This window comes from Gossypium raimondii, chromosome 2, assembly GCF_025698545.1.
Source record: "Gossypium raimondii isolate GPD5lz chromosome 2, ASM2569854v1, whole genome shotgun sequence".
Classification (NCBI taxonomy): domain Eukaryota; kingdom Viridiplantae; phylum Streptophyta; class Magnoliopsida; order Malvales; family Malvaceae; genus Gossypium; species Gossypium raimondii.
Window position 1 is genome coordinate 2,046,443 of NC_068566.1, and position 61,080 is coordinate 2,107,522.

Sequence of the window (61,080 nt, forward strand, 5' to 3'; positions counted from 1 at the left end):
ATAGGATTTAACTTATCAATAGCATTAAGAACGAAAGAGACCTAACTTTAACCAATAAACACACACAAATAGGGCTCAGTTAGATTAAGTCGTATGTCTACATAACATGAATTCTATAAGTAACTTGTACCCAATTGTGCTATTCATCAAAAACATTAGAATCTATTAAACAATTATGCATGAAGAGTACATAAATTTTAAGAGTGTTACCATTTGGACTTGCATAGATAACAAGTTTACACATTAGGTATATTTATAAATCATTATCAATATTTTTATTATTATGGATGTTAAAGGTATAATGTATGTAATCTAAGTGTGCAATTAATCTTCTACTTTCGTGTTTCTTTCTTAGTAAATACTACAAAACATTATTAAAATAATGTTGAAACTATAATAATAATAATTTTATTAATAATATTAATTAAAATAACATATTAAAATTTATTTTAGATATGATTCTATCAAAGTAAGAGTATTTCTTGGCACTAACAACATACACATTGTTTATTCTAGAATTCAAAATAGCATTAATATTTAATGCATTTATAATATAACTAATTTATTTATATCAATTCTTTTAGAAATCAAAACAATAAAAATTAAATAGTAGTCTTAATTTATTTATATATTCACGTATAAAATGCAGTAAATATTAATCCTATTTTTACATCTATGACTGCCATTTACATTCGTGATGTTAGGAGTCGGTAACATATGTTTGGGAAATGGAACCAATCCTTGCCAGTTGAAGTTGAATCTGATTTCCCCTCCGGTTTTGAGAAAACATAATTTTTGAGGATATACAATCTTAGATATGATATGCAATCCTAGATATGATATATGCAATCTTAGATATGATATGCAATCTTAGATATGATATATAATCTTAGATATGATTTTGTAATCTTAGAGATTTAATTTGTAGATACCCTTTAATCTCAGCCATTGATCTGTACCGTTGGATTTGGGGAGGCTCAACTATAAATAGAGGCATTTCCCTTCATTGTAAAAAAAAAAAGGATAAAAAGAGAAAAAAAGAACGATTGGCAGTTTTTTAAAGGTGGCTTACTATTTTTTTCTTTCGATTATTTTTTTTACTCATTCACGATTTTAAAAAAGGGAGAAGGTGATACCACTGCGAATTTTATTTAGCCCCTCCGCTTTTTAATGTTTTTGTAATTAAGTTTTCTTTATTTTTTTAATTTACCCTTTTATTTATTTTAAATTCCAATTTAATCCTTTTGAACGACACCGTTTTAGAGGAGAAGGAAAAATTTCCCTTCCAGCCCCTCTATGTAACTCGCGCGTTCAAATTAGTCCTTTTACTTTTATTTATTTGCGGATTTACCCCAGATATTGTAATTGCAATTCAATTTAGTTTTCTTTTTATGTTTTTATTAATTAATAGTGTAATTATTGTTTTTATTCTAATTATTTTTATCTATATATATTCCTTTTATATGTACACATATATGTTTTTTTAAAACAAATATTTTCCTTTTTTAATGAATATTTTCATATATATATATATGTATATATTTACGTTTTAAGTGATTAAATACCCACCTTTTTTTCCTTTTTTAAAATATACTTATTTTTATTATTTTATATATGTATGTATGTATAATTATTTTTCTTTATTTTCATAAGTATATTATGTGTTGTATTTATATATAAATTCTATAACCTAAAATTTTATTTGTAAATTATAGTGTATTTTAATCTTCATAATTTCCATGTGTACATCTTTTGATCCTTATTTATTTGTTTGCTATCCCATCCATTGTATAATTGTGTTTACATTTAATATTTTGCATGTCATGGATTACCTTTTTTTATTCATTTGCTTATATTATTTTTATGTCGATGATGTATTTATTATTGTTATTATTATTATAGCATTTGTATGTATAAAATCACATTACATCATTTTTTTACTCAAATTTAAAGATAGAAAATTTTTTAAAATTGAGATAATGTTCGTATTTAGGATTTTCAGGGGAATTGAGCCCTAACGTATTGGGTTCCGATTTTTCTTCGTTAAATCTGATAATCGAGCATTTCTCTTCAATCAAAAAAATAAAAACTCATTATTGGGAATTCAACACGTTGTGTCCTAACATATTGGATGTGACGCATTGATTTCTCGAAATGAAGATTTTTTAAAAATAATAAAGGAAATATTCCGAGTTTGGGATTTTAAAGGAATTGTGCCCTAACGTATTGGGTGTGATTTCTTAAATATTGGATAAGTGGATGTTCTTTTAAAGTAAAGGAAATATTCCGAGTTTGGGATTCTAGATGAATCGTGCCCTAACGTATTGGGTGTGATTTCTTAAATCTTGGATAAGTGGATGTTCTTTTACAGTTTCATTATACAAGTATTTTGGCCCAATTCATTTTGGGGAAAATTAGAATGCTGTGCCCTAACGCATTGGGTGTGGTATCTTCTTTCTCTGAAATAATAAGGGTCTTAATACGTAACCTTTTAAGTTTTGCTAAGGATTACGTTTTTTCCAAATTCTCGACCTTAAGACACTAATTAATTAACTAGGTACCAATTTTGTGCGTTACGAGGGTGCTAATCCTTCCTCGTACGTAACTGACACCCGGATCCGTTTTTTTAAAACTCGTAGACCAAAGCCGTTTTTTTAGGTGATCCAATCACACCTCAATAAAAGATTGATAGCGACTCCCAATTTTAAATTTTTTTAAAAAAAATTCGATAACTTAAAAATTTTGTTTTTTCAATAAAATGGTTTCGACAGTCAGCACTTGATGGGTGTCGAATCCACCAATATAAACCTACGCCTTAAGTTGCAAATTATGCAGTATAGGGAGTAGGGTCGATCCCTCAGAGACTGGTTTACTGTAAATTGTTGCTCGTTTGACCAGATTTATGTCGGGGCAGCTGTCGTGCCCAAGACGTTTGGGGGGATAAAAATTTGAAAACCTGAAATTAACAGAAAAATAATGTCCAAAGTAAAAGTTGAAAACAGAATAATAATAACCGTGAAATAAATATTAAGAAAAATTAATTAGAATGAGCTCAGCTTTAGGCGCGAATTTTCCTCGTCTTTGAACCGATCCTCGAAATTGGATGAACTCCCATTTTCCAATAAGCTAGTTATAGCTACCAAGGACGCCTCGGACACCAACTCTTCCTTGTGTAAATTAGTTATGGAACGTCCAATAACTAATTATTACCGATCGAACAACCACGAAACGTTCGTGATTTAGAACTCCGGCAGCTTTGCGTTCTAAAAGAGCCTAGCTCGAACCAGTGCCCTCAACCGCGTGGGACATTTAAATCCGGTTACTACTTCCCTTGACGGAACCAAACATCAATCTCCACTTGGCACGCCAATGTGTTCACAGAAAACCGATTAGAAACGTTCCTTTCGGAATTCCAATTGTACGTCTAATCACACTAAATCAAATGACGTCTTTTTTGACTTAGTGATTATCTGACTTTATGAGCTGACAAAATCAAACTCTTAATCCGGAGAAGTAATAAGTACTGGAATTTTAGAAGTTAAATGGCTCGGGTTTCTTACCTCACGGGTTTTGACGAGGCTAATTTCGGCCTAAAGCTGAAAATGGGTTTAGTTGGCTAAGGTTTGGGACATGTTGGTATTTGATAAATAAGGTAGAAAGGGTGAAAAGATGGGTGATGTGATTGAGTATGGGGGTTGGAATATATTAAAGTGGGTGGTTGAAAAGGGAATTTGAAAAAAGAAATTGCAAATGATTTAAAGTTGGTTGCTGCTAGAATAAATTGAAGGCAAAGAAGCTAAAGAAACAATGTTACGTGAGAAAGGAGAGAATTGAAAGATAAAAGCTAAATATTTTTTGATTGATGAATTGATGAACAATACATGCTTTATTTATACTAGAGGATTTACTAATTTAGGAGCCAACTAGTCTAGAAATTCAAGGAAAAAAAAATATTCCATGACAAAAATATCCCAAAATAATCTCCCCCACTAAGTCAACAAAATTTTCAGCTAATTAATATTGGAAAAATTCTACTTTCGCCCTCCTTCTTTGCTTCTTTCTTTAATTTGGCCCAATTGTTTCCTTTTTCTTCTATTTAGTCCCAAATTGCATTCCTGCACAAAATTCAATAAATATAGCAAAATTAGTGGTGCATTCTCATAAATTAACCAATTTAATTACATAAAATATGTAACTTTAGTATTTAATCAAATCCCCCCTACTTAGCTTATGTTAGTCCTCGAGCATTTTGTATGTTTCTGCAAAAGGAAAATTTTCCTCCAAAATAGGACTTGACCCTCATAGATTGCACAATTCAACAATTTAATCCTAGCACATTAACATCTCAAATAACCTAGCCTTATAAGTAAGTAAATATATTTCAGAATTTACGAGAGCTTGATAGGCTTACCTTTCATTTATTATATTATTTATTTATTTTTGTACTTAGGACATTATCGAATTTTTTGACGCGAGACATGATGACATCCCAAGCACCATGTTCCGGTTACTCAATTCGGACGTCTCTAAGCGGGTTATTTCGCCCTACTCATGATAACTTGTTAGCGGAGTGAGTGCAAATAAATTGGACAGCCACACGAACCTTTTTTACGCGAGATGTGATGACAACCCAAGCACCACGTTCCGGTTACTCAGCCCGATGCACAACCCCAATTGTTCACTCTTAACATTCGTATCAGAGGAGTATTATTATTTTTTCTCTTTTTTTTCTTTTTTTTTTGAAAGACATGATATATGATGAAAGGTAGGCAATCAAGCAAACTCATAATTTCCAAAAATTTCTTACCCACTAAGTCTAGGTTATTGAAAAGTTTCATGTGTAAAGAATTAAATAGCTAAATCGGTCAAACCATAAGTGTACCATCCCAATTAAAAGAAAAATTTACCTTTTACTAAAAACATGCAAAAATAGCGATGACAGATAAGCAAATTAGAGCCAATTTATGTTTCCCTCCCCCCTACTTATTTTACATTGTCCCAATGTAATATTAAAGAATAAAAGTAAAGATAAGTAGGAGAAAGAGAGAAAAATAAACTCCCCATGTATTTCAACGTCGTGGAGGGCGTTCTCGTAGGTAGAGTGGGCCTTAACTGAAATAAAAAGAATTTTCTAGGTTGACATGTGGAATTTAATTTCGTCTTGGAATGTTTTCCTGCAAAAATAAAAATGAAAATAAAATAAAATAGTATAAATAATAATAATAATAATAATAGGAAAACTAAAAATGTTTTTTTTTATGATTAAATTTATTAGCTAAGCTTTAAACTTAAGAAATAAATTAAAAACTAAAATTTCGATATTTGGTAAAATAGTCGTGATAAATGCACCAAGTAAGTTCCCAGGAAAGAGAGGTGAGTCACAATGGACATACTTAAGTACCAAGTCTTTCCTTAGACAGAACTAATCCTCGACATGCATTTTCATTTTCCATTTTACCAAAAATTTTATTTGCATTAAGGAAAAGAAAATTTGGGTTGCCTCCCAACAGCGCTATGTTTAATGTCGTTAGCTCGACGACCTGTTATTCAATTTCTGGGCTCCTCGAGAACAATCTCCTCAATCGTGTGCATTTGAAAATTCTCGTATAAGGGTTTCAATCGTTGTCCATTCACCTTAAAGCACTTCCGGGTTTCTTCGCTTTGAATTTCCACTGCACCATTTGAAAATAAATTAGTGATAGTAAATGGACCTATCCATTTGGATCGAAGCTTACCAGCGAAAATCTTTAAGGTGGAGTCGTATAGGAGAACTTTTTGTCCTATTGAAAACTGCTTCCTAGTGATCATCTTATCGTGGAACGCCTTCGTCTTTTCTTTATAAACTCGAGCATTTTCATATGCATCATTTCTAATTTCCTTAAGTTCCTGAATGTCCAACCTTCGAGCCCTTCCTGCAGTCTCCATCTCCATATTACATTGTTTAACTGCCCAAAATGCCTTGTGCTCTAATTCGACTGGGAGATGGCATGGTTTACCAAAAACGAGTCGATAAGGTGACATGCCTATTGGTCTCTTGTAAGTTGTCCTATAAGCCCACAGTGCGTCATTTAATCTCAAGCTCCAATCCTTTCTGTTAGGTTTAACAGTCTTCTCCAAGATGGACTTGATTTCACGGTTTGACACTTCAGCTTGCCCGTTTGTTTGTGGATGGTAAGCAGTAGAAATTCGTTGAGTTACTCCATACTTCTCCATAAGTGCACTTACGAGCTTATTGCAGAAATGAGTTCCTCTGTCGCTGATTAATGCTCGTGGGGTGCCATACCTGGAAAAGATAGAACTTTTAAGAAAGTCAACCACAGTCTTAGCATTATCATTGCGAGTAGCCTTTGCCTCTATCCATTTAGAAACGTAATCAACGGCTAAAAGTATATAGAAATTACCAAAAGAAGAAATAAAAGGTCCCATAAAATCGATGCCCCACACATCAAAAATTTCACAAATATGGATGGGAGTAAGGGGCATCTCATTTCGACGGCTAAGATTACCGACTTTTTGGCATTTTCCACAGGTTTTACAGAATAAGAAGGCGTCACGAAATATACTTGGCCAAAATAGTCCACACTCAAGAATTTTATGTGCGGTGCGTTTAGGTCCAAAGTGTCCTCCACATGCATAAGAATGACAAAAAGTTAAGATAGACTGTACCTCTGTTTCTGCTACACACCATCGAATTACCTGATCGGAGCAATGCTTCCATAGGTAAGGATCGTCCCAAATGTAATATCGAGCATCCTTTTTAATCTTATCTTTTCTGGACCTTGGTAATTCTGAAGGTATAGTACCTGTGACGAGATAGTTTACTATGTCTGCGTACCAAGGATGAACCGCATTTGCTGAAAACAGGTTTTCATCTGGGAAGTTGTCTTTCAATGGTGTGTCATCTGCTGGAACTGGTAACCGACTCAGATGGTCAGCTACTAAGTTTTCGCATCCCTTCTTATCCCGGATTTCAAAATCAAATTCTTGCAGAAGTAGAATCCACCTAATTAGTCTAGGTTTTGCCTCCTTCTTCCCTACCAAATATTTCAAAGCTGCATGATCAGAAAAAATAATCACTTTAGTTCCCAACAGGTAAGATCTAAATTTATCTAAAGCAAACACAACAGCTAATAATTCTTTCTCAGTGGTTGTGTAATTGCTTTGGGCAACATCTAGTGTCTTCGAAGCATAGTAGATAACATGAGGCTCTTTCCCTATTCTTTGGCCAAGAACAGCTCCCCCACTTCGATCACTCGCATCACACATGATTTCAAACGGGAAGTTCCAATTCGGTGGTTGCACTATGGGAGCGGAGACCAATTTCTGCTTCAGTATGTCAAATGCATCTTTACAAGTCTACTTAAATTTAAATTATTTATCTTTCTGTAACAGACTGCAGAGCGGTTGCACGATCTTCGAGAAGTCTTTTATGAATCGTCTGTAAAATCCTGCATGACCAAGAAACGAACGAATTTCCCTCACAGATGTGGGGTAAGGTAATGAGTTAATAATATCCGTTTTTGCTTTATCGACCTCAATATCTTTCGAGGAAACTATATGACCTAAAATCAACCCTTTGTCAACCATGAAGTGGCATTTTTCATAATTTAAAACAAGATTAAATTCTAGGCATCTTTGTAATATCTTAGCAAGATTATCGAGACATTCGTTAAAAGAGTTACCGTACACTGTGAAGTCATCCATGAAGACTTCAATGATTTTCTCGACATAATCGGAGAATATGCTCACCATGCATCTCTGGAAAGTGGCTGGAGCATTACAGAGTCCAAACGGAATTCGTCTATACGCAAACATTCCAAAAGGACACGTGAAAGTTGTTTTGTCTTAATCCTCAAGCGCCACCGGAATTTGGAAAAATCCTGAATATCTATCGAGACAACAATAATGAGTCTTACCAGCTAATCGCTCGAGCATTTGATCGATGAAAGGAAGTGGAAAATGGTCTTTTCGGGTAGCTGCGTTCAACTTCCTATAATCGATGCAAACCGTCCATCCATTCTGGACTAGGGTAGGAACTAGCTCTCCAGACGAATTTTTCACCACTGTCACGCCAGTTTTCTTGGGCACGACATGAACTGGGCTAACCCAATCACTGTCGGAGATCGGATATATCATTCCAGCATCCAACAATTTCTGGATTTCCTTATTCACTACCTCCATCATGGGTGGATTAAGGCGCCTCTATGCATCTCTTTTTGGTTTCGTGTTATCTTCAATGGAAATTCTGTGCATACAGGTGAATGGACTTAGCCCTTTTATGTCGGCTATTATCCAACCAATAGCCTCCTTATAATCCCTCAGAACTTGAACTAGACTTTCCTCCTCGTCTTTGGTTAGTTTGTTTGACACTATCACCGGTAAAGTGTCTTTCTCTCCCAAAAAGACGTACTTGAGATGGTCTGGTAATGCTTTAAGCTCCAAAGTTGGTGGCTGCAAAATCGAAGGCAATATTTTAGTTTGGGAAGGTAATAGTTCAAATTGGTTACCTCGATTCGTCGACGATGTTTGAGTCTCTAAGTGTTTGACAATCTCTCGCAACGGATCTTCTATAACTGCTAACTCTTCAAGACGACTTAAAACATCCATGTCAATGCTTCTGTAAAGGACAGTTTCCAACTCATCAAAGTCATGATATTCAGAATAATTTTGAGTTAAACAATCTATACTATCGATACTGGAAATATTTGACAATGAGTTAGGATGACTCATGGCTTCGTAGACATTGAATTTCACGATTTCGCCATCAAACTCCATTGTCAATGTTCCACTCTGAACATCAATTTTTGCGCTTGCGATTTAAGAATGGCCTTCCAAGCAAAATATCGAATTAGTTGAGTTATCGTCCTCCATATTAATAATGTAGAAATCTGCAGGGAAAACTAATTCGTTAACTTTAACAAGGACGTCTTCAAGCAACCCTTCAGGATAAATGACTGACCTGTCCGCCAATTGGATAATTACTCCTGTCTTTTTCAAAGGACCCGCGTTAATCATCTTATATATAGGATAAGGCATAAAATTAATGGAAGCCCCTAAATCACACATGGCTTTCTTAATGCCTACATTACCTATCTCACAAGAAATAGCAAACATACCTTGGTCCTTGTATTTGGGTGGAACTTTCTTTTGCAGTACTGCGGAGACATTTTCTCCTACATTTACTCTTTCGTTACCTAGTAACCTCCTATTGCTAGTACACAATTCTTTGAGAAATTTTACGTAACGAGGGATTTGTTTGATAGCGTCGAGTAAAGGGATATTTACCTCCACCTTCCTGAATGTTTCGAGGATTTCTTTTTCCTCTTTTTCTTTCTTATTGTTCGCGAGTCTCCTTGGAAAAGGAGGTGGAATCACAACTGGTTTTTGAATTTCTGATTCTGGTTTGGCTTTTCGATCAAGGATCTACTTTTCCCGTTCCATGTCTTGCCCAAGATTTTTGTCTGGAACTGGTTCCAGAATTTTTCCGCTACGAAGAGTTATTGCACTTGCATTCTGGCGAGGATTCGGCTCTGTCTGGGAAGGTAATTTACCTTGAGACTCCAAACAATTAACTGCCATTGAGAGTTTACTAACTTGATTAGTTAATTCTTGAATTGATGCATCTGTCCTTTGTTGGTATTTTGCAGCATCGGCGGCAAGTCTCTCCATAATAGCTTCTAGAGATATGCTCGGCTTGGGTGGCGGTTGCGGTGGTTGCAAAGGTCTCGATTGGTATGTCGGATTATATCGGGGATTAGCTCCGTAATTCAAGTTGGGATGATCCTTCCACCCGGGATTGTAGGTGTTGGAGAAAGGATCATAGCGTCTTTGTGGAGGTCCCGGAAAACCTCCGACAGCATCAATATGTGCCGTTAAATTTTCGTTAAGGATTGGGCACAAATCCGTCGGATGTTCAGATGTAGTACAAATCCCACACAGTTGGGTCTGATTCTTCTTTTCTGTAAGCATAGATTGGACAATATTAGTGAACTTATCCAATTTATCTTTTAAGGATGAAACGTTTACCCCATTAACCCGTCTTGTGGGTTCTGAATTCGGTCGATACTGTTGAGAATTTGCCGCCATGGTGGATATCAGTTCTCTTGCCCTTTGAGGAGTCATATTGACAAGCGCCCCTCCACTAGCAGCGTCAATCATTTTCATTTCCATAGGGAGCAAACCCTCGTAGAAATATTGAAGAAGTGGTTGCTCGGTCAAACCGTGTTGAGGACAACTTGCACACAGTTTTTTGTATCTCTCCCAATAGTCATAGAGCGATTCACTCTCTATTTGGCGGATTCCCACTATGTCTCTCCTTAGTTCACCGCCGTGATCTTTGGGAAGAACTCACAAGAAAAACACGAGATAAGTCATCCCATGTTGTAATTGAACCGGGGGTAAGTAAAATAACCATTCTCTTGCTGTATCAACTAAAGAAAATGGAAAGGCCCGAAGTTTAATTTCATCTTGATTTACTCCTCGTGGTTTCATGCTGGAGCAGACCATGTGGAATTCTCTCAAGTGGGTATGTGGATTCTCATTCTTCAAGCCTCGAAAAGTGGGCAAAAGGTGAATTAGGCCTGACTTCAACTCGAATGGGGTTTTTCCGGCTGGATAGTTGATGCACAACGGTGTTTGCTCATTAGGAGCAGCGACTACCTGACGAATGGTTCGGTTCGCCATCCTTTCTGGTTCACCGAGGTTGTCTTCCGCTTCTTTTGTTTTAGGAAATGGTTCGGTCTCAAGTTCAACCACTTCGACTTGTTTTCCACGTTCAATTGCTTCTACACGTTTAAGAACTTTTGTCTCTTTACGTCGCGCTCGTGCGGATTTTTTGATCTCTGGGCCGTATTCGAGATCTCCGGATGAAGATCTGGTCATGAAGATAATCTAAACAATCTGTAAGTGTTGCCAGTCCCCGGCAACGGCGCCAAAACTGATGGGTGTCGAATCCACCAATATAAACCTACGCCTTAAGTTGCAAATTATGCAGTATAGGGAGTAGGGTCGATCCCTCAGAGACTGGTTTACTGTAAATTGTTGCTCGTTTGACCAGATTTATGTCGGGGCAGCTGTCGTGCCCAAGATGTTTGGGGGGATAAAAATTTGAAAACCTGAAATTAACAGAAAAATAATGTCCAAAGTAAAAGTTGAAAACAGAATAATAATAACCGTGAAATAAATATTAAGAAAAATTAATTAGAATGAGCTCAGCTTTAGGCGCGAATTTTCCTCGTCTTTGAACCGATCCTCGAAATTGGATGAACTCCCCTTTTCCAATAAGCTAGTTATAGCTACCAAGGACGCCTCGGACACCAACTCTTCCTTCTGTAAATTAGTTATGGAACGTCCAATAACTAATTCTTACCAATCGAACAACCACGAAACGTTCGTGATTTAGAGCTCCGGCAGCTTTGCGTTCTAGAAGAGCCTAGCTCGAACCAGTGCCCTCAACCGCATTGGACATTTAAATCCGGTTACTACTTCCCTTGACGAAACCAAACAGCAATCTCCACTTGGCACGCCAATGTGTTCACAGAAAACCGATTAGAAACGTTCCTTTCAGAATTCCAACTGTACGTCTAATCACACTAAATCAAATGACGTCTTTTTTGACTTAGTGATGATCTGACTTTATGAGCTGACAAAATCAAACTCTTAATCCGGAGAAGTAATAAGTACTGGAATTTTAGGAGTTAAATGGCTCGGGTTCGTAACTCACGGGTTTTGACGAGGCTAATTTCTACTAAAGTGAAAATGGGTTTAGTTGGCTAAGGTTTGGGACATGTTGGTATTTGATAAATAAGGTAGACAGGGTGAAAAGATGGGTGATGTGATTGAGTATGGGGGTTGGAATATATTAAAGTGGGTGGTTGAAAAGGGAATTTGAAAAAAGAAATTGCAAATGATTTAAAGTTGGTTGCTGCTAGGAATAAATTGAAGGCAAAGAAGCTAAAGAAACAATGTTACGTGAGAAAAGGAGAGAATTGAAAGATAAAAGCTAAATATTTTTTGATTGATGAATTGATGAACAATACATGCTCTATTTATACTAGAGGATTTACTAATTTAGGAGCCAACTAGTCTAGAAATTCAAGGAAAAAAAAATATTCCATGACAAAAATATCCCAAAATAATCTCCCCCACTAAGTCAACAAAATTTTCAGCTAATTAATATTGGAAAAATTCTACTTTCGCCCTCCTTCTTTGCTTCTTTCTTTAATTTGACCCAATTGTTTCCTTTTTCTTCTATTTAGTCCCAAATTGCATTCCTGCACAAAATTCAATAAATATAGCAAAATTAGTGGTGCATTCTCATAAATTAACCAATTTAATTACATAAAATATGTAACTTTAGTATTTAATCAGCACTACCCAAAGTTCTTTACCCATCAACATTCCTTGAATCACCTCCTCCCAACGTTTTCTCATTTGTCGAATAACCACGATCAACATTACAATTGCAGATGTCGTGCCTGATAAAATAAATAAACCTAAACCACAAGAGTTAATTGAGATGAAAATGGTCTCTTCTATCTTAACCAATGGTTGAAGGTTCAAGCCTCGCCATGAGTATGGAGCATCTTTAAAATTTGTAGCCAGCGTTTACCCTTTAATGGACTTATAAAACGCAAAGAATTAGTCACTGGCCTCGCTCCAGTGGATACTAGAGGTGCTTATGGGTTAGGTTGAGCCTATACAAGGCATTTAGACCACTTTTCCAAGCTCGGGTCCGGTCCGAAAAATGGGCTTATTTTTTTGTCCAAGTCCAACCCAATTTTAAGGAAAATAAACTAGGGCACGATCCCGTCCGACCATATTTGATTTTTTTATTATTTTTTATTCAAAATAATTTTTTTAAATATAATACACTATATACACTAAAAAAGGGTAAAATAAAAGTTTTCTAACACATTAAAAAGTATTTATATTAAAAAACACTACCATAAATATAATACATGTTTTATTATATTAAAACACAAATAAATATAATAAAATTTATTTATTAAATATAAATTTTAAAATTTTATATTTTGAGTTGGGTTATTTAGTGGGTAAGTTTTTTTAGGTTTTGGGCAATTGATTTAAATGTTATTGGATTATTGATTTAATATAAATATATAATTATTATTTAACATATATAATTAATTATAATATTATTTTATAACATAATATTTGGACCAGACAGGGCTGAGCTCAAAGTAAAAAATCTTGCTCAAGACCTAGTTCATATAAAAAATGGACCTTAAAATTTACCTAAATCCATTTTTCGGGTATCATATTTTGTTCAAACATTATCATTTTCTGACCGGGACTTTTGTACTTATGTAGGTAGCCAGCCCATGAACAAGTTTAGTGGATAGATTGGGAAATTAAAAAGAAAAAACCTGAGAAGGGTCCAAGTCCTATTCCTCGTTTCATGGTGCCATCAATTGTTGAACTCTGACACTCTGGAAATGATAGTAAATAATCCTTCATTTGCTTGATTTTCCCACTCTCATATAATCGCAGGATAGCCTCTGACATATCGGAAACAATAGGAGAACCCCATGAAAAAATCTGTAGAAATAAACAAAAGACATTCCTCAAAGCTTGAACAAAAGATTAATAGAGTTTAAATTGAAGAGTATGGTTTTTATTACAACTGAAGAACCACGTAGATTACAGTTGGGGACCCAAGATCTGAAACCTTAGCAGTATTTTACAAGAAAAAGACTCGAATAAGGCGCCCACAAGAATGCAGCCTTTATATTTCCAGTTGATAGAGCTTTAGCATAATCATCGATTGAAGATTGAGCAATGTGCTTGATGTTCTTTGTTTGGAACCCAATGGACTCCACTAAATGCTGCAACATAATTGAATCTTCCATATCACAACCCACAATAGCATTTGTTTTCTTGAGATCTTCTATATCTAAGCAAGATGATGACTCAGTGTCTGAGCTTGTTGTTATCATGGAAGTAAAGCTTTGTGTATAGGTTGAAGAAACAACCAGGATCAGGACCAACCATGGGGCCAACACAAAATATGTTAAATTGCTCTTCGGTGATTCCCCTGCATTACAAAAAAAAATTCATGTAGTGCATATAGAACATGCTCAATAATAAGGTGAAATGCTTTAAGTTAACATAAATCTTACTATGCCCTCTATAGAAGAGGGTCGCCAAAGGGAACCAGAAGATAGCTCCAACAGATTCATGACCAGTTCTAGACTCAACTAACCGAATAACAATAGCATTGAACACCGTCATAGCTACCAAAGTAAACCACATCTCGTTGGTGAAAGGCATCATGAATGAAAAAACTTGGTTCGGTTCAGGTTTTTCCTTCATCACTAATATCGGGCCTACTTCGAAATATGGATATGAGAATTCTATGAGCTCGGACCCTTTTTTCGTCATTACTGTTAAGCCAATGGCTACATCCAAAGTCTTCAATACATAAAAATGGATTTGGAAATTTCAGTCAGTCAACTGATGTTTGATAATTTTTAGGAAATATAAGGAACAAAGTCACAAACTAACCCTACGAGCAAGTGCCATAAACAATTGATCATCAGAATCGTAGAAAGGAACCAGTTTATAAGTGGTATTGATTGGCATCACTGCAATAGCTTCTTTGAAAAGATCAATCCAAAACCCTGTTATTTGTGCTTCATTATGGTTCTTCTCGTCCTGGCTTATGTTAAGAAACTGCATGGAATTGATCTTACTGGTAAGGCAATGATTATCTCTGCATAATAGTGAACTGGCTTGGATGTCGAAAATAATAAAGTTGCAGCCATTTGAATGATCCCACCTGTATTCGGCGTTGGATTGCGGCTATTCAAGTTGAAAGTGACTATGTCTAAATTACTAATTCTGTCATACTCCTCGTAGACAGATCTCTCAGGCTTCATCCACAGGTAGTTGCCGATTACACTAGCAATTTCACGAGCAATTTTGTACATATGACAAGACATGTAACTCGTCGAAGATTCGTTTCCTATTGTTGCTTTATGTTTTCCAGGGAAGGCACAAAGTGCGCTGGCTTTGGCTCTCCTAGTAAACGTATTGATTTCCACAACGAATGTTTTCATAACTTGCGACGGTACATAGAATTGGTAACCTGTGTGAAGTCAAATTTCTGATGACCACATAATTTTGATAATGATCTGTAATAGTATCAACAACAGCTTCTTTCTTGTCAGATTCATACACCATCAGTTCTAACATAATTAAAGTTGGATCATAAGCAAATATTATATAACACTTTACCCTCGAGATCTGTGGGTGTAACATTCCCAAGCGAACGATGGAACTATAATTGGATTTGGTGTGCATCTGTAGCTGTGTTACAACACATCATACGTGAATCATCCTTCGTATCTTTCTGATCTTTTCTGTCTCTTATTCCACTACAATTTGATTACAGTATTAATAGCAAAAAAAAAAAACCAAAAGCTTGACAGGCACACCTCTAATAACTAGAAAACCTTTCTGTTTCTCCTTGTTAACACCTACGGTGAGCTTGAATGTATTGTGTATTAAACGAATAAAACTAAATCAAGTATTAAAAGAATAAACTGAAAAATGTATTTAGTATGATAGACTTCTTTCGTATTTAACCTAGTTTTTGTTTTACACTATAGCAATGGTATTTGTAGAGTATATGAGTAACTGCTATTACTAACAACTTAACTGCTGGAATAACAAACTAACAGCTAATAGGCTTAGTTTAATAACAGAGTTAGCTAGCACAGTCCTAATCCATACTCTTAACATTCACCCATCTTTCTAATAGGCAAAACCCGAAGAAGTCCCCGAATCGATCAAAATACGATACAGAGAGTGGCTTGGTAAGAATGTCAGCAATCTGTTCACAGGCAGGAACCTAACCAACAACAACGGAGCCATCGGCTACCTTCTTGCGAACAAAAAATAAATCAAGCTCAACATGTTTGAATTTTGAATGTAAGACAGGATTAGCAGTGACGGCAACTGCACTAGAGTTGTCACACCAAATGGTAGGTGGATCAATACTCTGAAGGTGTAACTCACGTAACAACGAGACTAAGTAATATCACTAGTAGCTGCAGCAAGACTCTGATATTCAACCTCATCCGTAGACTGTGAAACTACCTGCTATTTCTTGGAACACCAGAAGACAGGTCTATGACCAAAATACACACAGTAGCCCGTCGTAGAATGCTAATCATCAAAATCTATCCCCCAGTTAGCATCCGCATAACCAACTAAAGAAAGCTGATCAGATGGATGAAAAACAATCCCATAATCGAGTGAACCACATAAATATCGCAGAATTTATTTTAATGTAACCATATGGACAGTAGACTTGTCCATGGGTCGGGCCGGGCCCGAAAAAATTTCGACTCGCTTCTTAGGCCCGGGCCGGCCCGACCCAAAATATGGGCCTAAAATTTTACCCAGCCCAAATGAAAATATCATAAGCTGAGTCTAGCCTACCCATTTTAAAATAAACATTAAAAAATTATTTTAAAAATAAAAAAATAAAAAAAATATTTTAAAAGTATTTTAAAATTAAAAAATAAAAATAAAAAAAATATATTTATTATATTCGGGCCGGGCCGGGCCCGGGCCAAAAAAGTAGTGCCCGAGGCCTGGCCCTTTTTTTAAACGGGCCTCGTTTTTTACCCAAGCCCATATTTCGGGCCTATATTTTTACCCGAACCCTCCCATATTTTGGGCGGGCTGTCGGGCCAGACCGAGCTGCTCGGCCCATGGACAGTTCTAATGGACAGTAGTAGGCACATGCATGAACTAGCAGATACGATTTACCATATAAGCAATATCAGGATGAGTTAGGACCACATTCTGTAAAGCACCTGCAAGACTTCTGTATTCAGTAGGATCACACAAACGATCCACGTCATCCTTGGAAAGAGTAGACGAGCTAACCATTGAAGTATGAACGCTCTTTGCATACGACATAGAACTCCTGTCAAGTATATCATAAATGTATTTTTTTTTACAAAGATGAAGACACTTGTTGGAGAAACGTGTAACCTCAATCCCTAGAAAATAGTGGAGATCACCTATATCTTTAAGTGAAAACTCATCATTCAGTTGCTGAACAAAACTATTTATACAGTCAGACACATTTCCGGTAATGATAATGTCATCCACATACACAAGCACATAGAGAGTGGAGCTAGTCGTAACTCTAACAAACAGAGATGCATCAGATTTAGATATAACAAAGCCAACAGAAAGAAGAAAAGTCTTCAATTTATCAAACGAAGCACGTAGAGCCTGACGGAGTCTATATAAAGCTTTCTTCAGATAACAAACTAAAGGTTTGCAATTTGAATCACACTGGACATACCCAGAGGTTGCTGCATTAACATTTCGTCAGCAACTTTCTATGGGAAATAGTACCATCAGGATTTTTCATGACTTTGAAAAGCCATTTACACCCAATTGCCTTACGATTTGGTGGTAACGAAACAATATCTCAGGTGAAATTATTCATAAGAGCATCATATTCAGCTTGGACTGCAGCATGTCATTCTATGGTAGACAAGGCCTCCTCAATTGTATGAGGCTCAATAGCCTCAACAGACAGAGCTGTGGGCTTAAAAATGTCAGCTTTAGATCGAGTAATCATCGCATGGGTATTTTTCGGAGACAAAGAGGATGAGAGAGTGGAGTACTAATTGTAGGCACAGTAGGACCAGGACTACTATCACCAATGGTTAAGCAGGAAGAACTATGTGGCTCATGGTTAGGTACCACCTCAGCCGGAGGAGTGTCAGAAGAAGAAGGTGAGGAGTAGGAGCCAAAAGGTGAAGTTGATGCAGGAACCATCTTAACAAGCAGAACAAAAGTTGTCATAAAAACAGACGAAGGCATGAGTCTTCTTGTAGTAGATGAATGAGACAAAAACCTTTGTTCATCAAACACAACATGACGAGAAATGATGATTTTACCATCCAGCATAAGACATTGATAACCTTTGTGTTGAGGACTATATCCCAGGAAAGTATAAGGTTGAGAATAAAAATCTAACTTATGACGCAGAAATGGACGTAAATATGGAAAACAACAACATCCGAATATGCGTAAATGATCATATATAGGATCTTGTCCATAAATAGCCTTATATGGAGTCTGACCGTTCAAAACTAAGGTAGGAAGATGATTAATGAGATGAACAGCACAGCAAATTGCATATCCCCAATATTCTATAGAAAGATTCACTTGAGCCAAAAGTGTGATACCCATGCCAACAATATTCTAATGTTTGCGTTCAGCCACCCTATTTTATTCAAAGGTATGTGGACAAGACAACTGATGAATAATCCCTTGAGTTGCTAAAATAGACGTGAAAGCTCAAAATTCTCTACCCCAATCACTCTGAAATTATCTTATAGTTTTCCCGGACTAAGTTTTGGCTAACTGCTGAAACTGAACAAAACAATATACTGCTTGAGACTTTTGACGAATGTTATAAAGCCACGTAAATTAAGTGCACATATCAATAAAAGACACATAATACCAATTACGACCACAGGTAATTGATAAAAGCCCCTACAAATCAGAGACAACCAAAGTAAACGGTTCACTATATTCAGTAGTAGAGTTAAAAAAGGGCAACTTATGATATTTTCCCTTTTGACAGGCAGTACAAACATTATCAAGATAATATTTAGCGGAAGCAATTTTACATTTATCTAGAGCAGATTTAACGACAGAAGTAGATGGATGACCAAGGCGTTTATGCCATAGAGAAAAAATAGCACCATAATCATCTTTATTCTGGAATCCAACGGGAGAAGTAGAAAAAGCTTCAACAGACTGAGCAGACACAACCGGTAGAGAAAAATGATAGAGCCCATCACGAATGTGGCCTCTCAGTAAAATTTCCCGAGTCACTATGTCCTTAACAACACAATACATCAGGTAAAATTCAAAAAACACATTATTGTCAGTGGCAAACTGAGATACAGACAGGAGATTCTTTCGTATATTCGATACATACAAAATATTAGACAAACGAAGTAATTTAGACTGTGTAGGTAAAATTGAATTACTAATGTACGAGATCTGGATGGGAGTCCCGTCACCCATTAAGAGAGAAGATGTACCTGAGTATGGTGTAGAGTCATGCAAAGCAGAAGCATCACGACATACATGATGTGTAGCCCTTGAATCTGGATACCAAGTTATAGTCCCAACGAGTATAGGAATATAAGACTCAGTGCCTTCAAAGTGTGAACCAATTTGATTAGCATTAATTTGAGATTCAATGGAATCAGAAACATCAGAGGGATGCAAATCCGGTATACGAGAGAGTCCAATACAGGGGTCAAACCCAGTGTACACACGAGCTCGTGGTTTGGTCTGCCAGGGAACGGATGGCCCAAATACATTACCAATACCTGATTCCCTACAAGCTTGTTCATGGCCCAGAGAAGTAACAAACTCTACACAATTCAAAGTCAACCTATTTTGAGGAGGAGGAACTAGCGGCCCAAAAAAAGAAAAGGCTTCCACAAACTGTTGATTTGGGCTAGATGGCAATTGCCCATTAAAATAACCAAGCCTTACCGGCCTATGATTAGCAGGCCCATCGAAGTGCCCAGATCCAATCAGCCTGTAATCCCCATCATTAACGCTCACTAGACGCATGGTATGGCGCATGCCCAATACCAAAGTGAGGCATTGACCCAGCATAAGACCAACATGAAAAATGACCATCAGGACCTTGTAAAAATGGGTTAGAAACCCTATTATTTTGAGACATATAAGGCACAGCAGATGACCAAACATTTTCTCCCAACAAATTACCTTGCAGCTCTATCAAGGCAGACCTCTGATACAAACTAAGGACTGGCGACAGAACCGACGCACCATGACCATGATGATCCACTAGATTTGACTCTCGAACACCCGACGACAAGCCATCATACTCTCGGTTATAATGAAAGAAACACATCTAGGCTCAATGACCAAACCGCCTATAAATCTAACATTATAAGCGGGTTTAAAACCTTCAACCGCGGCTTTTAGACGAGAACAACCACCATGAATAGATTTCACCAGAGGCGGTGACAAAACAGTCTCTAACAGATTAGCATGAAGCGTCACATCTTGTACCGCATGCACCTGACGACTCTCATACTCAAGTAATACATCGACAAGTCATTGAAGTGGCAAAGGCTCCAATGAGAACGACGCTAAGGTAAGAACGACATCGAATTCTGGAGGTAAGCCCGCAAGCACAATCTCAACCTTCTCTACCTCTAAGATCTGAGATCTGAAAGCCTTTATTAATGTACTTATATTTTGAATTTTCGCTATATATTGAAAGAGAGACTACCTTTTTTAGTGAATGAAGATCGTGACGAAGACGAGAAAGCTTCGTACCTGTAATGGCAGTAAAGAGACGAGTGGTGATAGTCCACACATCATACGTCGTTCGAGCCTCTGTAAACGAAGATAATTGTAGAAAGGAACTAAGAAGCCAGTAGTCGGTCTTGTTGAACGAACGTCGAAGCATTCGGATTCAAAACAAGCGAACCCTCCACAGACGACACAAAGCGTGGTGGAGCAGGTAATGTTCCATCTAAAAAGCCAGTTAACTCATATCCTTCAATGATCAATCTAACATGCTGTTGCCATTGAATAAAAATACCTTCATCCAACTTGACAGTCTCGTGACGAGGAAACGTTTGGACAAGCCGAGCACTAGTGAACCCCAAATATCCACGTTCAACAGAGGCGGAACCCGCAAAAGTTATGGTGGCCATGAAAACAAACTAGGTACAGGTTTTCAGCACCTTAGGCGACTGATACCATGTTAACACCTACGATGAGCTTGAATGTATTGTGTATTGAACGAATAAAACTAAATCAAGTATTAAAAGAATAGAATAAAAAATGTATTTAGTATGAAAGACTTCTTTTGTATTTAACCTTGTTTTTGTTTTACGCTATAGCAATGGTATTTATAGAGTATATGAATAATTGCTATTACTAACAACTTAACTGCTAGAATAACAAACTAATAGCTAATAGGCTTAGCTCAATAACAGAATTAGCTAGCACAATTCTAATCCATACTCTTAACACTCCTTGAAAATTGAAACTGAATAGTCTCTATTGGTTTGAGCAGCAGGGAGGCAATATAAAATTTCTCATTTTGGGTCAATGGTAGGGCTTTCCTGGCATGTTACTGTCCACCACAAATTACCCTTGGGAAATACTTGAGTTATTCGAAAACCTCCTAGTAATTGTGTAAGGACAATGTAGTGTGGAAAATTGGGCACTTAATCACATCAGCAGGACCCGATTATTGGAGTTAATAAATGGCTAAGTCGGCAATAAACTTTATTCTCCAATATTCAATGCTAGCGACAACATAATAACAACATAATATCTTGGTCAAAATAAGTTATAAATCTTTGTATATTTTTAAAATTTGAAATTTAGATCCTATATTTTTTTTCAGAATTTAGTCTCTTAGATTTCAAATTTCAAGTTTAATCATAACAATATTAAATTTGTTTGTGTAACATTTTGAAATAAAAATCACTTTATAGCTATATAATTAAAAAAATAACATTGTAATTAGCCTAAATTTAAGAAAAATTAAAACGTTAGCAATTAGACTTGAATTTTGAGATCTAAAATAAAAGTATAATGATTAAATTTTAAATTTTCAAAAAATAGAGAATTATGTTATATTTTAACCTAAAAGTTTGTTAACGAGCATGCCTAGTTGATTTTTTTCATAAAAGAATGAGCTTGATGCAGAAAATTATTTATCACTTGGTTAATGTTTCTATCTCGAAGTATAAGAGAATGTGTAGGCAATTAGAGTTTGTTATTTCTGGAAACAGATTTAAGAAGTTAGTTCGGTATGCTCTTAGCACCAACTTCTTAGTTGATTCTCAACTCCTCTTGTAGAAATTGAAGCGACCTCCTATGGGGTTATTACGGCCCCCTCTCTTCCTTTCTCATGTTCATTCATTCCTCATGAACGGGTTCTTGTTGCTGGTTTGTAGACGGCTGATCAAATCTTTACATGAAAGAAGGGAAAAGATCGGGTTTATCAAACTGAAACCTTATCCTATCTTTAAGGGTTTGACTTTATCTTATTTGAAAGCTAAGTTAAGGATTTGACTTTATCTTATTTGAAAGCTAGGTTGAGGAGTTTCTTTCACTTTCAAATACTTGGTTTCGATATTCATATAAAAGAGCATTAGCACCTTCAATAATCCTCCTATTTCCATCCCTAGCAAAGGCAGCAATCCTGCTAACTTTTTTGAGGAACACCAAGAAGTTAATTTTAATACCGCCTTGGTGGGGGCAGACTGTTGAAAAAGGCAGCAGCAACAATGAACAACAAAGAGCATAAGCTCATGAAAAACAGCAAGCAAAAAATTGATAAGCTAAAGAAAAAAATAACCGAATGAGAAAGTCCCATGCTGCTTTCATTTCCATTTCAAAATATATAAGAGTTACAAAAGTAAGTCAGTTACCTAAACGTAACTACTTCCACCAAATTTGGCAAGTTGCCAACTAAAATAATACAAGTCAAAAGCTGAAAATAAATCAGCTATTACATCCATCATTTTCATATCTTACTAACTCTAGAAATCAAGTTACATGTCAACTTGATTGCTTTACAAAAAAAATCAAAATAAGCAAAATGAAACAAGCAGCTCCTATTCGATTCTAAAGTCGGTCTCTCATCTGTTGGTGAGCTTTATGGTTACCTGTTGCATTGCAGTCCATGCTTAACACTCCTCCTTGGACTGTAGGCAACAAACACCGATTGAATCCCTTAGAAATTCAAACCTGGTTGTGCCAAGAGGCTTTGTCAAAATGTCAGCTAATTGATCTTGTGAGCTGCAATGTATAAGACACACTTCTTTGGATTGAACAACTTCTCGAACAAAGTAGAACTTGAGCTTAAAATGTTTAGTTTTGCCATGAAAAATAGGATTTTTGGAGATGGCAACTGCTGACTGGTTATCCACCATAATTTTAGTAGGCTCAAGCTGTTCTTCATTCAAATCACATAGTAACTTCCTAAGGTAAATGGCTTGATTCACTGCTGCAGCTGCCGCTATGTATTCGGTTTCAGCAGTAGACTGAGCAACAGTTTGTTGCTTCTTTGAACTCCAACTGAAAACTCCCAAACCAAGTGTAAAGAAGTAGCCTGAAGTACTTCTCATATCATCAACTGATCCACCCCAATCACTATCTGAGTAGCCAGTTAATTTCAGCTCACTTCCTTTCTTGAACATTACACCAAACTTCAAAGTACCTTTGACATACCTGAGTATTCTCTTTGCTGCTTTCAAATGAGTTATATTGCAGCTGTGTATGAATCTAGACAGTAGACTAACTGAATGCATAAGGTCAGGTCTGGTTGCTGTCAGGTAAAGTAAACAACCAATCAGGCTTTTATACTCCTTTTCATCTACCTTTTCTTCATTTCCAAAGCTGCTTAGTTTCTCTCCCACAGCTAATGGTGTGCTCACTGGTTTGCTATTTTCTATATGAAACTTAGTGAGAATTTTAAAGGCAAATGCATGCTGGCTGATAAAAATACCTTGATCAGACTGGTCTACTTCCATACCAAGGAAGTAAGTCATGATTCCCAAGTCTGTCATGTCAAACATGTCTTGCATATTCTTCTTGAACTCCTGAATCAAATCGACCCTGCTTTCAGTCACTAATAGATCATCCACATATATTAAGACAATCAACAAAATCTCATCTTTGGACTTCTTTATAAACAAAGTTGGCTCACTCAAACTTTTCTCGAAATTGAGCCTAGACAGGTAAGCATCTATCCTGTCATACCAGGCTCGAGGAGCCTGTTTTAGTCCATAGAGTGCCTTCTTCAGCTTGTAAACCTTGCCATCATTTCCTTGGACTTTAAATCCATCAGGCTATTCAACATAAATTTCTTCTTTAAGAAAACCATTCAGGAAAGCTGGCTTGAGATCAAGTTGATGGACCCTCCATTGCTTCTGTGCTGCGAAGGCAAACAGAAGCTTTATGGTATCCAGCCTTGCCACTGGAGCAAATGTCTCCTCAAAATCAATGTCAAACTATTGATTGTACCCTTTCACCACAAGCCTTGCCTTGTGTTTGTTCAAAGAGCCATCAGCATTGAATTTAGCCCTGAAAACCCATTTGACACCTATGACCTTCTTCTGCTCAGGTCTGTCTACCAGATCCCACGTGTCATTTTTGTGGATCATGTCAATTTCAACCTTCATAGCCTTCTTCCAGCTCTTACTTCTTGCAGCTTCTTCATAGCTTGAAGGCTCAACAATGGCCATATTGTATCTTTGGTAGATATCAGCAATAGACCTGGTCCCTCTCACAGGAGCATCATCTACATTAGTATTACTGACTTCATTTTTTGCCAATTCCAGATTGCTGTCAATCTGCTCTTCTTCAAACTGACTTGTGTCAGAGCCATCTAGGCTCCAAAACCTTCCTTCATCGAATTTGACATCCCTGCTTACCAAAATCTTCTTGGTTGAGGGATCAAATACTCAGAGCCCTTCTTGCGCCTCATGAGCCAACAAATATACCAGGAACTGACCTCTTCTCGAGCTTGGTTCTTCTTTCTGCAGGGACAAGTACAAAACACATGCAACTTTAAATGGGAAACAGTTGGTTTAAGATCATACCATGCTTCAAAAGGAGTTTTATCATTCACAACATGTGTTGGCAGCCTATTGAGCAGGTACACTGAGGTGTTGACACCTTCAGCCCAAAAAATGCTTAGAAGCTTGCTTTGAAACAACAAACACCTGGTCATGTTCATCACTGTTCTATTCTTCCTTTCACATACTCCATTTTGCTGAGGAGTATACACGGTAGTCAATTGATGATGAATCCCAGCCTGTTCACATAGCTTCTGAAATCTTTCAGACAAGTATTCAGAACCATTATCTATCCTCAAGGCCTTTATCCTGCAGCCTGTTTGATTTTCTGCCAATGCCTTGAACTTTCCAAAAACTTCAAACACTTCTGACTTCTGTTTCATGAAATAAACCCAGCAAAATCTGGTCAGATCATCAATAAACAGTATAAAATACTTACTGCCATTCAGTGAAGGGGTCTTCATTGGTCCACTGACATCAGAGTGCACCAACTCAAGTCTTTCTCGAGCCCTCCATGGTTGGTTTACTGGAAAAGACAACCTAGTCTGCTTACCAAGCTGGCACACTTCACAAACAAACTCATTTGCATCAACCTTAATCATGTCCTCTGTCAAACTCATCTTGTGCAGCAAATTGAGTGACCTGAAATTGACATGGCCAAATCTTCTATGCCACAGATCAGCATTGTCAACTGAACTTGTATAGGCTCTTCTCTCAAGTTGGCTCACATCCAACATGAAACACCTATCTGGCATGGGTGCTGAAACAACTTCTCTACCAAGAACATCATTAATAACACAAGAATCATTCTTGAAAACTAGAGAGTAGCCTTTTTTAACCAGCTGACCTACACTAAGTAGATTTTGATCTATTTCAGGTACATAGAGCACATCTGAAATAACCTTGTTACCTGAACCAGTGTTGATCACAACATCACCTCTGCCTTTAGCTTCAATCAGATTCTCATTGCCTATTCTGACCTTTGAAGTAAAACTCCTGTCAAGGTCCTTGAACAAGCTCTCATCTGATGCCATGTGATGTGAGCAGCCACTATCCACAAGCCAACTGCATTTGGATTTGCTTGTGGTTGCAGAACATGAGGCAGTGAAGACATGCTCCTCCTGAGCTTGAAGATCTTCAGCAGTCTCGGCTTGTACTGGCAGAGTTTGTGACTTTTCTTGATTTCTACAAATCTTTTCATGGTGACCATACTGCTTGTAACTCTTGCATTGGATGTCTGGTCTGTTCCAGCAATACTTCTCCAAATGGTTAGTCTTCTTGCAGTGAACGCATGGTGGAAACCTCCTTCTACCAGCATCTTTCTTTGATCTTTCCTTCTTTTCAAACCAAGGCTTCTTAGCTTTCTGACTTGAGCTGGAGCCTTCTCTGACCTTTGCTTGAAAAGTACCTTCAGGACTCTCCTCCTGCCTACTTGCTCTTCTCTGTTCAAGTGCATAGAGTGAGTTAACCAACTCAGACAAGGAAATGGTTGTGAGATCCCTTGAGCCCTCCAATGAGGAGATTTTTGACTCAAACCTTTCAGGTAATGTGGTAATAACCTTCTCAACAACCCTACTGTCACTGAAATCTTCTCCAATGAGTCTGATATTGTTGACAGTAGCCATAATCCTATCAGAATATTGCTTGATAGTTTCTGACTCCTTCATCTTCAAATTTTCAAACTCCCTTCTAAGATTAATTTCTTGTTGCTGCATTGTCTTGTCTAATCCCATGAACTCCTCTTTCAGGCTATCCCATGCTTGTTTGGGTGAGTCACGAGCCATGATGCGAGTAAAATCACATCGACACTCCATTCGTAGAGGCGTGCCATGGCTTTATGCTTCTTGGCTCGCTCCTCACCATGTCACCTCGATCCGAGCAATAGTTGGATTTGCTCTCAATGGTGGTGGCTCGACATCATTTTCAACTGCACTCCACAGATCAAGTGCTTGGAGGTAAGTTTTCATTTTAACTACCCAAATGTGGTAGTTTTCTCTAGCAAAAATTGGTGGTGGAGGAGGTGCAAAGCTCATGTTGCTGAAACTAGTTTGACAAACACGATTTTTGAGTTTATTTTGAAACAAAAAACTTGAACAACAGAGGTCCTCAAAGACAAGAGGCTCTGATTACCATTTTTTGAAAAAGGCAACAGCAACAATGAACAACAAAGAGCATAAGCTCATGAAAAACAACAAGCAAAACAATTGATAGGCTAAAGAAAAAAATAACCGAATGAGAAAGTCCTATGCTGCTTTCATTTCCATTTCAAAATATATAAGAGTTACAAAAGCAAGTCAGTTACCTAAACGTAACTACTCCCACCAAATTTGGCAAGTTGCCAACTAAAATAATAAGTCAAAAGCTGAAAATAAATCAGCTATTACATCCATCATTTTCATATCTTACTAACTCTAGAAATCAAGTTACATGTCAACTTGATTGCTTTACAAAAAAAAAATCAAAATAAGCAAAATGAAACAAGCAGCTCCTATTTGATTCTAAAGTTGGTCTGCTGCTGCTGGTGAGCTTTATGGTTACCTGTTGCATTGCAGTCCATGCTTAACACAGACCAATGAGAACCAAAAGTGGATGACATCAAACATTCAGCATCAACAGATTCGTTGAACTCAGCAGCTTCTTTCAATGCTTTGTGCCAAATACCAAGAGGATTGTCCTTGATACCTTCGAAGATCATTCGATTTCTGGTCGTCCATATATTCCAACAAATATGGGCGAGTAGTTCCACATGTTCTTTTACTCTTTTAGTCATAAGCTAACTACCTATATCGGTCTACTATTTAAACACCCATCTGAAACTTTCTTTCCTTGGACAATAACTAAAGGAAGAAAGTTTCCAAACTGTCATAGAAAATGGGCAGAAAAATAGAACATGTTCCATTGATTCGATCTCTTCACCACATCTCTGGCATAGAGACAATACCACATATCGTCTTTTAGTGAGATTTTCGAGGAAGGGATTGGAGTTGTGACAAGATCTCTATAGAAATTTTTTAACTCGAGGGAAGATCTTCAAATTCCAAATCCCTTTCTTCCAATCCCAAATTGAAAAGCTTCATCACTAAATGATGCAACTTGGTGGTCTTCTTTAAGTGACGAGAACATAATATCCAGATCGAACCGAATAGATTCCTTCCATTTAGATTATCAATCCCAAGGAATCATCAACATGAAGGGGGCTGTGAGAGTCTAATTTCGCCCAGGCCCAAACCAGACAAAAACCAAACACAAAAGTAAATAAAATTTCAAAATATTAACAGTCCAGTTACAATACCAGCACAAATCGAAGTCCTAAAATTACAAGCCTAAACCAAAAAAAAATCTAGAGGCCCAGTGGCCCAAACTATTTTAGAATGCCAAAAACCCTAGGGTTTCTGGCGCCGCACCCTAGCCCCCTAGCCCAGGCGCCACATGTAACACCCCTATACCATGTTCGACTTAAGGAACCTGATATAGGAATATTACATTTGGTGCCAAATTAATTCTTGGCTAATTACTAATTTAATTGAACATAAAAACTAATACTTGGAATGTACATAATATTTTTCCTAAGTACATGCCATTCTAGTTAAAACTTAAAACATACCCTGATGTTGCTTGAAGATGTGATGAGATGAAAACTTGCAATCTCAAATTCAACTCTTCAAAAAAAAAATTTGTACCTAATCTGCGCACGGAAATAAACCGTACGCTGAGTATACACCCAGTGGCATTACTATAATTCAAATATTTACGGTAAAAACAACATATATATGCACATTAAATCTTACCACTATTTTACCATTAATAAATCATTCATGCATTTAAACTTAAATTTTATTTTAATAACATGTGTTGTAAAAAACTTCTCTTGATTTTAATTTATATATCTTCTTACTATATCAATATCCATTTCATGCGTTTCTTCAATAACCATATCATAAAATCATTATTTCATATATTTCATTTCTATATCTCAATTCAACAACTTATTCTATTTCATATCTAAAACCTTACAACATTATTCTTTCAATAACTATTTCAAGTTCATTTCAATTTCCCATTCCATTTTAATAATTCTTCCATTATTAATTTCCATTGTCATTTCGTTCTTTTATATTCAATTTACAATTTTAGTCTTTAAATACTTAATTCATACATTAAATCCATAAATATTTTCAATAACTTGTATTAAATTAAATTCAAGTATTATTTCACTATTTCAAATTATTTTATTTTCACCTCTCATTTTTACATCATTTCATATTACTAAAACTATTTCATAAAATTTATCATTATCTGCTTTCTTGAACCATAATTCTCACATTCCATTTTCACATCTCAATTCAATGTCTTATTTCAAATCCATTTACTTCAATTCAAATTGCTTTTAATTTCCAATCAATATACCTTCAAACATTCACATAATTCATAATTCAATATCATTTCTTACTTCAATTCTTTTATTTTCCCCCTATTAACAGGACTCGGACTTTGGCGGATACACGGATCCAACCAAACACACCAGTACGGCACCCAGTGCCTCATCGGATAGTTCGAAGCAATAGTTGACACCCAGTGTCTCATCGGCCAAGCCGAAGTAAATTGGTACCCAGTACCTCATCAAATCTATCCGAAGAAACAGTATGACACCCAGTGTCTCATCGACTCGAGGTCGAATTATCCCTGAACTCTTCCAATCCTATGGCATTCCAACTATATCCGACTCAGCCCGACTAGTTAATAGGGTATTTAATGCACTTTCCAGTAAAGATTTCCATCTTAGTTCAGTATCAACTATGATTCATTATTTCAATCAGTTTCACAGTATTGCAGTAATTTATTACTTCAGTATTTTCACAGTTCAATGCAGTACACATAACAATACTCAGTATTCCATAATTCAGTTCAGTATCAGTCTCAAATATCAATTTCCACTTTCTCAATTTCAATTCCAATAAAATCGATATCAATAACCAATTTCAATATTCCGGTTCAATTCAATAATTCAATTCAAACCATTTCAATTTCTATTCAATAATCACATTTCAATTCAAATTCATTTTCCACTTCGTAATCTACTAATACATATTCCAGATATTCACATGTAATCATACTTGATTTACGTATTCACACTTATTCATAATTTAATTCACTTTTATTCAATTCAAATATATATATATATATATTTATTTTCCAATCAAATTCAAATCACTAATTACTTTTCAATCAATATACATTTCAAAGATTCACATAATTTTTATTTATTTATTTATTTATTTTAATTCAATTCAATTTAATTCAATTACTTAATTCAATTCATTTTAGATTTCTAATTTGTTCTCCTTCAACTTCAAGCCATAAACATTTTTTAATCAATTTCATTCAATTCAATATTATCATTTCAAATGCTTACCTAATTTTACCTACCATGCATTTTAATTAAAATATAACAATTAATAATAAATAGATTTGAATTATAATAATACAAACCCGAATTTCACAGTTACTCCTCGACGACCTTCTCCTTCCCTTTTTGTGCCGATACCTCAAATTGTTTATTAGCAATTAAACTTGAAGCTTTCAAATCCTAATTCTCCCTTTTCCTTTTTCTTTCCCCTTTTCTTTCTTTTTCGTCTGTTCTCTGTAACTCTCTTTCTCTTTTGTTTCTTTATAACGTATATATATATAAGTTTATAATAATTATTATTATATATAAAATCTATTTAATAACAAATGCTTATATTACAATTGGTCTGTTTTACACTTTTCTCTATTTAACTTGTTTACCTCATAAAAATCTTATAATTCAATTAATTATCTAATAAATATCTTTTATTTCTTTAGTTTATTTTACTTACTTTATTTTATTTACTTAATAATTAATATATTATATTATGCTTAAATATTAAGTAAACCAATTATTTAATTACACTTGTATAAATTTTGTATCACATATTTGTCAATTATCTTATTTATTCAATAAAATATATTTAACAACAAATAATAATATTACAAATGTACATATATTTATTGATAAATGTACAATATCATCTCTACCATACATTTGGCACAATATAATATCATGATAATAATATTAATTAATATTATAAATATCTTTTACTTAAATTTTAAGCAAATAAATAATTTTAATACAAGTGTATATATATTCACATATTACACATGTACCACTTATCACCCTACACTTGTCTTTATTTGTTTTATTTCATAATATAATATATTAATAAATAAATATCTTTTACTTATTATTTAAGAAAATATACAAATAAATTACAAGTGTGTTTTCATATATTTTACACATGTTTATTATCACTACCATACATTTGTCACTATTTTAATTTATTTAATAATAATTTTAATATAAAACCATAATAATATTTATATAATATATAATCAAAGAAAATCTTCCCATTTGCAGCATCATTTGTTGTTAAAGGCTTAATTTCCATTTTAATCCTTTTATTTTCTATTAATCTATAATTCAACTTTTTCCCTTTTGCAATTTAATCCTTTTCCTAATTACTTTAAATTGGGCTAAATTTACTAAATAGAAAATCTAATTAAACACACTATTAGACTCATAATTACTCCTAATATTTATTTACTAATTCAGTTTACTAAGACGGAAGCCCGATAACACACTTTTCTGGTGCCCACGAATTTTTAGGTCGTTACACCACACGTCCCTATGCCACACCCTTTTGCCACGGCCGCCTCTACCACCACCAACTTTGTCACCACCCCTGTAAAAATTAGCAAAAAACACGCAAGAACAATAGCAAACAGTAAAAAATAGAAAATTAATAATATGTAATATCGGCTATAAGAAGCCTAAGAAACAGATTGTAAAAGGTTTTTTTTTTTTTAGCTTCTGAAATAAGAAATCGAAATAAAAAAATAGTCAAAAAAAGAAAAACATTAACAAATGTGATCCTTTTTTTCATTTTATTTTTAAAAAATATAATAAATAAAAGTAAAAAGGTTCTCACCTACGCCGCTTCATCTACTCCGTCGTCGGAAGCCTTCTCCGAAGTCGAAAATGGCCAAGAGAGGGTCGGCGATATTTCTTTTTTAAAATCGAAGGCTTAGACTTTAGATTCGGGCCAAAAAAGGCTAAAGCGAGTTTTTTTCTCTCCGGCCACTGGAGGCGACGGCCACCATCGTCGATGACCGGTGGCCACGATGGGTTGCCGATGGCCTCCATGACCGAATTATGCGTCATCCCTAGAGAGAAAAAGAGAGAAAGAAGGATTTTTTTTTTTTGGAAAGCTATTGAAATGATTTTTGTTATATATATATTTTTTATATATAAAGTCTAATACGACATCGTTTTGGGCCTAAGCTTCAGGCGCCAAAATGGCGTCGTCTTAAAACTAACCAGAAAACCGACCTAACCCAATTTAAGATCCGCGTGTTTTAGCAGAAGGGTCTATTTGTGCTTTTGGCCCTTCTGCTTTTTGGATGATTTACAATGTAGTCTTTTTACTCTTTATATCTTTACTACTTAATTTTACTTTGTCTTCATTTTGGTCCCTTGGCCATTTTTGGGAACAGGCCTTTGAAACGGCGTCGTTTTGACGTTTTAGTCCAATAACTTGACTCGAACCGCGTGAGACCCGCGTGTTTTGATATGGGTGAGGTCTCTATATCTTACTGTCCCTCTGTTTTTAATTGTTTTCAAATCGATTCCTATTTCTTTTTCTTTTTAATTTTTACCATGTATTTTTATTTTTATTTCATTTTAGTCCCTATGGAATGGTGCGTTTAAGGAATTTGGGATAATTTCATGTTTAGTCCCTTTTTTTCACGCGTTTCATTCTAATCCTTTATTCTTTTTTTATTATTTACAATTTATCCCTTTAATTTCATTCTAGTTGCAATTTAATCCTTAGCCTATTTAATTTCAATCTTTCCACAAACTTTTATTTTATTTATTTCTTTATTTCTTTATCTTTTACATTTTAAAAATAGATCATCTCTTTTACTTGTGTCTTTTTATTATTATGGTTATTATTTTATTTTTAATGTTTGTTATTATTCTCGTTATTTTATTATTTCTTTTATTATTTTTGATATTTTCATGTCATGTTTACTCATCTTTATTATCATGCATTTTCCATTTTACTTTATTTTAAGATTACCTTATTTATTTTATTAATATTATGATTCGATCATTAATATTATTGTTATTATTACATTTGTATTATTATAGTATTCCTCTACTTGTTTATTCTAACATTCTACTCATATAGCTATTATGTATTATTCCATTTATCACTATACTATACATTAAGTTTAGATATATTTATCCGTTGATGTATTGTATCCAAATAAGAAAAATGCACATCATTTTAAATATTACATTTGTTATTGTTCAAAAAAGGAAAATTTAAAAAAAAAATAAGGCAATGTTCCGTATTTAGAAATTTGAGAGATCATGCCCTAATTTACGGGGTTCGACTTTCTTGTTGAACCTAGATGACCGAATATCCTTTTAAAATTAAAATACATGAGATTTAATTAAATAAAAAATTAAAAAGGCAAGCTTATTTTCGAAGATTCGAGGTGTCATGTCCTAACTTACGAGATATAACATTTTGTTACCTCGAGATAAAAGGCCCTTTTACGTACGTTTTGATTAAAAATAATATTATGCAAAGTGGGGTCGTGTTTTAAACTCTTTTCAAATTTTAAATTTTCTACACTAAAGACATCAAGTAATCAATCAGGTACCAATTTTGGGCGTAACAAGGGTGCTAATCTTTCTTTATGCATAACCGACTCCCGAACCCGTTTTCTGAATTTTTGTAGAGCAAAAAGTATTGTTTTAGTAAATCAAACATTTTATTAAAACGATCGAATTACGAGATGATCCGATCACATCTCATAAAAAGGATTGATGGTGACTCCATTTTTGGTTTTTCAAATAAAAAATCGATTTCAAAAAAAAAAATGGTTTCAACGGGGGCAATATATATAAATTTTAGATTATGGAAAAGATATATATATTTTATGATCGTTCCTTATAAATTTCTAACATAATTGATTTCATCGGCATGATATATATATATAAGAAACTGAATACTTCTTCGACCTCCATCTACACCCATGATTCTAGGAGTTGGTAAGTTCTGCGTGGGAAGTGAAACTAATCCTTGCTAGTTGAACTTGGAGCTGATTTCCCCTTTGGTTTCGAGAAAACAGAGTAGTCAACCATACCCAAAGTCCTCTACCCATCAACATTCCTTGAACCAACCTTTCAAGATACTTATAATTCAGATAAAATACTGGTCCAGCTTGTAGCTCATCAATTGTTGATCATCTCCGACACTTCCAACATTTTCAACTAATCCTTGCTAGTTGAACCTGAAGCTGCTTTCCCCTCTGGTTTCGAGAAACACAGTAGTCAGCCACACCCAGAGCTCTCTACCCATCAACATTCCTTGAACCAACCTCTCCCAACGTCTTCTTAATAGTCGAATGACCGTGATCACCAATGCAATTGCAGACGCCGAGCCTGATAAAATAAAAAATCCCGAGAAGGGTCCAGGTCCTACTCCACGTTTCATGGTACCATCATTAGTTGAACTCGAACAATATGAAAGAGATAGCATATCTTCCTTCATTTGCTTGAGTTTCCCACTTTGTATTAATAGCTTCATAGCCTCTGACATATGTGAACCGAAAGAAGAACCCTGCGGAACAATCTGTAATACAAGAAAAGAAAATTGTCAAAAGATGTTCCTCGAAGCTTGAACAATAAATTAGGAAAACGAGCATCGTTTATATTACAATTGAAGAACCGCGTAGGCCATGGCTTGGGCTCCAAGCTCTGAAACCTTTGCAGTATTTTGCAAGGAAAACTTCGGCATATGGCGTCCAAAAGAATGCAGCCTTTATATATCCAGTTGATAGAGCCTTTGCATAATCATCAAATGAAGATTGAGCAATGTGCTTGATATTCTTTCTTTGGAACCCAATGACCTCCACTAAATGCTGCAACATAATTGAATCTTCCATATCACAACCTACAGTTGCATTTGTTTTCTTGAGAATTTCTATATCTAAGTAAGATGATGACTCGGTGTCTGAGCTTGTTATCATGGAAGTAAAGCTTGCTGTATAGGTTGAAGAAACAACCAGGATCAGGATGAACCATGGGGCCAGCACAAAATTAGTTAAGCTGTTCCTCGGTGATTCTTCTGCATTACAATATTACCAATTATCAGTACGAGGGTTACTTGAAGAAACTTGTATATCCTATCATGTAGTGTGGTAATTGCAACTGGTATCCATATAGAACATGCTGCTCAAGAACAAAGTGAAATGCGTGATTTTAAAATAAATCTTACTATGCCCTCCATAGAAGAGGGTCGCCAAAGGGATCCAGAAGATAGCTCCAACAGATTCATGGCCAGTTCCAGATTCAACTAATTGAATAACAAAAGCATTGAACACAGTGATAGCAGCCAAAGTAAACCACATCTTGTTGGTGAAAGGGATCATGAATGAAAAAAATTGGTTCATTTCAAGGTTCTCCTTAATCACTACCACCGGGCCTACTTCAATATATGGATATGAGAATTCTACAACCTGGGATCGTTCCTTGGTCATTACTGCTAAGCCAATGGCTGCATCAAAAGTCTTACCATACATAAAAAAAAATGGAAATTATTTCAGTCAGTCTAACTGATGTTTGATCATTTGTGGGAAATATAAAGAACAGAGTCACAAACTAACCCTGCAAGCAAGTTCCTTAAACAGCTGATCGTCAGACCCGTAGAAAGGAACCAGTTTATAAGGTCTATCGACTGACATCATTGAAGTAGCTTCTTTAAAAATATCTACCCAAAACCCTGTTATTTGTGTTTCCTCGTAGTTCTTCTTGGCATGGCTTATGTTAATAAACTGCTTGGGAATCGATCTTACTGGTACACCAATGCTTAACCCTTTATAAAAGTGACAGTGAACCGGCTTGGATGCCAAAAACGATAAAGTTGCATCCAGTTGAACAATCCCACTAGCATTTTGTGGTTGGCGGCTGTTCAAGCTGAAAGTGACGATGTCTAAATCACTAATTCCTTTGGACATGTACCAAGTCAATCCAGGTTTTAACTTCATCCCCGGGAAGGTGCCGATTGATCTAGCAATATTGCGAACAATTTCATACATATGACGAGACATGTAACTCGTTGATGATTCATTTATCATTGTTGCTTCAGCTCTTGCGGGTAGAGCACAATGTACGGTCGCCTTGGTTCTCTTGGCAAACTCATTTACTTCCTTAGAAAATGCAGTTTCATATTTTGTGACATTACAAAGAATTGGTAACCTGTGTCCGTGCGTAGTCAGGTTTTTTATGGCCGCATAGTTTTGATAATGATCTGCAAAATTAATAACAGATACTTTTTTGTCAGATTCATACATCTATTCTAACTTAATTATAGATCGATCAATCGATCGATCGTGAAACAAGGAGATTACATCACGTTACCATCGAGATCTATGGGTTTAACTTCCCCATGCAAATGGTTGAATTGTAATTGGATTGGATGTGTATCTCTGGCGGCGGCACAACACATACATACATCAGCTTCCACATCTTCCCGATCATCTCCATCTATTGTCCCACTACACTTTGATGACAGTAATAATAGAAACACAATAGCAAAAAGCTTGGTAAAGGCTGCCCCCTGCATGCCTCTAATGATTAGAAAACTGAAACTGAATCCTCTTTCGTTTGAGTTGCAGGGAAAGGTAAGCTAAAAGTACTCATTTCCGGTCAACGGTAGGGCTTTCAAGGCGTGTTCTCATGTCCCTGTCCACCATAAATTATCCTTAGGAACTTGCATTACTTGGTAACCTCCTAGAAATTGTGTGGAAAAATGAGTATGTTCACGTCAGCAGCACCCAATATTGGAGTTAATAATTGCTAAGCCGGCCGCATGCCATGACTGAAGCGTCATTCGTATCATTGCTACCAATGAAGGTTCTCTCCTATCGCTAGTGACAACATGATAAAACCAGATTATCTTAGTTCTACATAAAAACCAAAATTGTTACGTTTACACGTTGCGGTAAGTACTGACTAGTATCCCATGTATGGTTTTCATTTAAATACAACTCTATGGTTGTCAAGACAAAAATAAATTCCTACTCAAGTAGGGTTAAATCCAATTATTATAATTCTATATTTTTAAATGCATGTATGATAATTCTATTTTTTTAATAAAACAAAAAGGAGTTTTAAAATTAAGATTAAATATATAATTATGTAAAAGATATCACAAAATAAAATTTAAAAATTTTAATATAATGAGAGTCTCAATAGTAATTTCTCGGTTTTGATTCATTAGTTTGATTATCAATGCAAAATAATTTCATTATCAAAAGAAAGCTTGTTGAAATTATTCCTCTTATCAATAAACAATCTTATAACTTCTTCCTTCAAAAACTCTATAAATTCACTCATCGAATTTAGCTTATCAATAGCATTAATAACGAAAGAGACCTAATAAACACATAAAAATGGGGCTCACTTAGATTAAATCGCATGTCCACATAACATGAATTGCATACGTAGCTTATACTCAATCGTATTATTCATCACAAATATTAGAATCTACTAAACAATTATAGATGAAGAGTACATGAATTTTATACATGCAAAAACAATACTTTATAAAGTATATATTCATGTATAACATGTAATAAATATTAATCCTATTTTTGCATCTATGACCGTCATTTACATCAGTAATGATAAGAGCCGGTAACTTAATGTTTAGGAAGTGGAACTAATGCTTGCTAGTTGAAGTTGAATCTGGTTTCCCCTCCGGTTTCAAGAAAACATAGTAGTCAGCCCTACCGAAAGTGCTTTGCCCATCAACATTCCTTGAGTCATCCTCTCCCAATGTCTTCTCATTGGTCGAATAACCGTGATCAACATTGCAATTGCAAATGTCGTGCATAGAATAAATAAACTTGAACCACGGAAGTTAAGTGAGATGGTAGGATCTCTCCTATCCAGTGGCTGAGTTAAAAAATTATTTTAGGGGGACCGAAATTAAATTGTATATTTTTACAATATTAAAAATGTAATTTCACTATTTTAATAGTCTATATCTTTATAATTTTTAAAAGACTAAATTAACTTTTTATTATTTAGGGGGCCAAAATATAATTTTACCATTACTAATTTAAAATTTTATAAATTATAAAGGGCCTAAATAGAAAATTTTTTATTTTAGGGGATCAGGCCCCTCCCAGCCCCTGGCTCCACCAATGCTCTTATCTTAACCAGTGGTTGAGGGTTCGATCCTCACCTTAAGTATGAAGTAGTTTTAAAATTCGCGGTCAGCGTCTACCCTGTAATAGGCCTATAAAATACAAGGATTAGTATGGTTGGTGCACCAAGATCTGAAGCCTTTGCAGTATTTTGCAAGGAAAAGACTCGAATAAGGCCCCCAAAAGAAGGCAGCATTTATATTTCCAGTTGATAGAGCCTTTGCATAATCACCAATGGATTATTGTTCCTTCGGAACCCAATGACCTCTACTAAATGCGGCAACATAATTGAATCTTCCGTATCACAACCTACAATAGCATTTGCTTTCTTAAGATTTTCTATATCCAAGCAAGATGATGACTCGGTGTCTGAGCTTGTTGTTATCGTGGAAGTAAAGCTTTGTGTATAGGTTGAAGAAACAACCAGGATCAGGACCAACCATGGGCCAATGGCTGCAGCAAAAGTCTTCAATACATAAAAAAGGATTTGGAAATTTCAGTCAGTCAACTGATGCTTGATAATTTGTAGGAAATATAAGGAACAAAGTCACAAACTAACCCTGCGAGCTGGTGTCAAACAATTGATCATCAGAACCGTAGAAAGGGACCAGCTTATAAGTGGTATTGATTGGCATCACTGCAATAGCTTCTTTAAACAGATCAATCCAAAACCCTGTTATTTGTGCTTCATTATGGCTCTTGTCGTCATGGCTTATATTAAGAAACTGGCTGGGAATCGATCTTACTGGTACAGCAATACTTAACTCGGTATAATAGTGAAGCGGCTTGGATGTCGAAAACAATAAAGTTGCAGCCATTTGAATGATTCCTCCTGTTTTTGAATTTGGATTGCGGCTGTTCAAGTTGAAATTGACTGTCTAAATCGCTACTAATTCTGTCAGATTCCTCGTGGACAGATGTCCCAGGCTTCAACCACAGGTAGTTGCCAATTAGATTAGCAATTTCGTACATTTGACGAGACATGTAACTCGTCGAAGATTCGTTTCCCATTGTTGTTTTATCTTTTGCAGGCAGCGCACAAAGTACATTGGCCTTGGCTCTCCTGGTAAACGTATTGATTTCCCCAACGAATGGAATTTCATAACTCGTGACAATCCAGGAGGCCGGAGTTCCATACCCGTCGATCAGATCTGATGAGCTGATGTACAAAAACAGGGCCTTCAATGCCTGGACAAGGCGATCGAAGGCACCCATCATTCCTTATATTTTTATACTCAACTATGAAGTAAATTTTTTTTTTTATATTTTTATATATTTGAACTCAAGCTAAATTTTACCATTTCAAACATATTTTGATTTTTCCGTGATCGTTCCTTATAGGTTTCTAACATAATTGTTTTCATCGGCATGATATATATAATAAACTAAATACATCTTCGACCTGCATTTACACCCATGATGCTAGGAGCTGGTAAGTTGTGTTTGGGACGTGAAACTAATCCTTGCTAGTTGAACTTGGAGCTGATTTCCCCTTTGGTCTCGAGAAAACAGAGTAGTCAGCCATACCCAAAGTCCTCTACCCATCAACATTCCTTGAACCAACCTTTCCCAGCGTCTTCTCATCGGTCGAATAACCGTGATCAATATTGCAACTGCAGATGCCGTGCCTGATAAAATAAATAAGCCTGAGAAGGGCCCAGGTCCTATTCCCCGTTTCATGGTGACATCAATTGTTGAACTCGAACACTCAGGAAATGATAGTAAATCATCCTTCATTCGCTTGAATTTTCCACTCCCACATAATCGCACCATGGCCTCTGACATGTATGGAGCAAAAGGAGAATCCCTTGGAAAAATCTGTAGAAATGAACATATGACATCCCTCAAAGCTTGAACAATAGCTTAATAGAGTTAAAATTGAAGAGTATGGTTTTTATTACAACTGAAGAACCACGTAGATTATGGTTGGGTCCCCAAGATCTGAAACCTTTGCAGTATTTTGCAAGGAAAAGACCCGAATAAGGCGCCCAGAAGAATGCAGCCTTTATTTTTCCAGTTGATAGAGCTTTAGCATAATCATCGATTGAAGATTGAGCAATGTGCTTGATGTTCTTTCTTTGGAACCCAATGTACTCCACTAAATGCTGCAACATAATTGAATCTTCCATATCACAACCCACAATAGCATTTGTTTTCTTGAGATCTTCTATATCTAAGCAAGATGATGACTCGGTGTCTGAGCTTGTTATCATGGAAGTAAAGCTTTGTGTATAGGTTGAAGAAACAACCAGGATCAGGACCAACCATGGGGCCAACACAAAATATGTTAAATTGCTCCTCGGTGATTCCCCTGCATTACAAAAAAAATTCATGTAGTCCATATAGAACATGCTCAATAACGAGGTGAAATGCTTGAAGTTAACATAAATCTTACTATGCCCTCCATAGAAGAGGGTTGCCAAAGGGAACCAGAAGATAGCTCCAACAGATTCATGACCAGTTCTAGACTCAACTAACCAAATAACAAAAGCATTGAACATCGTCATAGCTGCCAAAGTACACCACATCTCGTTGGTGAAAGGCATCATGAATGAAAAAACTTGGTTCGGTTCAGGCTTTTCCTTCATCACTAGCATCGGGCCTACTTCGAAATATGGATATGAGAATTCTAAGAGCTCGGACCCTTTTCTGGTCATTACTGTTAAGCCAATGGCTGCATCAAAAGTCTTCAATACATAAAAGAGGATTTGGAAATTTCGGTCAGTCAACTGATGCTTGATAATTTGTAGGAAATATAAGGAATAAAGTCACAAACTAACCCTGCGAGCAAGTGCCTTAAACAATTGATCATCAGAACCGTAGAAAGGAACCAATTTATAAGTGGTATTGATTGGCATCACTGCAACAGCTTCTTTAAAAAGATCAGTCCAAAACCCTGTTATTTGTGCTTCATTATGGTTCTTCTCGTCCTGGCTTATGTTAAGAAACTGCATGGGAATCGATCTTACTGGTACGGCAATGCTTTTCTCTGTATAATAGTGAACTGGCTTGGATGTCGAAAATGATAAAGTTGCAGCCATTTGAATGATCCCACCTGTATTCGGCGTTGGATTACGGCTGTTCAAGTTGAAAGTGACTATGTCTAAATCACTAATTCTATCAGATTCCTCGTAAACAGTCGTCCCAGGCTTCAACCATAGGTAGTCGCCGATTAGACTGGCAATCTCGCGAGCAATTTCGTACATATGACGAGACATGTAACTCGTCGAAGATTCGTTTCCCATTGTTGCTTTATCTATTGCAGGCAGCGCACAAAGTACGTTTGCCTTGGCTCTCCTGGTAAACGCATTGATTTCCGCAGAGAAAGCGGTTTCATAACTTGTGACGGTACATAGAATCGGTAACCTGTGTGAAGTCAAATTTTTTATGGCAACATAATTTTGATAATCATCTGCAGTATTATCAACAACACAACACCTTTCTCCTTGTCAGATTCATACATCAATTCTAACATTATTAAAGTTCGATCATAATTCAAAAACAAATATTATAAAACATTTTACCATATAGATCTATGGGTGTAACATTCCCAGGCGAATGGTTGAATTTTAACTGGATATGGTGTGCATCTGAGGCTGTGTTACAACTCATCAAACATGAATCATCCTCTGTATCTTTCTGATCATCTCCATCTCTTATCCCACTACACTTTGATGACAGTATCAACAGCAAAACAAAAGCAAAAATCTTAGCAGACATGCCTCAAATGACTAAAAATCTTTGTATTTCTCCTTGAAAATGGAAACTGAATCTCCCATTCGTTTGATTTGCAGAAAAGGGTAAGCTAAAATTACTCATTTCGGGTCAACTCTAGGACTTTCCTGGCATGTTCTCATACCAATGTCCACCACAAATTATGTTTAGGAACTACTTCCAGGACTTTCCTGGCATGTTCTCATGTCAATGTCCACCGCAAATTATCTTGACCAACTACTTCTCAGTAACCTCTTATTAAGTGCTATGCACTTGAATCCATGTGTTTTTATATTGATAACATTGCTCATGTCAATTAAGTTAAAACTCAACACGTAAAAAAATTAAAAATTAATTAAATTATATGATATTTTAATATCTTAATATAATGGTACATAAAGTATAAATTTTGAACACCTTTTAAGTAATTAATATAAAGTATTTATAAAATTAATGATAAATAAAATATTTTAAAAACTTAAATATAATAATAAATTATATTAAATAATTTAATACAATGATAAATTATATTTATATAATGGTACAAAATATAAATTAATCTATTTTTATCTACTTTTAAATAATTAATATAAATAATGATTTTTTAAATAATTAAATTTTTGCATTTAAGTAGAAAAACAATTTTTCACCGTAGTTTTGACCCCAAAATTCAATTATCTTTCTAGGTGTAAAACAATTTTTCACCGTAGTTTTAACCCCAAAAATCAGTTATACTTCTAGGTGTAAAAGCACTTTTGGAACCCTAAACGTAATTGTGTTTTGATGATATTGTGTTGTTTGGAAAATTGAACATCTTAATCACGTCAGCAGCACCTAACTAATGGAATTTGTTAGTAATTTGATTATTCGGTTTAATATAGTTCTCCGATTATACTCAAAATGTTTTATATTTGGATAAACTACATAAATTATGCGTATTAAAATAAATGTTAAAAAATTACTTAACAACTACACTAAACTAACCAACTATTAAGTATTTAACGATTTTAGATTTAAAATACAAATAAAAAGATAAGTCCGATGATATTTTATAATTTTTAAAATTGAATGATTTAATAAAAAATTTCTAATAATCGAGTGATCATTTATATAGTTTATCTTTTACATTTTTGTATCCTTCCTTCTATGAATAGTAACTAAAACAACAAATTAGGACCATTATAATTTTGATTTTGATTCAATTGGACACAATTTAAAAATATATATAATTATATATATATATTAGATAAGTATAATTATTTTATGTATATAATATATAAATATAAAATGATGTTATATCAATAATGATGTTAGAGATTTGTGAAAATTAAATTAAATCAGAATATCAAATTTATAATTGCAGAAAATCAAAATTAATGTATAACATTATATATTGAAGCAAAATTCGCGTGTAATTTTGAGATTTATCGATTTATTTAAATAAAAATTGTAATTATCCTAAATATAAAGAAGAGGCCTATCAGCCCATTCATTTCTAAAAAATCTGGGCCTTTTTTATTTAAATAAAAAAAACACCATTTATCCATTAAAGCAAGCAAAAAAATGGGTTTTTCAGTTATTAACCCAGTTTTCTACCAAACTAAATTTTCCGCGAAACCAAACAAAGTCGAGATTGATTTTTGAGAATCGTCGCTAATTTTTCCATTTCACTCCAATTCTCATAATCTTCGATTTGCTTTCATTTAGGGTTTAGATACTCCCGATTCTGTTCCTCCAAGATGTGGCACGAAGCTCGGCGATCAGAGAGGAAAGTCCACGACATGATGGACGCGGCTCGAAAGAGAGCTCAAAGACGAGCCATTTTCTTAGCCAAAAGACGTGGCGATCCTCAACAATCCATTCAACTCATCGGCTCTCGCTGCCGTATCTACCGCGACGATGCTCTCTATCACGCCACTCAAGACCAGCAAGGCCTGTAAGTAATTTAATCAAATTTCCTATTAATAATCTTACTAATATTTCTTAAATATTTCAAATTTTTACTCCATATATTTACAGGATTCCTTGGAATGGAAAACAAGACGTTTTGATTGATAGGTAGTTTGATTTCTCTTTTCCTTTTCCCTTTTTTGTTACATTTATTAGATCTTTTTTTTTTAATTTATGGAAAATAATGCATTTGTTTACATTATAGATTTGATGGCCGAGCTCTACTTGATTTTATTCGGGAGCCAAGAACACGGAATTTTAGGAATCTAGAAAAGTCTGAAGAAGAGGAAGAATTAGAAGAAATTGTTAATTTTGAGCGTTATCGGGATTTAATTAAGCATCGGCGTAGAGGATGTCGGTACTTCTTTTTTAATTCCCTGAATTGATGATCTTTATTTTTCAAGTTTTCTTTGTTTGTGTTGAATGCATTATTGTTACCATTGTTATATAAGATATAATAAGGATGAAAGTCTGTTATAAGAATAAAGTTTAGTTTCAGAATGTGCTTTATGAGCTGAAGTTTGTATTTTTCGACAGTTACGGATGAGGAGGGTTTACAACATGTGAATCTAGAAATGGAGGCGAAAGTTCTCACACCATTTCAATCAGACAGGTAATGCATATGATAGTGGTAGAGTTAATATATTTCATATAAATTTGAAATTTGAAAGTTCGACTTTTATTTAAGTTTCAAGAGAACTCTGGCTCTTTGCAATTACTTTTGATGTGTGTTGCTTAGGGTTTCCGGGTAATTTTAGACATGAAATTATGTTTATGGTTGGGATAAATCTTTTAGTGTCATGCTATTCAGAAACAAATGTGAGATTGGTTAGATTTATTGAAGACGAAAGTTATAAACTTATTCTTCATATGATTTTTGGGAGTCGTCTTTATTGGGCTTATTCTTTGCTATACATAGTTGATTGATTGCTAAGCAGGAGAAATACATAATTTTTTGTTAATGATTTTGATGCATAGATTACGGTCTGTTGGTTATCAGGGTTATAATCTCCGCCTTTAGGAAAGTTTGCCACTTTTTACTTATTTTGATATGTCTGACTGCTGTATGTTGTTATGTGACTTCTTTCTTGGGCTTATTCTTTGCCATACATAGTTGATTGATTGCTAAGCAGGAGAAATACATAATTTTTTGTTAATGATTTTGATGCATATATTTCGGTCTGTTGGTTATCAGGGTTATAATCTCCGCCTTTAGGAAAGTTTGCCACTTTTTACTTATTTTGATATGTCTGACTGCTGTATGTTGTTATGTGACTTCTTTCTCTTTTCTCTTTTGGTATGTTGGCAGATCACAACCAGCGCAACCAGCTAATAAAAGTTCTTATTCACAAGTTGGATTTTCTTATGATGGTGGGAAAGAGGAAGCTTACTTTTCAGATGCTGATGAAGGAGAGGAAGATGAAGAAGATGATGATGAATTCGACAGTGATGATAGTAATGATGAAGGAATGGAAATAATAGCGAAAGGATTTGGAGTGAAAAGGTATGGTTGGCTTGTTTATATGGATAAAAAAGCAAAAGAGGAGGAAAAAAGACAGAAAGAAGTAATCAAAGGCGATCCTGCAATTGTAAGTTGGAAAAGACGCATTGGTTGTAGTTGAATTTTATTATTTAACATATGTTGATGACAAATGTGAAATCTTTTAGAGGAAACTGAGTCGCAAAGAAAGGAGAAAAGCTTCTCAAATAGAGAGGGAGAGAGAAAGAGAAGCTGCACGGATAACCGGAACACGAGTACTCCGTACTGATCCCTACCGGTACCAAGTTTGTTAGATCTCTGATACATACTTTTAGAATTGGGTTTGACATCATGCATAGAAGTTTCAATGCTTTCTTTTGCCAAATCAGGGAATCTAGGCGTAGTCCAACCTATGATGCTTATCCACGTAGGAGGTATACCCTGTTCTAGGCTTTTCCTGGAGCTATTATTTGAGACACATAAAATGAATTAAAATATGGATTTTCCTATTCAGGTCAAGATCTAGATCACGTTCATATTCTCCATCATACTCAAGGCGCCATGCCCGTGGAGGTTATTCTGATGATTCTCATAGAAGAAAACCGAAGGCTCCAAAAATAGAGTATATTACAGAGTTTGGGGGTTCTGGTGACGGAAATGGACCAAAGCTTGATGGAGTTTCTCCACCATCATCTCCTCCATCTCAGGCTGACATTTTAAACCGGTCGGAGCACTCGACCTTTCATTCTTGCAAAGATAGATTGGCTGCCTTTACTCTGCTGCAGCTTATCCCCATTTTGTTGCCTGAGGCAATCTTTTCCGGTTTAAAATAGATCTTCCCTAGGTTTATCAGCATAACTGGAAAGAGGGAATAGGAAGGAAGCTTCCCTTCTGAAGATCGTATTTTTTCCTGAAATGGAATATATGTGAATGCTTCCCAGTTGAATGAAACCGTAAGGATCGCCATAACTAATGCTTTTCCTCTCCTGCAGGCCATCATCTGGTCATATACTCGAGGCACTTCATGGTGATCCTGCATCTGGTGTATCTCTTGACAAAGAAAAGGGTGAAGTGTTAAAACCAGCATTGAGGTATCACGGAAATTTTTGCTTCTATCATTACATTTTTCCACAAAGGTTTAGTTAATAGTTTTTGAGTTGCATTGAATTTGACAATTTTATTTCTTTTCTGTTAGTGGAACATCAGCATTAGCCAAGTTGACAAAAGCAAGTGCCTCTGGAGGACCCTCAAAACAGGGGCAGGTTGAAAAGAAAGAAACTCCACAGGAGCGACTAAAAAGGATTATGAGCAAACAGTTAAACAAGCAAAGTATGATATAAATGATATTTATTTTATGCAGCTGTTGGTTCAATGATATCCTGTCATGCTCCATTGGAGTTATAAAGGAATTTACTTTTTTTTTCCTTACTGTTGAGATAAAAAGAGGCAGTTTGTAGTTTGTACAATTGGGTTTCTGCTTGTCCTTTCACATTGTTTCTTGTGTTTTATTTATGATTTGATGAGCTGAGTGCCTCTATAGTTAAGAAGGACACTGCTGCGGAAATGGCTAAGAAACGAGAGCAGGAGCGCCAAAGACTGGAAAAACTTGAAGAAACAAGCCGATTAACTCGTCAAAGGTACCGAAGCCGCAGTCGCAGTAGGAGCAATAGTCGTTCTCCTCCAAGGTATATATCCTGGAATATATTTTTGTGCTCACTCCATATTGTTGAAGGCAAAGAATTTTGTCACGGTGCTCTCATATAATGTATCCTATTTATGAGGTGAATAATTTGTTTACTGCAGAAGACATCGACGAAGTAGAAGTTCTAGTAGGAGTCGTAGTCAAAGATATGTTTCTCTCTCACGTTCACGATCTAGGTCCCGCTCTTACTCTCGCTCGCATTCTCGTTCAAAGTCCCGCTCACCCAGGTAAAATGCTTTGGCAGAAGACTTTTCTCTGAATGATGCTTGGAGGCTGATTTAATGTTGGTATAAAAAATGCAGGGTAAGAAGCCATTTAAGGTACTGAATTAGAAGGTGATTGCTGCAAATATTGCTGGCAAGCAAGCAGGGTATTTGATATCTATGTTATGCAGGGTTCGATGAGAATATGGGTATTGGGATTAGTTTTACATGTTATTCAAATATAATACATTAATACTTTTATAAATAAGATTTTTTAATCTTAAAAAAATTCTTTAAATATATTTATTTATCAGAATTATACCTATATCTTGTGTTCTTTTGTTCATGTTGGCATGTTTGAATTATTGACGAGGAAGTCTCAAACACATAAATGGAACACAAATAATGCTGAAAACCAATCAATGGGATAATGTTCCAAGATTTATATCAAGTTATTTTTAAAGTTTTATTTGCTCTTGTTGTATATTTAGGAGATACAATCAAATGAAATGAACTTCGAGGATAAATTGAAGTTAAATGCTATAAGAATATCAATTAATATAAAAAAATTCCGTGCAGTAAGAACAATTTAAGAATCATATATGGGAGAGAAATTTTTATTTTGAATTTTTAGTTTATCTTATAAATAAATGTAATCTCTATTTATAAGAGTTTTATGCATCTTAATAAAGACATAACTAAGATCTTTTGGGTATCTATTTGGATGATTGCATATTTTAAAAATAAATAAAATTATTTAATAAATATATTTTTTGAATAATTAATAAATATATATTTAAATAGTTAAAACTATTTTAATCACCTTTAATCCACTAAATATAATTTTATAATTAATAATAATATTTCACTTCTAACTATTGAAATATTTATAATATTATTAAAATGTTTCAACACAAATGTAAGATTTAAAATGACTCCTACAGCATTTAGGATACCAAATGGAATTAGAATTAGATAAAATATATATTTGATAACTTAAAGAAAATGATAAATACATAAGGCACTTACTTATCACTTAATGGAGAATAAATTTAATGGATTTTTTATTTTATCTTATCCTATTTCATTTAATATTTTATTATCTTTTACCTAACAATTTAATTATATTCAGTATTTAATTTTAAATAAAATAACAAACATACTTTATAACTTAAATTCAATACTTAATTTTTAATACTTATTTTTAACACTTAATTTTTGACACTTAATTTTTCAATCTATCAAACATAACCTAAATAATAATAATAATAATAATAGTGATTGAGTTGAGGCCTAATGCTTCTAAAACCTGGGCCTCAATTGGAGTGATGTTGTCTTAGTACAGAAATACATAGGACGTATGTCGAAAAAGGGGGGTGGATGTTTAGTAGTTGGAGTACAGAGGGCTCCCCACATGCCGGTTCTAAGTGTGTAGGAGTCACATCCAAACTCATCTTTGAGGTGGTGGATACTCATCACTCTCACTCGCCACTCTACTTCATGATGCCCATTCTAGTTGGACCAATATCAAACCCTATATTGAATTGATTGAGGAAATATTTTTAAGCATCCTGCAAAATCCAAGTAAATTCCTTTTGGTTGCCATTCCAAATATTGGGGTTCTGTCATTTTGTTAGATGTAATAAAGCTCTATACCCTAAACCTCAATGGAGCTTTTATACATGTATACATGAACCATTTTTCTACTTGGATATAGTTTTCTTTTTTCATTGTTAGAGTTGCTTTTTAATTATTATTTTAACCATTTGAAAAACCCAACCCTAATAAATGTGTTTAATGAAGCTTGACACCTAGTATCAAATTATTTTTAATTTGAACTTTTACCGTTTACCATAAACCTAACCCTAATAAATATCTTTAAAGGAACTCGACATTTATGGGTAGTGTAACACCCCTAACCCATATCCGCCGTAGGAACAGGGTTACAGAGCATTACCAAAGTTTACGGAACAAATATAGTTAATTCATGACATTTACTATTTATATCTGATACCAATCATATTCAATCAAATTGTCCATTAAATAGACTCTCGAGGCCCAATTTATATGTTAGAAACAAACCGGGACTAATATTGGAAACTAAGAGAATTTTTCGAGAAATTTTAAAAATTTTCCTAGGTACAGGGAACACACTCCCGTGCAGCTCACACGGCCAATGACACGCATTATTATATTAAATATAAAACATTGGTTCATTTTTGTTTTCGTTTACTTACTAGGTTTAGGAACAAAAATTCCAGATTCGATGAAACACACATTATTTGATGTCGAATAAAGAGTATGGTTGACTTACAGAACATTTAGGTATAACGGGTTTTTTTTAAGGCTACTAAAGTACCTTGTATACCAATGCAGTCATTATAAACTAAAACCTTGGTGGAAAGTTGGAGGCCAGAAACTCTTAGCTTTCACTTTCTCTATGATGAAGCAACAATCATGTATTGAAAAATAATCCATAAGTATAAATGAAAATTAGAATGATGATACATACCTCTTTATAATATAGTAAAAAATTAAAAATATTAAATGTTGAAGAAAGAAGATAAATATATAATCTTTTAACTTTAATTATAAGATTATTATCACCAATGGCGTGGTTAGAAATTTTTGTTGAGTGGGCGAATTAAATTGCATATTTTTACGATAGTAAAATGCAATATCACTATTTTAATAGTCTATATATTTATAAAATTTAAAGGATTAAATCAATTTTTTATCATTTTGGGAACCAAAGTACAATTTTACCATTGCTAATTTTAAATTTTATAAACTAGAAAAGACTTAAATGAAAATTTTTCCTTTTAAGGACCAGAGCCCTACTAACCCTTTGCTCCGCCACTAGTTATCATTGTATGAAATAGTAACTAAATTCTCAAAGTGATTGTAGATTAATTGATGGACCTCCATTAAATGATTAAAACTAATGGCAAATGAATTTAGTGTAGACTTCATGTCTACTTTCAACCATTAATAAAAGATTTTTAAGATTGTGTTTATAAAGTTATCATGACATATTGGGTAACCTCTATCACCTCAAGATAGGAAGAGAGTGTTGAATTTCTAATTTAGATGATGCATAGTCCAAACTTATCACATTATTCAATAATATGTTTCACTTTTCATAATTAAAATTGAATAATGACAACACCAAAACATAATTAGTATACAAAATTCATCCTTTCAATTTAAACTTTCTAATCTGACATTGATAGCACTAATGTTTGGCTAACATGACATGACTTGGGACAATGAAAAAAAAAACATGTGTTGAGCTATGAATGATTTAGGATCATTTTAGTGGCAACAATGGCTCCCCTTTGATATATGACTCAAAGAGTGGGAAATTGTGGAATAATTCAGTCATATGTCTAACAACTTCCTTGCTTCAATCTCATAATATGAACCAAGCTTTTTCTGTTCTTGATATTTGTCTAAACCCCACCAATCAAGTAAAAAAATACTAATATATTTGCTAATATTCAAAAATTAATTATGAAGAAAAGTTGTTTCTATCATCATCTAAATAAAATATCCTCTATTTGATGCACTAAACCTATAAATCAATGGATTAAATGATGATACATTAACGATGAATAACATTATATAATACTAGATTATGATACATTTACAATGTGGGTGAAAAACAGATTTATGTAATAAATATATTTTTTAAAAATAGACATAAATAATAAATGAGGCTTTGTTGAGTGGTGAAGTGTAAATGTTAAAAATTATAAAGGTTTAGGTTTAAATCATAGCATAAACTATAAAATTAGTCACTTTTGTTTGCCTCAGATTACATTTTAGTCACTTGTGTTTGAAATGTTACGTTTTAGTCACTTATGCTATTGTTTTGTTAGAAGTGGTCACTCTACCGTTAAGCTCTGTTACCTCCCTAATGGCAGTCCTACATGACAATCTAAATGGGTTTTAAATCCTAACTTAGATGTCATACGTGGCAGTTCAAATTAAATTTATTTAATTAAAAACATTTTTTCATCTCAGCAATTGGATATCTAAGTTAGCATTTAAAACCCATTTGAACAGCCACGTAGGACTATCGTTAGGGAGGTAAAGCAGTTTAACGGTAGAATGACCACTTTATAACAAAACAATAAATGTAAGTGACTAAAACGTAACATTTCAAACATAAGTGACTAAAATGTAATCCGAGGCAAACAAAAATGACCATTTTTGTAGTTTAGTCTAAATCATATTATGTATAAGATATTAAATGATAAAAATGCCCTCAGAATAACATAATTTACTTTGTAAAATAAAGATATTTTCATCATTATCCAACTGAGTTAATGCTAGATTGATGAATGACACTAAATTTAATAAAAAATTGTAATATTAATAAAAATATTATTATTATTATCCAATTGAATTAATATTTGATTGACTCGTAACACTTAATAAAAAATAATATTAATAAAGATATTTAGATAAATAAAATCGAATCCACCCTTTATTCCATATTGTCAAATGTATGCACGCACGCATGCTCGAGTCTCTACACTCGTAAAAGAAAAGCATGGGGCTTCTCTCTTAAAACTTTAACCACAAATAAATATTGAGAAACCCCCCTCCCGCCTCCCCCTTTTAGTTACCCTGCCTATCTTCTAGCTGCCTATTGGTTCATAGTTGATCATCAAAAGCAACCCAAAAAAATAAAATTAAAAAAAAAAATAGATCATCATTCATCAAATTCATGGACAATGATCCCACCACCACACGAGGGGGACACTTACTTTAATCACCCACTTTCATCCCATATGGATTTTCATAAAAATTATTACATGTGATGCTGGTAACTTTTTTTAGCTTTAGGTAAGACTCCTAGTGTTGCCTATCTTGTAATCATAGATTATGTTACTTTATTTTTTTTTAAAAATATAGTATTGAAGGGAGTGTTATTTTAGAGTGTCTTATTTTTTTAACGATAGAAGTATCGTTTTTAGAGGTCTATATTCAATTTTAGTCTTAGATTTTTATCTCCCTATTTCGAGGAGAGTCAAAAGGGATTTATAGAGTTTTAGTGGGAGTGCTTAAGTCCACCAAAGAAATGTTCATCATTTGGCATCGATAGGGTTTGAACCCTTACTCTTAAAAAGTCTAAATGATACAACATTTTCTTGGTGGACCTAAGTGTTCCATCAAAACTTTATGAATCTCTTTGGGATCTCCTCGAAATAGGGAGATAAAAACCCGAAACTAAAATCAAGTATAGATACTCCGAAACAGATACTAACCCTCAACAAATAGTTTTGAATATGAGTATACATTTGTAACTAATATTATTAAATATTAAATGGTTAAAATTTATTAATCATAAATATGGAGCAATACGTTTCGATATAAATTGAAGGAACTTAAACCAAAAGCAATGTTTCAAATGTGCTTGGTAAAGATTAATCATATAATATTGCTTTCTTTTCACTAAAACCATTCTTTATAGAAGGAGCCTTGATAATCGAGTACCTTCTTGAGGAGACTTTTTTACGTAATAGATTAACATTTGAATTTAGCTTTATTAAGATTTAATTAATTAAACAATGACCCAAAGAATCCCAATTTATGTATTTGTTAAATCAACCACTTGAGCTTGACTTTATCGGCTAAATTATTCCTAGCAAACCCTTGTTAGCAACTCAATTAATTAATTTGCTTGATTACAAATTATGGAGGAAGCACATGGGGGATGCATATATCTATGATTAATTTAATTTGCTAAATTACCCACTAATCTTTCTATAAATAAAATGATTAATCCATAGCTTAGATCTTGCTCTACAATTTGATTAAAGATTCTCCAAAGCATCTATATTTCTTTGCTAATTTTTTATTAATCCTTCTTTCATCTTTTAGGGATTAAAATGTGATGATCTTTTTTCTATCTTCTTCTCGCATCAAACATGATGTCATCTCTTATGATCTTATTAAATTTGTAAGTAAGGTTTAATTCCACTTAACGTCCTCAAACTATCCCCATGATTTTAAATGGGTCTTTAAATTTCAAAATGTTCCAATTGAGTCTTCAAAGTATAGTATTGTATTAATCAAATCTTTTGTCAACCTAACCATCAATTGTTAAACACTAATTTGGGTCTAATGCGGAATATTTTTAAATATGTAGATTAACTTGTAAACATGTGTACCTATCACATGAACAATTTAGACTTAATTTGTTTGGGAAAAATCACATCATCATTAGAGTTTAGAAAAGTTATTTCTTTTCTTCAATATGTCAAAAAATTGTTCATGTGATAAGTACACACGTAACTTTAAGAATTTTTGAAATTTTGGAAATCTTCTAACTATAAGTTGAAGATATCTAATGTGATTAACCCAATTTATAAATCTCACTATCAATTTATCAAATAACTTGGATGATATTATTAGATACTACAATATTGTTTAATATTTCTCAAAAGACATATATAATAAAAAAAATTGAGACTTTAACTCTGTCAACGTACAATTTCGTAGACCGTGATTAGAGGTGTCCAAAGGTCGAGTTGGGCCAACCAAAATTTTAGGTCTATTTGTTAGGCTCAGCTCGAAAATGGGTCTACAATTTTGTCTAAGATCGGTCCGGATAAAAATGCTAAAACCCAATCTTAGCTTGACCCACCCGTATTAATTTTTTATACAATTTTTAAAAATATATATAATACATCAAAAATACTAAAACATTAAAATAAATGTTTTCCGATAAATTGAAAATAAATTTAAAAAAATATGTATACTTAAATAATACTAAGATAGATACAACTTAACAAGTAAATGCCTCTAAAATAGTAACAAAATTAATAATAAAACAAGAGTTATACAATAACAACAAAATAGTAGCAATATAATAGTAAAATTGTAGCAAAATAGTGAAAAAAATAACAAGAAAATAGCAACAAAATAATAAAAAAATAAATATTTTGCATATTCAAACTGGACTAGGCCGAGCTCATGTCAAAAAACCTTACTCGATGCCTGATTTATTTTTTATGTGAATTTTTTATCCAAATCCATTTTTTGAATTTATATTTTCACTCAAGTCCTTCTAACGGTGACGTATGCGTGTATATGTTGGCAAGTGGGTTCACTAATAGTGACAATGCAAATTCCACTATAGCTAAGAGACCTAGAAAAGGGGCATAGCTACTAGCTGGAATCATTCTTGCGGACCATTTTGGTCACTTATTTCGCACCAATATAGTGATTGCTTTGTTCCTTTTAGAATCTCAAACTCAAAGATCATTTAAATCCATCAGTTTGCCAAGAAACAAACAAAAACCAACTGAATTTTGTTATGAAAATTAGAGCACCTCCAAAACGAAACGAAATATCAACCCTAAATTTAGTTCATCTGCTTCATATTAAATATCTCAAAATTTATTAAGTCTAAAAATTCATATAATATTTTAAAAAGTCTAGATAAAATATTAGGCTCGAAATATAAGATTAGATAAAAATTAAATATGAATTATATTTAAATTTTTACATTCAAGGCTCAATTCTAAGCTGAGCCCTTTTATAGTTTTATTCTACTTTTATTTTTTATATACGATGTAATTTATATCATATAAAAATTAAATATATAATACTATAATGTAAATATTAAAAATATGTTAATTAAACAAAACAAAAATATATTAGGTTACTATATATTAAATAAAATATTTTTTAAGATCCAAGCAAGCTTGAATTAAAGATTTATAATTATGGGTAAGATTGAACAAAATTTAAGATTCATATTTCAAGTTGAAATAAACTTAAACAATTATTAGATTTTATCACACTCACGATGTGAGTGAAAGAAAATATTAAAATAATAAATATAGGTCGAGTGGCAATGAACTTATGTTTTAGTACTATTGAACACATGTTCAATCCTTGGATTTTTAACTGTTAATTGTTTTATTTAAAGATGATATAAAAGTATGAAAAGACAAGAGTGTCATCATAATAATATTAATTATAATTTAAAATAAAGGTGTTTTTGTAATTTCATAATTGAATTCGTGGCCCAGTTAAGAATGATACCAACTCAATAAAACGCTTAAATAAATAGTATGTTAATACCATACATGGATTCGGCTTGACCAACGGACATTTCTAGCTCATATCCTCACTCTTATGCCAATAATTAGGAGTGAGTAAAACTCGATTCGATTCGAAAAACTCGCAATTCAAGTTAATCGTATTGAGTTATTCGATTTTTTCAAGTCAACTCGAATAAGTAATTCGAGCTTTGAGTTCGAATCGAGTTGAATTTTACAATTCGAATAACAGATTGGTGTAAATACCCCTTCGATCTCTGTCAATTTTGAAAATGAGTAAAATAGTCTCTCTCAATAAAAATTATAAAAAAATCAAAATATTTATAATAATAAGACTCATTAACTTGAAATTTTTTCATTCGATTCGACAGAATGCTCACTCTTACCAATAATGTTTGATGTTGTTGTTATCCTTTGTCAAATTCGTTTATTGTGTGAACGTTAATGGACCATGGTAGAAGGAGGATGGTTTGACTTATTGATGATCAAAGGGAACATATATGAAAACCCTAATGAGGAAGACAAATAAGCAATCCTTCATGACCACTACTTTTCAGTCCTCGGACCCCCACTAGCTTCATATATAGGACAATGGCAGCTAATTGCCCCTATGGTTTCACATTCACACAACATTTCATGACCGGTCTCCTAGACTTTTTTTTTTTTTTTTGTAGCTTATGATTTTAATACTTGGTGACCATATTGCCGGCCATTTGGTCCATCCTCTCTCCCCTTTTAAAGCCCTACAAATCTAATCTCAAACCTTTGTTGTTGCTATAATTTGGTCCTTGCAAATTGGTATCCCACGGGTCTAAACCCCAAAGTCCTTCTTTCATTGAAAGCACCCTACTCAAATTGAGAGAAATACATGTATTCGTAGATAAATTTCATGATAATTCGTATTAAATTCGGTAATTGGAGACTCTTGTATTAAAAGTCGAATTGTATTTTCTCCCTACTTAAAAAATGAGTAAATTAGTTCTAGTACATTGGATTGACGAGCAAATCAGTCATTCTGTTAAAAATTTCATCCATTTCTATTATTAAAAATTAGTCCATGTACATCAACATGAGGTACACGTGACACACCATGTGTAACTATCATATTATTCCGTAAGCCACACCAGTTTTTAACAGTAGAAATAGATAAAAATTTTGATTGAAATTACAATTTTAAAATAAATTTACCTAAAAAATTGTAATCCTATTTAGGAGCACCCAACCAAGATTAAAAATGAAGTAAAAAAATGTAAACGTTAGAGAAGAAGAGTGTGTGATTATGAATGTGGAGCTAATTGATGATTGCAAACAGGACCCCAAATTGACCCAACCAAGCAAAAGGTTTGCATTTAACAATAACTTAAACAAAACACAAACCTTTCTTTCTTTTTATTAATTTAATTAAAGGGATTAAATTAAGGAATCGTATAAAGGTTAATTGATGGTTAAGGATATCAAATCTTATTTCTTTTTTTAAAATAGTAGATTTTATCCAACACATAAACCATACTTTACCAAATAATCAAATAATATTTTCAAAGGTAGTGATATTAAATTTTGTGTGTCTAATCTAGATTTAGGGTTGATCGATGGAAGTTAATTGCTAATATTATTATGTTCAATTTTTCATGATTTTTTGATATAATAATTTTAATACTAATTGTGAATTTATTTATTTATTTTTAATTTGTCAAATACAATCTAATGGATGTGATTTAATTCTCGTTTTAGAGTTAATTTGGTGAAAGTTAATTTCTAATGTTATTAGCTAATTATAAATTTTCATCAAATCAACATTTAAACCCAATTAAATACTAAAAATTAATATTATTGCCTTTGGGTACCAAAATATATAGTATTTGTCAAATACATGTACCAGATTGAACAAAAAATTAACACAAGTATAACATTAGAAAAGTTGCCAAACTTAGGTACCCAATTATGTATTAAGCTTAATTGTTTTTTTAATTGATTTTCAAATAATGTAACTTATGAAATAAATTATATTTATAAATCAAAATAATAATTAATGTGTTATCAACGAATGAATTTTATAGACAATTATTGAATAACACGACACCTCATCACTTATAAATAAATACTGTTAATTTTATTTAAATATTAATTAAAATTACTATTTTCTCGAGTTTCAAATTTCAAGTTTATATCATCGGGTTTCAAATTTTAAGTTTTTAGTTTACGTTTAAATAAAATTATTAGTATTTATTTATAAATTTTTCTTTTTTTTGCCCTTATAAATATTCGATAAATGTGTACCTACCGTATAAACAACTTGGATTTAAGAAATTAAAAAAAAAATCATTTTCTAAGATATTGGTAAAGAAAACAGTAGCAGAATCTCAAAGGTAGGCCCATCGTTGAAAACAGCTATATATATACCATCCCTCCTACATTTCTCTAAGTTTAAGCCCCTAACTTCCCTTCTTCACTTCACTTTTCTCTGTAAATTAAGGTTCCAAAAAGTCCCTTTTCTTAAACGGCAGCGTCTCCACGGGAACTGGTTATTAAACCAATAATGGTCGACGTAGATCGGAGGATGTCCGGTCTAAATCCGGCCCATATAGCCGGCTTACGCCGTCTCTCAGCTCGGGCTTCCGCTCCTTCAACGGCGACTTCCCACCCTGTTCGCAACGGTCTTCAATCTTTCTCTTCTTTAGCGGATAAAGTTGTAAGCCATTTACGTGATTCGGGTTTCAAAGTACAACCGGGTTTATCCGACGCTGAGTTCGCTCGGGCGGAAGCTGAGTTTGGTTTTGTTTTCCCCCCTGACCTCCGGGCTATATTATCAGCCGGTTTGCCGGTGGGTGCTGGTTTTCCCGATTGGCGATCCAATGGAGCCCGACCTTATCTTCGGGCTTCCCTTGATCTTCCCATCGTTGCAATTTCTTTTCAGATAGCCCGTAACACTTTATGGTCCAAATCTTGGGGTCCAAGACCTTCAAACCCTGAAAAAGCTTTACGGGTGGCGAGGAATGCACTTAAAAGAGCTCCCCTTTTAATCCCCATTTTTAGTCACTGCTATATTCCATGTAACCCATCTTTAGCCGGTAACCCGATTTTCTTCATCGACGAAACCCGGATTTTCTGTTGCGGATTTGATATATCCAGCTTTTTCGACAGGGAATCCTTTTTCCGGACCTCCGAATCCGACCCGGAATCGTTGAAGAAACAGAGATCGGTTAGCGAAAAATTAGCCGGGTCGTCCACCGACGTATCCAGGCGTAGTATGGATGCCGGTTTCCTTACCGGCACTCGAACCCCTAGATGGGTAGAGTTCTGGAGCGACGCGGCGGTTGATCGGCGCCGGAGAAACTCATCGTCTTCACTCTCGGATTCATCGCCCGAGACGTATTTCGATCTGCCGAGAACCGGAATTCCGAAATGGGTCGAGGATTACATCGAGCAAATCGGGTCGGTTCTTAGAAAAAGCGGATGGAGCGAGTCCGATATTGCAGAGATCGTACATGTGTCAGCATCTGGGTTTTTCGAAGAAGAGATGGTTTTGTTGGATAATCAAGCGGTTCTCGATGCACTTCTTTTGAAAATGGATCGGTTCTCGGATTCGCTCCGAAAAGCTGGATGGAGCTCCGAAGAAGTTTCGGAAACACTAGGTTTTGATTATCGACCGGAAAAGGAAAAGAAACCGGCTAAGAAATTATCCCCTGAACTCGTACTAAAAATTGGGAAACTTGGTGAATCAGTTATCCGGTAATGAGATTGGTTCAATTTTTTTTTTCTTTTTTCTTGTCTTTTTAAAAAATTTTGGGGGTTGGGTAAAAAGAATTATTAAAATAAAATATAGGGTAAGTAATAACACATTGTACCATGAAAAATAGAAAAAAAAAATGTAAAAATCAAATTGTTGTTCATAATTTAATATAAACAATTAATGAAAAAGATGGTTATTTTTGTTGTTTACAGCTTTACATATTTTATGGAATTTCTTTTCTCTTTCTTTTTATCTTTGCTCAAATTTATGATTTCTTCTCAGTAGGAGGATAATGCACTTCAACACACTCGAATCTACATCTTCCTGTATTGACATCAATGTTCATGCAAATCGAATTAAAATTCAATTGGCTTAGTAATATAAATTTTAAAAATTCTATTCTAATTCAAATATTAGACATTAAATTTATTAATTAAAATATTATTTTTAAAAAATATATTATTATATGTATAATATTATGTCTACATAGTATTCACAAAAACACATTATTTTAGATACTAGATTTAAAGATTTAGGACTTAAATTTCAAATTTCAAAATTACAAGACTAAAACGTTCAAATTGGAGAACAAATTATAATCTACAACTTATACATAATACGAGCTTAATAGAGAATTTGACCTAACAATTTAGTTGCTACAATTTTGTTGAGGACTTTCAACTCTTTCGAGAGAAATTTTAATGTATTATTTGTCAAGAACTAACAAATTCTTCAATAAGTTCAATATTATTCCAAGTCGAGATTTTATTTCTTAATTTTACTAAAACCGTATAAAGTTATTAGCTCGTTGAATTGAACCATTTATGATGCAAAAGTTACCTATCAAGTAAATTTAAGCATTTAAGTTTGATAAAATTTGAGCCCATACCTTTATATTACATCTAAGAGCTTGTATGTTTTTATTTCGGAGAATCAACACTTAAAATTCGAAAAATTGAACTTATTGTAGTACAAGGACTAATAATAAAATTTAATATACTTTCGAATTTTATTAATATTTTATAATTCAATCCTCTCGGAACTTGAGGTAAGAAAAAACAGAGATAATGGGAGCTTCCCCATTTTCACACTGAAACCTGACACCGAATCCTTCTCACCGTTTAGCATTTAAAGAGACGAAAACAACGAGGATGTCTGTGTGTTTTCAACCCCCAACAAAGCTGTGGCTATAAAAAGAAATCCCAAAACAAAATCCCATATCCGAGTCAATTTTAAATTTTGTCAGTGAATTGAATTTTAATGAAAGTTGAAGGGCAAATTTGCAAATACAATAAGTTTATGTCTTGTGAGATTAACTAACTGCTCTCAGTTTCACAATCTCTTTAATGTGATCACTGTTTTTTTTGCGGTGTAATGTTTGAACTTGGTAAAGCTATATGTTTTGTTAACTAAAGATAACGGTGTAATTAGATTTTTCTCGGTTAATAGTATAATTTTTGTTACCAAAAGATAAGGGTATAAATTATTAGTATTTAATTCAAGTTTTAGGATTCCTTTGCTAAAATTCATAATTAACATTTAACGTTTCACTAAATCAAACCTAAAACTCAAGAAAAAAATCATATACATCATATTGTATTTAATAAATTAAACAATTTCACAATTAACACTAAATTTATTCGATTAACAAAATCATGAAAATTCAAATCTAATAATACTAGCATTAATTTTATTGAAATAATCTTAAAACTCGAATTAAACACTAAAATTTTAACATTTATCTTCAAATATTGAAATGTATAACTTTTGTTAAATACAAACCTCATTAGACCTCAAAATACAATCATAAAACTTAAAAGAATATCAAATTCAAGTACCAAATAATATATTAAATCTTTGGTGTTGCATAATAAAAATGTAAACTGTACTTATAACTATAAAATATTCATTTTAGGTATCCAAAATAAAATAATTGCAATTTAAGTACCCACGTTACATAGTTATGGGTTGAGGGATTTTATTTTATTTAATATTAATATAAAATTTAAATTTATTATTTATTATTTATTTTCTGTATTTAAAAAAATATATTTATCTATCTTTACATATTTCTTTCAATTTTATAGAATTAAGATAAATTGAGAACATTTTGTAAATTTTGAGGGTTAATTTTCTTATGATTAAATCGATATAAAATGTAAAAATTGAGGCCTAAAGTTGTTGTTATACCGATTTTTTTAACTGCCAGCCGTTTGTGATTTTAATAGGAGTGACCGAACTATGTAATATATGTGC

The 61,080-nt window shown here is 34.1% G+C and overlaps 5 protein-coding genes and 1 pseudogene across 10 annotated transcripts; 2 read left to right on the forward strand and 4 right to left on the reverse strand.

Moving 5' to 3' along the window:
* Positions 1-5,547: 5,547 nt before the first annotated feature.
* LOC128039292 (uncharacterized) lies at positions 5,548-10,881 on the reverse strand (annotated as a pseudogene).
* A 22,752-nt stretch (positions 10,882-33,633) lies between these two features.
* Positions 33,634-36,497, reverse strand: LOC105787622 (glutamate receptor 3.1). Its single transcript, XM_052624642.1, has 5 exons — positions 36,172-36,497; positions 35,418-36,061; positions 35,030-35,321; positions 34,470-34,879; positions 33,634-34,384 (listed from the first exon to the last, which is right to left on the reverse strand). Exons 1-5 carry the CDS (start codon positions 36,374-36,376, stop codon positions 34,034-34,036), a joined length of 1,902 nt encoding a protein of 633 aa, XP_052480602.1. The 5' UTR covers positions 36,377-36,497; the 3' UTR covers positions 33,634-34,033.
* Positions 36,498-38,135: 1,638 nt separating this feature from the next.
* LOC128035247 (glutamate receptor 2.4-like) lies at positions 38,136-39,060 on the reverse strand. Of its 2 annotated transcripts, none has more exons than XM_052624643.1 (2): positions 38,524-39,060; positions 38,136-38,417 (listed from the first exon to the last, which is right to left on the reverse strand). In XM_052624643.1, the coding sequence occupies exons 1-2, from the start codon at positions 38,780-38,782 to the stop codon at positions 38,161-38,163; spliced, it is 516 nt and encodes a 171-aa protein (XP_052480603.1). In that variant the 5' UTR covers positions 38,783-39,060; the 3' UTR covers positions 38,136-38,160. The 2 variants fall into 2 exon arrangements, with proteins under 2 accessions (XP_052480603.1, XP_052480604.1); XM_052624644.1 differs by having other exon boundaries at positions 38,136-38,430.
* Positions 39,061-39,256: 196 nt separating this feature from the next.
* On the reverse strand, positions 39,257-41,892 carry LOC105787620 (glutamate receptor 3.7). 4 transcript variants are annotated; one of them, XM_012614094.2, is made up of 5 exons: positions 41,489-41,890; positions 40,745-41,376; positions 40,360-40,651; positions 39,866-40,275; positions 39,257-39,782 (listed from the first exon to the last, which is right to left on the reverse strand). In XM_012614094.2, exons 1-5 carry the CDS (start codon positions 41,682-41,684, stop codon positions 39,387-39,389), a joined length of 1,926 nt encoding a protein of 641 aa, XP_012469548.1. In that variant the 5' UTR covers positions 41,685-41,890; the 3' UTR covers positions 39,257-39,386. The 4 variants fall into 4 exon arrangements, with proteins under 4 accessions (XP_012469548.1, XP_052480599.1, XP_052480600.1 ...); XM_052624639.1 differs by having other exon boundaries at positions 39,866-40,651; positions 41,489-41,892; XM_052624640.1 differs by having other exon boundaries at positions 39,866-40,651; positions 40,745-41,330; positions 41,489-41,638.
* Positions 41,893-43,244: 1,352 nt separating this feature from the next.
* Positions 43,245-47,338, forward strand: LOC105787624 (uncharacterized). Of its 2 annotated transcripts, none has more exons than XM_012614099.2 (13): positions 43,245-43,614; positions 43,698-43,736; positions 43,834-43,982; positions 44,166-44,241; positions 44,938-45,217; positions 45,297-45,406; positions 45,498-45,542; positions 45,623-45,832; positions 46,101-46,199; positions 46,304-46,437; positions 46,649-46,793; positions 46,915-47,037; positions 47,113-47,338. In XM_012614099.2, exons 1-13 carry the CDS (start codon positions 43,418-43,420, stop codon positions 47,135-47,137), a joined length of 1,632 nt encoding a protein of 543 aa, XP_012469553.1. In that variant the 5' UTR covers positions 43,245-43,417; the 3' UTR covers positions 47,138-47,338. The 2 variants fall into 2 exon arrangements, with proteins under 2 accessions (XP_012469553.1, XP_012469552.1); XM_012614098.2 differs by having other exon boundaries at positions 43,248-43,614; positions 46,912-47,037.
* Positions 47,339-57,530: 10,192 nt separating this feature from the next.
* On the forward strand, positions 57,531-59,033 carry LOC105787625 (uncharacterized). Its single transcript, XM_012614100.2, has one exon. It carries the CDS (start codon positions 57,631-57,633, stop codon positions 58,825-58,827), a length of 1,197 nt encoding a protein of 398 aa, XP_012469554.1. The 5' UTR covers positions 57,531-57,630; the 3' UTR covers positions 58,828-59,033.
* Positions 59,034-61,080: the final 2,047 nt, after the last annotated feature.

Bases quoted from the DNA above. Each gene is read 5' to 3' on its own strand.
- LOC105787622 (XM_052624642.1), bottom strand. From the start codon at position 36,376: ATGCAGGGGGCAGCCTTTACCAAGCTTTTTGCTATTGTGTTTCTATTA. The intron at 36,062-36,171 runs GTAACGTGATGT...TTAATTTTGCAG, and splicing joins TAAACCCATAGATCTCGATG to ATCATTATCAAAACTATGCG. The intron at 34,385-34,469 runs GTAATATAAACG...CTTGTATTACAG, and splicing joins GCCTACGCGGTTCTTCAATT to ATTGTTCCGCAGGGTTCTTC.
- LOC128035247 (XM_052624643.1), bottom strand. From the start codon at position 38,782: ATGGCTGCAACTTTATTGTTTTCGACATCCAAGCCGCTTCACTATTAT. The intron at 38,418-38,523 runs GTTAGTTTGTGA...CTTTTGCTGCAG, and splicing joins GTTTGACACCAGCTCGCAGG to CCATTGGCCCATGGTTGGTC.
- LOC105787620 (XM_052624639.1), bottom strand. From the start codon at position 41,684: ATGTCTGCTAAGATTTTTGCTTTTGTTTTGCTGTTGATACTGTCATCA. The intron at 41,377-41,488 runs GTAAAATGTTTT...ATAATACTGCAG, and splicing joins TACACCCATAGATCTATATG to ATGATTATCAAAATTATGTT. The intron at 40,652-40,744 runs GTTAGTTTGTGA...TATGTATTGAAG, and splicing joins TTAAGGCACTTGCTCGCAGG to ACTTTTGATGCAGCCATTGG.
- LOC105787624 (XM_012614098.2), top strand. From the start codon at position 43,418: ATGTGGCACGAAGCTCGGCGATCAGAGAGGAAAGTCCACGACATGATG. The intron at 45,218-45,296 runs GTAAGTTGGAAA...GAAATCTTTTAG, and splicing joins TCAAAGGCGATCCTGCAATT to AGGAAACTGAGTCGCAAAGA. The intron at 45,407-45,497 runs GTACCAAGTTTG...TTGCCAAATCAG, and splicing joins CTCCGTACTGATCCCTACCG to GGAATCTAGGCGTAGTCCAA.
- LOC105787625 (XM_012614100.2), top strand. From the start codon at position 57,631: ATGGTCGACGTAGATCGGAGGATGTCCGGTCTAAATCCGGCCCATATA.